The following is a 61,051-nucleotide window of genomic DNA, read 5'->3' on the forward strand; positions in this document are numbered from 1 at the left end:
TTAATAAGTCGTAAATATTGGACAATATTAATTTTGGACAAATTCACACTTGGATACATTATAGGAGCACTCAAATGCACTAGTGAAAATACAAATTTAATTTGCAACTTTTCTCAATTTATAAATCAATCAAAGCCCTAAACGTAGGAAAATAGGAAAAATTAGAAAAAAATATATAATATAAATAAAATATGAGTAATATTAATCTAGGGTGAATTCATTAGTGGAGATAACACAAATATTGAGTAAAATGCATATATGCAAAAATTAGGAATTGTGGAATCAAATTTATATGGGAAATACACTAAAATCGGGATAAATAGGAAAAGTCACTGTTCATTGCCTCCTAAGTGTTCGATCACGTCCCCTAGCCCTAGACGCCCGTCTGTCGCGTCGCCGCTGTCGCGCCGTCGCCATCGGCCGTCCCGTCGCCGCTCGCCTGTCGCCATCGCCCCGCTCCGCCGCTGCCGCCTCGCGCCCCGTGCCCGCGCACGCCGCTCGCCCGTCCCCTCGCCGAGCCGCGCCGAGCCCCTGCCGCGCCGCTCGCCGTCCCATTGCCACTGCCGCGCCGCGCGCCGTCCCGTCGCCTCGCGCCGCGTGCCCGCCGCCTCGCGCCGCGCGCCGGTGCCACACCGCGTCGCCGTCGCGTCACCCGTCGCCCCGCGTCGCGCCCCGTGCCGCGCCGCCTCGCGCCGCCGCGCCGCCGACACTCCACCCCTTCCCCCCCTCCTTCTCTCCCTTTTCCCCCTCTCTCCCCTATAAAAACCCCGGCCCCTTCCCCCTCCTCCACCCCACACCACTCCTCCATTCCCCTCCCTCTCTACCACGCCGCCATCGTCGTGCCGTCGCGCCGCCACCTTCGGAGCCGCTGCGCCGCCGCCGCGAAGTCGCCGCGCCGCCGCCGCGAAGCCGCCGCGCCGCCGCGCCGTGCCGCGACTGCGCCGCCGTCGCCGTCGTCGCCGCCACCGCCGCCGCCGGTGAGCCGTCTTTCCCCCCTCCACCTCGCGCCCACCGCCGTCACCGCCCGAGGGAGAGGCCGAGGGAGAGAAAGAAGAAGGAAGGAGGAGAGAAACCGGAAGGGAGAAAGAGAGAAAAAAAAAAGAAAGAAAAGAGAGAGAGAAAGAAAAAGAAAAGAAAAAGAAAGGAAGGAAAAAAGAAGAAGAGAGGGAGAAAAAGAAAGGGGAAATAAATAGGAAATTAGAGGGAGATTAGGGGAGTTTAGAAAATTTAAAATAATTAGAATTTAGTTATAGATCAATTATAAGTCGTAGAATTGCGAAATTTAATATAAATTATGGATTATTCTTGATAATTTCTACAAGAAACCAATCCGCGGTAGTAATTTAGATGTAATTAACAACTAAACAATTAGATGAATTTTTATAGACTATTATAGATTATTTTTGGGTAATCTCTATAAGTAATTGATTCACGATAGAAATTCGGATTTAATCACTAGGAATTTTAGACGTATATTATATTTAATCGTTTATTCATAGACTAAACTAAATCGTATAACATTATAAGATAATTTTAAGATTCCGTCCGATATTTAGTTCACGATAGAAATTTCTAACCTATTATATGGATATAATGCTCGGGTAAATTAAATTAAAAACTTATGATAATAAAATATATTTATAAATATTAAATAATTAATATCAAGATGATGCATAATAGTTAACTTAAAAATGTGCCAATAAATAAAAATGGATAACGTACAGTAGAATAATTACCTTTAATAGGTTTTGTCAGTGTAGCAACCACATAAATTAATTATAATCACTGTTTGAAATTAATGGATATATAGGAAAATATTAGCACCATTTATTAAACTATGTCCAAATATAATTAAAACCCATGACTTATTAGTTATTTAAATAAAGTTAGCCTTATAATTATTAGGTAAGTAAAATATGGATACACATAGATCGGTACTAAGCTTGTTTATGGCAAATAATAACAGAGCTGGTGTGATTAAATCATCTATATGAAATTAATCAACGACATATCCCATATAATAGCATATAGTAGGAGAGGTGAGCAACCCTTAGTTAACCAAGCAGTAAATAGCAACTATTCAAATAAATGATTCAATATATATTAAGGTATTGTGCACACACATATATGGTACATCCCATTATAGATATATGGTATCGTATTAATTTGCTTGTTGCATATATTAATTTAGAGGGAGTATATGACAAACATGAATATTAGATAAAATACTAGTTATACATCTTGTCCTCGTATAATTACAGATCAACTGTAAATTTGGAATATTCATTGTAAAATTATGTGATGGGATAATCTGTAACCATAATATGATTAACCTAAACAATTCTAACATACAAAGCATGGGTAATTGTTAACCTTTTATAATTTATTTTGACAAGTAAAATATGTACATAATTAAAATAAAGCCTCCATTAATAAAATAATAATACAAATGATTCACAGTAATTATTTGACCGATCCAAAATCCATCCGGCAACAGAATCTCTAGTGTATAACCGTTATATTTAGATAGATGCATGTGTAACCATAATCCTTCCTTAGCCATTAGCTAGACTAAACCACCATGACAACAGAAAGACTAAGAAACCTTAGCTCTTAGCTTGATTAGAGTCCATTAGCAAGCGCGAATAATATGAGCAACCTTAGGTTCGACCTCAACAAATATATTCTGTTTGTGCATATTTGATTGTTGCTTGAATATTGGTTTTTCTTGCATATTCTAGACTGTGTATCGGTTAGTCGTGAGGCAACGTATGCAGCTTCCAGGAGGTGAAGGTTGATCAAGATTATATTAAGAATAAGGACTACTCTGAGCAAGGCAAGTCATCACTATTCCGTAAACATATTGATCCCAATTGCGAAATTGTTTTGTTTACAAATAAAATTGCATGCAATGATGAACATCCTACTTGTGATTATGCCATGCCTTGATTATTGTTTACCCTTAAATCTTTGTAACCATGATTATGTATGAGTCCCTAGTCAACTATGACCATTGCTTAGAAATGCTATTCTAGAATCATGCATACTCATATTTATCAAATGCTATATGCTTGGGCAATTACCTTTGGGAAAGTAATTGAGATGCGGCATGTGGAGACATGAGCGCCACATTGCCATGATATTGATGACATGATTTATGAAAGGAAAATAAAGTGAAACAACTGTTTTCGACTGGGGCGGCTGGAGGATTTGGGTGGTGTCCGGAAAATGCTAGTGCCGTCCCTGGTCAGTTAAGGACCGAGCCATGAAGTTAAGCATGAAACGACCCCCGTACAACCGCACTTCTCGTATGGGTATAGACCTAGCGGAGTAGATAGTTGAGCGGAGGCAGTATCCATGCGTAGTGGTCTTCTTTTAGGTGTGTGATGCGGCAAGCAGTCTGCTGGCGGATGCCCGGTTCGGATGGCCAGGTGGATGGCGGATGCCCGTTCCGGATGGTCAGAGGCTGGCTTGGCAGTACTACATGAGGATACCCATAAGAGAACAATCATGATGGACTGGGTTCAACGACAAGAAGCAATGTAGGAATGTGTGTGTTTTTCCCTTCCCGGGAGCGCCAGAACTCCTCTCACGGCTAGAAACGTATGACGCCTAGAGTGCATGAGGGATAAAGTTCATGGAGCGGGTACTGCCAATGCAAGGTTATCGAAAGGCTTTGCCGTGACGCGTCTTATGTGTTGGGACGAGGCTCATGTGTTGGGCAGTCGCGGAGTGCGGGTAAAGTGTACATCCACTGCAGTGTGAGTAAACCAAATCTATTCGAATAGCCGTGCTTGCGGTTAATGAGCACCGGGACATGTATTACACTTGGCTAGACTCTAAATTCTTAACTTGTGTGGGATGGGATATTGCATGATGATTTTTATGCTGATGGAGCCACTTCCTGAGAGGAGGGAAGGTGGACGTCCTCAGAAAACCATGACGACTCAATGGCGGGAAGCTATCCTTGGGATCACAATGGATGGTGGACAGAACCGTCGTTGTTTAATGTGAACACTGGAACTAAAATTTGATCAGTCTATGATAGGTCTTAGGCTTGTGAAAATGTTTGCAAAACGCAGCTTTATGCAAAAGAACCTGAAGCCATTCCTTGAATACCCTCTATCATATGCATTGTTGTTGTGGTGGCTTGCTGAGTACGGTTGGTACTCACCCTTGCTATTTATATATCTTTTAGGGGAGTGTTGAAGAGAAGCCCTTGTCGGTACGCTTGCGTATCCAACAAGATGATCGGAGTGCGGTCTTGTTCTAGGTCTCGTTCCCCAGTCGACTGCCTGTGGCATGTTAACCGGGCCCTTATATTATTTTGTCTTCCGCTGTTGCTCTCTGATAGTTGTTGGCCTACCTGGCCCTAATGTAAGTATTTAACTCTTTTAGCCTGAATTCATTCGTGATATGTTGTGATCCAACTACGTATGTGTGTACCAACTACTGATCCAGGGATTGGTACGGATAAACACAAAAGATTTCCGATTTCCAAAATCGGGGTCTACACCTATCCTTCTCATGAGATCATCGCTGGCGAGCTCAAGCTCTCAATCACCACATCCCTAGATACATTCCTTCTATGGACACCCCCTCCTTGATATTTTTCTCGCCTCCTTGAACTCCGTCATGCCAAGGTCCGCTATGCCACTGTCTCCATATATGAGCTCTACCAAGCTCCGTCTTTCCTAATATCTAAAATCCCTAGCAGCTGGGTAGAAATCGCATAACCATTGCAAGCAACAAGCTCCACCTACGAATGTTGTCTGCTTGAGTGCCTCCTCTATTAGCTAGGCCTATGTTGGCCTAAGCTCGAGCTTCGCCTCTGCTTGCGCATCCCTGAGTGTCCCTGAGAAAGCCAAGCTACGTCTAGCTATGATTCGTCATCGCTATCGTCTCCTCAAGATCGACCATCTCCCTCTTCCATGAGCTCAGTGCAAGTGAACTTGAGCTTGAGTTCTGTCTTAGCCGCCACCTCCCCGAGGTGCCTCCACCTAGACTTGCCTTTGCTGACATCTTGACACTCCGCATTTTACTCGTGCTCCATGTCATTGAGATCTTCTGCCATCGTTGTCCCCTTAAGTCCCATCTACAAGAGCCTCCACCTAGATTTGTGACCTTTGGTGTCTTCATCACGCGCCTCTTCCTCCTCGAGCTCAGCGTAGGAAAGTTGAGCTCTTCCACTACCACCTCCTCGAGCTCCTCTCCTCTCCTTCCTAAGCGTTGCATTCTCCTAAAGCTTCGCAACCAACACCAATTTATACACCCACCACCTACGCTAGGGTGTTGCCCTGTTGTTGGAGAGGGCAAGAGGCAGCTTGGCAAGAGAGATGAAGGAGAAGGGAGGCTTCTCAAGCTGATTAGGATGTCACATCTTAGATCATGGACACATATATGCCACTTAGGTCTAAAACCATTTAAATATTTTTTAGAGAATGGGTAGGAGCTCTGCCATTTCATTAATAGAAGGCGGGAGTAAAACAGGGGATCATCCTTACAAGAGGGCACATAGACCTAAGGGGGAAAAAGAGGACTGATACAAAATTTTTAGGTAGCTAAGAGCATGCCCAACAATCACCCAATATTTTGATTCCCAAAAAATCTGAATTAGGAATACCAAAATAAAAATTGGGCCCAACAATGACCCCCTCCTCCAAGAGATGCCCAAAAATCAATTCCCTATCATTTGTTAGTTTGCCACGTAAGCAAGGTGGGGCCCAGTTCGGTACTTGTGCACGTCTTCTCCCTCCCGCACTAGCGCCGATCGACTTCTTCCTCCCTGGACCTGCGCCGCCGTGACCTAGCGCCATCATCACCAGCCAGTCAACCAGTGTCCTGACTGCTGCGATTTGTTAAAAAACAGAACACCAAGGAGATGCCGTAGTAATTCGTGTCATCAAGGAGGTAACCCTTAGCAAATCCCATTGATCTCTTGTGCCGTAGTCAATCTCTATGTCTGTATTTTGATATGTGGATATATATTGTTGGAAAATATTAAGTTTGATCTGATAATTAATTTTGCAGATTGATTATTGTTCTATTCCTGCCATCAGTTCCCTCCATTGCACTTCACCCCTGTGGTAAACGCTCCAACCCCGTGGCAAACAAAAAGAGGAGATGAGTCGTCGAAGCACCCTCCTTCAAATGCTATTGGATGAGTTTTCATCGGATGGTGACGAAGAATTTATTTCTTCGGCGGTTGATATAGTGCACGAAGAGTTCGACAATGATGAAGTTCCAAAGCATGGTGAATCTGTTATAGGTCATGCAGTAATTAATCAGGGAACCTTGTTAGCATGTACTTGAGGAAAAAAACAGACTTGTATACTTTCGGTTTCAGACTTTCAGAGCATAGCGAAAATTCAGAGCAAATAGTTTCTCAATATTTCAGAGCACATACTGTCTATGATGGCATCAGAGAAGGGAACTAAAGAAGAATAAATGTCAGTGACAGTGAGTGATTGTTCATCTTTCAGTGACAGTGAACCTTGTTAGTATGTATGTCAGTGGCACATACATACTGAAATTGCATCTTTCAGACACTATTTTCAATATTTGGCACAAGCATGTGGTTGTTCATCTGCTAATCTAAAAAGTGAGGCATACTAAATGCAGATGATCACTTCAATTAAGCAGCTGTTGTATTTAGAGCTAAGAACTGTACAAGTTATTATAATCCTACTGAACCTATGCTGTTGTACTTAGAATTCTGTAGTTGCAGCTTTCATGAAACTGAAAGTCTGATTGGCAAAAGCAGGTGGTTCTTTTATCTTGAAAAATAGACTATGGATTGCATCTTGTTGCATTATCTGTCAAATTATCTAACAACATTATCTTAATGCAATAATTCAGAGCATATTTCAAAGATGCTGTGATGAGAGAAAAATATTTCAGACTTTCATAGCATATTTCAGACTTTGGGAGTACATTTGACATAGCAAAAATATTTGACACAGCATATTTCAGACTTTCAGAGCATACCACACATTTAGAGCATATCCTTCATTACTAAATGTTCTGAAACCTGATTTCCTCTAAGTGTTCAGACTTTCAAATTTAGAGCATATCCTGCATATTTCAGACTTTCATTCAATACAGTACAAATTTCAGACTTTCTGACATTTTTCTCTAAGTGTTCTGAATCCTGAATTCCTAAATTTCTAGCCGGGGAAGTCAGTCACAGAATGGACATCAGATCAGGCTGCAACGCTCTGAAATTTAATCTAAACATCGAACGAATCAGGGACAGCCTTACCGAAATTGCTCCTATGGAGGAATTCTTCATCACTCATAGAATAAGCTGTGGAGAAATCGATGCCAGGAGCTTCGTGTGAGAGGGGATTCAGTGTCTCCCATGGAGCATGTCCCTCCATGGACTCTGTCGCCTGCACACCGGAGTAGGGAGGTTGAGGATGAGGCAGACCGAGATGACGGCGAGGCGGCGGTGCGGGGCGCAGAGGGCCGTCGGCCCCAAATCGAGGAGGAGGTGGTCGACGTGCGGGCGCCCCCTGGAACAACGCTGACGCCGACGCTTGCGAGGAAGAGGACGGCGACTGCATCGCCGCTTGGAGCAACGCCGGCGCCTGCGCCTGAGAGGAAGGGCATGGCCGCTGCATCGCTGCCTGGAGCAACACCGACGCCGACCCCTGTGACCGAGAGGAAGGGGACGACCGCTGCATCTCCGCGTGGAACTCAGTCGACGACGCCTGCGAGGAAGGGGTTGGCCGTTGCTTCGCCGCCTGGAAAGCCGCTGCCGACGCCTGGGAGGAAGAGGAATTTTGTTGCTGGCGACTGGCGAGGAGGGCGAGAAAAGGAGCGCGGGAACAATTTTCCCCCTACGCGCGCGAGGCAGCGACGACCGCGATTGGGAAGAAAAAATGGTTCCCTGCAAATGAGTAACGACATATACGGATATGGGAACCTGGATTATTGGGATGTTGGTTAGGGAATCTGTTGGATGAGAATTTTGGTTAAAATTTCTTTAATTTAAGGATAGGGAATAGAATAAGCAATCTGTTGGGCATGCTCTAACGGCGATAAGCATATGCAAGCGGCGTAGTATCATCTAATTAAGTGTTCATCTTGGCTTCCAAACCACTTCGGGTTTTGATATGTGATAACCTTACGATTTCAAGACCTCATTGTGTAAAATGTTTGGTATTAGAGTTCATGTGACAATTGTATTTTTGCTATAGTTAAAGGGATAAATTGTACTTAACCCCAGATATTGTCATTATATTCTAATAAACAGAATTGATCTAATTTACACACAAAAGACTGAATAAAATCAATATATAGTATCATATTTTTGAATATTCATCATCTTAAAACGTTGGCGCCATACCTCATTCAGAAATATTCATCAAAATTACACACAGCATGTACATTACGTCACACCTCATTCAGAAATTTCCATCTTCTTAAAGCGCTCGCGTCATCTCGTGCTACTACGTTCATCGCTAGCATCGGCATTGTAGCAGAAAGTAACAATTTCCCAACCCCCGACAAACATGTTGCCTTGTGCTTACCGGCCCTCAGTAACAGCAGCAACGTAGCATCCACCACATCTCCAGGAACATCCAAACAATACCAAAACAAACAAATATATTGAATATATTTTGATAATATATTTGTTTTGTATCAAGAATGTTGCTATATTTTTCTATAAATTCTATCAAACTTCAAAAAAAAAGTAAAAACAACATATGAAACGGAGGGAGTATTATATATATATACACACCCGCTTGTTCATTTGTTCTTCCTGCCACAAAGCTAAGCTCCAAGCTTGGCGCATTGGTTCCCATGGCGATCGTGGACGCGTCTACCGGGCCAGCCGTCATCGTCGCCGTCGCGGTGGTGGTGGTCGTCGTCTCGACGTTGCTGTGGACGGCGATGGCGCAGCTGGTGTGGAGGCCGTACGCGGTGGGGAGGGCGCTCGGCCGGCAGGGTGTCCGCGGGCCGGCATACCGGCTCCTGGTCGGCAACATCGGCGAGGCGAACGAGATGCGCGCGGCGGCGAGCGGCGGCGTGCTCGACCGGCGCTGCCACGACGTCGTCCCGCGCGTGCTGCCGCACTACCGCGCCTGGATGTCGCGCTACGGCAAGGTGTTCGTCTCGTGGACCGGCCCCTTCCCTGCGCTCTGCGTCGGCGACTACGCCATGGCGAAGGAGATCCTCGCCGACCGGACGGGGCTGTACGCCAAGCCGGACCCCGGGGCGAGCATCCTGGCGCTGTTCGGCAACGGCCTCGCCTTCGTCAACGGCGACGACTGGGCGCGTCACCGCCGCGTCGTGCACCCGGCGTTCGCCATGGACAAGCTCAAGATGATGGCCAAGACGATGGCGGAGTGCGCGCGGAAGGTGATCCAGGCGTGGGAGGCGCGTGCCGCGGCAGCGGCCGACGGCGAGCGGATGGTGCAGGTGGAGGTCGGGGAGCAGTTCCAGGAGCTGACCGCCGACGTGATCTCGCACACGGCGTTCGGCAGCAGCTACAGACAAGGGAAGGAGGTGTTCGTCGCGCAGCGGGAGCTCCAGTACATCGCCATGTCCGCCCTCAACAGCGTCCGCATCCCGGGCAGCCAATACATCCCGACGAAGGCGAACATTCGCCGGCGACAGCTCGCCAAGAAGGTGAGAGGCACGCTCATGGCGATCATACGCGAACGCCAGGCCACCGCCGCCGCCGCCAAGGAGGACAGGGGATACGGCAACGACCTCCTCGGCCTGATGCTCGAGGCCAACGCGGCGGCCGGCGGCGGCGAGAAGAGCATGACCATGGACGAGATCGTCGACGAGTGCAAGACCTTCTTCTTCGCCGGCCACGACACCACCTCGCACCTCCTCACCTGGGCCATGTTCCTCCTCGGCACGCACCCCGAGTGGCAGCAGCGCCTCCGCGAGGAGGTCCTCCGTGAATGCTGCGGCGGCGGAGGCGGCGACACGGAGGCGCTCCCCAACGGCGACGCTCTCAACAAGCTCAAGCTGGTAAAAAGCTCAACAAAACCAAAACTGGCGCGGTGATCGCCGGCGACGAACATGTGTTTGACGATAATTTATTCGCAGATGACGATGGTGCTGTACGAGACGCTGCGGCTGTACGGGCCGGTGAGCATGCTGGTGAGGACGGCGACGGCGGACGCCGAGCTCGGCGGCGTGCGGGTGCCGAAGGGCACGATGACGATGATGCCGGTGGCGATCCTGCACCGCGACGCGGACGTGTGGGGCGCGGACGCCGGCGAGTTCGACCCGCTCCGGTTCCGCGGCGGCGTGAACAAGGCGGCGGCGCACGCCGGCGCGCTGCTGGCCTTCTCGCTGGGGCAGAGGTCGTGCATCGGGCAGGACTTCGCGATGATGGAGGCGAAGACGACGCTGGCCATGATCCTCCGGCGCTTCGCCTTCGAGGTCTCACCGGAGTACGTGCACGCGCCGCTCGACTTCCTGACGCTTCAGCCCAAGTGCGGGCTCCCAATGGTGCTCAAGCTCTTGGATCAATAGAACGTGTAGAACCTTTGGTCGCTAATTTCTCGGGCATTTTCTATGGGATTGTGTTCGCAACATTTGATTGAAAGACCTGCCTCAAAATCTTGTAAATTCTATACCATTCGATTATTTTAAGATTCATGCTAGGCAACCAAACCGTGAAGCCAGCCCCTTCCTTCTTACTCCTTCTCTCAACGTCCCCTCACGCTACCGCCACTCGGCCTCGTCAGCTGGCCGGAAGGGGTCAATGGTGCCGGCCTTCTTCCCTAAACCGGCGGTGGCGAGTGCCCTCGCCCCGCTGTCTTCCCTGTCTCGGTGGCTCTGCGTTATCGGATCCGCCTCCACCGGTCATCGTTTCCTAACCATAAGCTTGCTTTGTCCCCCTTATTAACATCGGTCCACCGTCCTCCTCCATCCTAGTGGCTTCATTGCAATTGTCGGCGTCTCGCCGGTGGCACATGCCCACCGCCCACCATAGGGTTTTGGACTTTATCAAATGCCATCCTTTCGGTAAGTCAACTTTGTTAAAAAGCTACCAAATCTATGTCAAAATTATCAAAATTTATCAAATATAAGTCTGTGATAAATTTGTCAACCCTATGACTGGGTCAAGATTTGTATATTATATGTCAAAACTAGGTAAATAAAAAAACTTTATAAAAGTAGGGTTAAATGAGCAAGGACATAAACGGAATTTTTCTCATAAATTAACACCGTTACTTTGCTTTTACATAATAGGGTCTAATTTAATCTTTATTTTTGAAAAAGAGGGTCAAATAAGCAAACTTGATAAAGCGGGGTCAAATTGAAAGTTAGGTCTCAAAACAGGGCGAAAAGCGCAATTGCCCCTTTCGAGAAATATTGATTATTTGCTATTTGGGTCCACTGGATTCTCTCTATCTTGCCATTTATCACTATCAACTCAACAACTTGAGGAGAGAATGACCTTCATGCCCCTCTCTTCTTTATTCCCCTTCATCCCTACCATAGCAGCATGGCTGGAGGAATGTTGGAGGCCTCAGAGCGACTGTTCTAGTTCACCTCTAATGACTCCATTGTATGGCTGCTTTGGCTGGACGCATCCACGGCCATCTCTTGCGGCCACTCCTTTACTATAGAAACCACGGTGACGACAAGCTAGTGTGAACAACCAAATTTGGTAACATCGGTATCGGAAAAGAAGATTAGATCAAAATGGAGTCGGAGGCAGAGATCGATTTGGGAACATAGCAGGAATCGGCTAGAGTCCAGATCGGCTATGATTAGGATCGGCTGAGTCTGAGTCGGACTAGGTAGGTTGATGCAGCCGATTCCGACAATACAACTTGGTGTGTGACATCGTGTTGAATTGAGGTGATTCAAGATGATTGCCGCACATGGATAGAGTCCTGAGAAGGCAATTGTATCTATTAATTAGGATATTTTATGTAATTTTCTTAGAGATATGCTTGGGCAAAAGTCTGCCGCAAAGACTTATGGTATATTAGAGTTTGTTAGAGATAATAGTCGTGTCCGGTATGGACATATCTTGTAATTCTCGGGTATAAATAGACCCCGAGCCCTATGTAATTCTTAACACACACGTTCAATACAATTTCGGCGCATCGCCACCTTTTTGCTTTTGTTTTATTTCGACGAGTTCTTGCTTTCGGGTTGAGCTGTATTGGTTTCGATCTTCAACAAGAGGTAAAACTTGTTATGACGGTTTGCGTTCTCGGGATTAGTGCTTCCATCTTTATGATACTCAAATCTTGTTTATGTAATTCGTCGAGTTATCATATATCTCACATAATCTCTGGCAATATCGCTATCTAACCTACAATCGGCTAACATCTGTTGAAGAAGGCAGCCGATTAGGTTAGATTTTGACGTTGACTCAGGTTATATAAGATATCTACCACTCTATGAAACCTCGAGCGACTTGATTGTCTAGATATTGTTCTTCTTTTCATACTTAATGCTGCATCAGTTGAGTTTGATCTATTAAGTCGTGCTTAGAATATCAATCTCTAGCCTGCCTTCTGGTTACCGATTAGGGTAGCATTGGAGTTTTAGCCGATCTTATCTGATTTAACTATATTTTCTTTATATGCTTCATTGACATGTTAAATCTGCCCTTTGTGTCAAGATATTGTTGCATCTAAATATATTAAGCTTTTGTTTGATACATTATACCTGTTTTAATATCCTGATATAGAGTAGTATCGAAGTATTAGCCGATACACGCTAGATCTATCTGATCGGCTATGATATAAACATATATAGTCCTATTATTAATATATATTTCGATCTAAGTAATTTATACTGTCTTGACATGGCGACCGATCTATCCCAATCACTTGATTTAAGTATATATCGATATAAGAACTATATATTGATAATATCTACAACCGATCGAGTAGATTTAGTTCCTTATTATCTATTTATAACTGCCGATCGATTCACATATGACATCGGCTCAAAGATAAATGATATGTCATCGGCACTTAGCCAATCGGCTATCATTTATGGATTTAACAGCGGTTTCTTTGTCTCTATTTCTTGTTGATTGCAGGATCAAATCAACTGGCACGCTAACACACCCGAAGGCGAGCTTTGGACCTGCACTGGAGTTAAGCAGATCTCCCAGACCTCGTGTTTTTCATCAACAGCTAGATCACTGCACTTCTTCACGACATCATTGAGGCAGCTATTTCCATCGTTGTTCAAGCCACTAAGGGTTCCGGCAAGTTCCCCATCCATCCAAGCAGTGATTTCCTCCATTGTTGCTTCCACGTGCATGGAGCTCGAGGTCGATGACCGACGATGAGCTCAAGGATGATGGCCATGGCTTGCGGTCGCAATCTCGACGACCATAGCCTATTCGATCTTGAAAGCGAATATTGCGCTCTCGAGCAGCTCTGGCGCTTGGGACTTGCTCGTCCTCCTGTGCTCACTGGGGTGCCGCGGATGACGGCGGTGCTAGTGTCGGTGGGTTCTTTGGTATGCTGGAGGGGAGGCAGAGGAGCTTGGAGGCGAGGAGTTCCATGGCCCGTTGCGATGGCTCGGCAGTGCAAATCGCTGCCTTGATGATGGCTTATGTCAGAGGCGAGCTTGAACACAAGTAGAGATGAAGGAAAGAAAGAAGAGAGTGGCAATGAGGTCATTCTCATCTCAAATTGTTGAGTTTTTTTTTCATAATAGAAATGTGTTACATCTCCGGCCTCTGCCCATGGGCATGCCAACAAGTTTCAGAAGAATTTAAAATAGACGTGATGGGACAAACCCCCCAACTTCCAATAAAAGGGTCAATTGAAATAACGTTTTCAAAATCACATAGATTCTAGCACGAAATTTATAAGTACTACGCCATCTAAACTGGAATAAAAACTCCTTGACTATCAATTCCAATTTCCAAGCGTGTAGCACCATTACGCACAATCAAAGTGCTAGAAAAATGGCATTTGAGAATGTGTCATCCGGGAGGACGGCATAAAGTCCAAAACCCCCAACCTACTCCGGGCTCCCCTCATCTCATGTTATGTATAGCTCTGATCACACAATGACACAAAGTTTTTTAATTCATTGTGCCCACAAATCTTGGCACATACTCCCTCCGTAAAGAAAAACTCAACCACTCCTCCTAGAACAATGAATCATAGTCCAGATTCGTTGTTTTAGGAGAGGTAAAAAAACTTAACCTAGAAAGGGATGTGACCCCTAGCCCCTAGGACAATGAATCTGGACTACCCTTTGTCCAGATTCGTTGCCCTAAGAGGTTGAGTTTTTTAGGACAGAAGGAGTACTGTAAGTAGGCCTTAACTAGTTCAGTGTGCAAGAAACAACTGGTTCTGTATGTAGAGAGATCAGTACCAACTTGTGCAAGAAACATGCCAAATCACAGTGTCCACAAGTTCGTGATTGAACACACTGTAAGTAGGCCTTCTTAATCAGTTCACGTCCCACTAATCCAGGAGCTTGAGGATGATCGGGAGGCCGCACTGCGGTTGCAGCGTGAGGTAGTCGAGCGGCGCGTGCACGTACTCCGGCGACACCTCGAAGGCGAACCGCCGGAGGATCATGGCCAGCGTCGTCTTCGCCTCCATCATCGCGAAGTCCTGCCCGATGCACGACCTCTGCCCCAGCGAGAAGGCCAGCAGCGCGCCGGCGTGCGCCGCCGCCTTGTTCACGCCGCCGTGGAACCGGAGCGGGTCGAACTCGCCGGCGCCCGCGCCCCACACGTCCGCGTCGCGGTGCAGGATCGCCATCGGTATCATCGTCATCGTGCCCTTGGGCACCCGCACGCCGCCGAGCTCCGCGTCCGCCGTCGCCGTCCTCGCCATCAGGCTCACCGGCCCGTACAGCCGCAGCGTCTCGTACAGCACCATCGTCATCTGCGAATAAATTATCGTCAAACGCATGCTGTTCGTCGCCGGCCATCACCGTGCCAGCTTTGAGTTTCGTTGAGCTTTTTACCAGCTTGAGCTTGTTGAGAGCGTCGCCGTTGGGTAGCGCCTCCGTGTCGCCGCCGCCGCATTCACGGAGGACCTCCTCGCGGAGGCGCTGCTGCCACTCGGGGTGCGTGCCGAGGAGGAACATGGCCCAGGTAAGGAGGTGCGAGGTGGTGTCGTGGCCGGCGAAGAAGAAGGTCTTGCACTCGTCGACGATCTCGTCCATGGTCATGCTGTTCTCGCCGCCGCTACCGCAGGCGTCCGTCGCGTTGGCCTCGAGCATCAGGCCGAGGAGGTCGTTGCCGTGTCCGCTGTCCTCCTTGGCGGCGGCGGCCTGGCGCTCGCGTATGATCGCCATGAGCGTGCCTCTCACCTTCTTGGCGAGATGTCGCCGGCGCAGGTTCGTCTTCGTCGGGATGTACTGGCTGCCCGGGAAGCGGGTGCTGTTGATGGCGGAGAAGGCGATGGACTGGAGCTCGCGCTGCGCGACGAACACCTCCTTCCCTTCCCTGTAGCTGCTGCCGAACGCCGTGTGCGAGATCACGTCGGCGGTCAGCTCCTGGAACTGCCCCCCGACCTCCACCTGCACCCGCCGCTCGCCGTCGGCCGCGGCACGCGCCTCCCACTCCCGGATCACCTCCCGCGCGCAATCCGCCATCGTCTTGGCCATCATCTTGAGCTTGTCCATGGCGAACGCCGGGTGCACGACGCGGCGGTGGCGCGCCCAGTCGTCGCCGCCGATGAAGATGAGGCCGTTGCCGATCAGCGCCAGGATGCTCGGCCCGGGCTCCGGCTTGCCGTACAGCCCCGTCCGGTCGGACAGGATCTGCTTCACCATGGCGTAGTCGCCGACGCAGAGCGCGGGCGTGGCGCCGCTCCACGAGACGAACACCTTGCCGTAGCGCGACATCCACGCGCGGTAGTGCGGCATCACGCGCGGGACGATGTCGTGGCAGCGCCGGTCGAGCACGTCGCCGCGCGTCGCGGCGCGCATCGCGTTCGCCTCGCCGTCGCTGCCGACGAAGAGCCGGTACGCCGGCCCGCGGATCCGCTGCCGACCGAACGCCCTCGCCACGGCGTACGGCCTCCACACCAGCTGCACCAGCGCCGTCCACAGCCACGTCAAGACCACCAGAACCACCGCGGCGGCGACGGCGACGCCCGGCGCCGTCGATGACTCAACGGTCGCCATGCTTGGAGCGAGCTAGCTTGTGTTGCGTGATTATGGGAAGTCTATATAATACTCTCTTTCACATTATAAGAAGTTTTAGACATATTCATCTCTTGTCTATAGTCACTAACATCCATATGAATTTAGCTGAAACATATTCATGCATAAATCTATTCAAAAACTTGTATAATGTGAAACAAAGAAAATAATAATTATCAGTCACCAACAATATTTTTAAATAATCAAATTATTTAACATTATCATTATACTTTGCAAGTATCTTTGAAATATATTTTCTGAAATTGATTAAGAAATGACCGCCAAAATTTACTCGTCATTGATAAAAACCGATAAATATTTGTCAATGGTAACACTACAGAGGAGCTTTAGGATACAAATTATTGCTGGGGATGCTCTCTAATATCAATCTCTTGTCACATTGTGTTTGGGGTTTCGTGTATGAGGCCTTACGACAAACGGTGACGCCGAGGCAGCGGATGTGGAGATGTGTATCCTACTGCCTACTGGCGGCCTGTAAGCACAACCACACAAGGCAACATGTTTGTCAAACAAAAATGGTTGGGAAATCACTCTCAGGTACAGTAATGTCGATGAAGTGTGAAGTGCACGATGCTACAAATGACTAAAGTATGAGATCATGCATGATCTATGCATATTAATTTCTGGATAGGGATTACTAAGGGCCCCTTTAAATCATAGGAATGAAAAAACGTAGGATTCTAATTGGAATATAAGTGTAAAACAGAGAATTGCAAAACACAAGAAAAACACAGGAATAACTGTTTGATTGAATCGCAGGAAAAATGTAGGAATCGGATGAGAGATAGACATAAAGAAGTTTCCAAGAGGTTGGAGCTATTGCTAAATTTTCTCTAAAATCTAAATAGGATTGTTCATTCCATAGGAATTTCAAAGGATACGATATGATTCAATCCTTCGTTTTAAATGGCTTCGAAATTTTCCTTTAGTACTTGAAGGACTCAAATATTTCAAAATTTCCATATTTTTTCTCCAAATGAAAAGGCCCTAAATTTTAATTTCTTCTAGAAGAAAAAAGATGCACATGGCCGGCCGCCGGCCGGCCCATATGTTAAATGTTTCTGTCTAGTACTAGGATGACTTAACATTGTCAAAATATACTTTTCTGTTTAATTGTTGGGTGTTTAGTGGCTAGTGACTTTCTTGTCTTCTTGTCTCTATTCTTTCCTACTTAATGGATTAATGGATGAATACATACCCCCCCCCTCTAAACGGTATGGTTATTTAAAAACTTTCATATATAAATCTTTTTAGAATATTGTTTAATATGATGTTTTAACTTTGTGATAGTTAATTTGTTTGTTTATATTCTCGAATAATTATTACAAATTATTTATCTGTTTATCATTTCCATTTCATTCAGCTTAAGAAATAAAACTAGTATGATGCCCCATGTATTTTTGTAGCTAGATCTATTGAAGTTTATATTATTAAATCTATATGGTCATAACTCCTAACTGATTTTTTTTTCTCGTTCAATGGAACAGTCTTGCTATTTGCTAATCGGCTTATTTTCTTTTCTTGGCTGTCAGTCACAAAAACTTGCTCAATATTGGAAAGTGCAGCTTTAGTACAAAAGTACTACCAATTTTAGTTTATTTTGATTTTAATATCCTGCATTAACTAAGATAAATATAAATAGCTACGTTTTCTTTTCCCAAAAACGATGCATGTGCATACACCCTGATCCCTATGGGAACCTTTGATAAGCCGATCCGATATATCTTAAAATTAACAAAATCACCATGGATATCTCGTTGTTAGACCATAATTTATATTTCGGCGGGTAAGATTCAATTCACACCACCTCCCTGCATGAAAAATAGAGCGATCAATTAGCATGTGATTAGTTAAGTATTAGCTTTTAAAAAAATCAATATGATTTTTTAAAGCAACTTTCGTATATTTTTTTTTAAAAAAATGTATCGTTTAGCAATTTGAAAAGTGTGCGTGTGGAAAACGAGGAGAGTGAGTTGGGAACTCAATCAAATGAACTCAAATTTCATGTTATAGCTAGTATATACTCTTTCCAAGTTGCAAACTAAGTCTTTGCTTGCTCAGTATATAACATGATGCAAAACGTAGAAAATTAAAGATGGCGTGATTCATGCCGGGGGTGGCTGAATTCGAACGGGTCTTTTTTTTTTTAATAATAGAATATAGTATCCCGGCCTTTACTCAAAAAAGCCACAACCAATTATTACATAATAGCGTTCGAGAAAATGTGTGAATCTAAAAAAGGAGCACACCATAAAAGAAAACGGATAAACCAAACTAACAATGGGAGAACACATTTATTGTAGTCTATTTGTAAATCTCCATCCATAATTGGTAAAAAGTTGCATAACCGTAGTCTCCAGCTTACGACGTGCAACTTTCAGGAACTCCTTATTTTCATCACACCTTTATAGCTGTGCCCACGTTCGGAGCAAGTGGGTTGCCCTGAAAATGATCTGCATGTAAGAAATTGATGGTGATTTATTAAAAACCATATCATTCCTACTCAGTCAGATCGCCCAACAAATGACAGCAGCTCCAACAAGTATTAGTTTACTCCTTTTCTTATCAACTCCCAAAAGCCAACCATAAAAAATATGTGATATACTAGAAGGGAGATTGAAACCAAAAGAGAATTGAACTGCTCTCCATATGAATTTTGAAAAATGGCAGTCCATAAAGAGATGTTGAATAGTCTTATTCTTCATGCAAAAACAACATCTCAAGCTACCATTCCAATTCCGCTTCGCCAAATTATTCTTAGTTAACACAACCCCTTTAGGCATACCTCATGAAAATCTTAAGTAGCATCTTAAGTTTCCAAATACACTTATTCCTCTTAATATAGCCATTATTCCAAATGCACTTATTCGAACTGGTCTTTTATAATTGATATGTTTCCAGATTGATTTGAATTTGATGTACAACAAATGCTTGAGGGATAAGATAGTGGTACACTGGTACTACCACCTCCTTACAGCTCATCTAAAGAGCAGGAAATAAATTAAATAAAAAACTCAAAACTTATCACTGCCTCGTTTATTCGTGTAAACCTGTGCTTGACTGCGCTTGATTTAGACTGTTAACAAACCAAGTATCGTGTACGTATTTGCTTAATTCTACCCCCGTCCTCAATGTTTGACGTTGGTCAGTACTACAAAATAAGTACATTGAGAGAAGTCATGAGTAGGGATGAAACTGATTCAGATATTTTTCGTCCGTCGTATTATTTTTCAGATTCGGATAGTTTCGGTCAGAATTATTCAAAAATTTTTGCATTCGGAAACGAATTCGGATATTTTTTTCTCGGAAATGAAAACGAAAACAGTAAGGGTACTATCCGTCGGAATCAGAAAACGGTCGGAAATTATCCGGAATTTTTTTCGGATATCCGTAGAAATTGAGCAAATTATATAAAAAAACATGTATATATACATAACTTTTTCATATGGAATCATATGAAGACAAACTTTATATCAACACTGTAGAGCTCGATGAGATATACAACTTTATTATTAACTATTTTATTATTTGAGGTCATTTATGGGTCTAAATATTCATTATAATATACCATATTAATTTTTACGAAATCTCATATCTACAATTCAACGACATCTGATGGAGATGTGTTCCATATCAAAGTTGTAGAGCTCAACGGGATTTACCACTTTGTAATTTATAACATTTGTATTTGAAAGAATTTAAAGTATAATACAAACATTACAAGTTTCGAAAATGTGAAGTAAAATAAATAAAATCTCCAATTTATACAATGGTAAATAAGTTATACATATAGTAAAAGGTCTTGGGAATAGAAAATGATAATCATATTTGCATATGGATCTCTTAGAGGAAGAGCCATGAAAATCGATTTTCACATACGGTTGTGGGACCGTCTATAAAATTGACGATATAAATGTTGGAGATATTGAATTAAAATAATAAGCGATATCTCTTCCTTTATCAAGAAACTCAATTTGAGGGGTTTTTTATATACCAGTAAATATTCGCTACTGTATTCGTTCCGTCTCGTATTCGCTCCGTATCTGTATTCGATAATATTCGATTTCATTTCCGTATCCGAGTTTTCGATTCCGATTCAAAAAAAAAATATGAAAACAAATATGATAAAGCTAGTTTCCGTCCGTTTCCGATCCTTTTTCATCCCTAGTCATGAGGATCCAGCCACTCACTGTAGTATAGACTCATGAGTCATTGTAATACTAACCTACAGGAACCACAAGAGCGTACAACTCCCTCCGTCTTTTAATATAAGGGATTTTGATATTTTGCTTTTACTGTTTGACCACTCGTTTTATTTAAAAAATTTATACAAATATAAAAAACGAAAAGTTGTACTTAAAGTACTTTGAATAATAAAGTAAGTCAAAAAAGTAAATAATAATTCTAAATTTTTTTTAATAAGATGAATGGTCAAACAGTGCAAGCAGAATATTAAAATCCCCTATATTAGGGAATAGAGGGAGTAAAAGGTTGGCTTGGTTTACAACCATTAGTTGCCACAACGAAATCAAAACCATGTCACACTTCGTTACAATAGTGTTTGTTCGATTGTTATGAATATAAATAGCAACATATACGTGCATTGCAACGGGAAGAAGCCAAAGAAATAAATATAATTAGCAATGTACCCGTGTACTTTTTTCTCGAACGCGCAAAAGGATTATTCGTCAATATATTAGAAGATAAGAATATATTATCCGTGTGCTGCAATGGGAAGAAATAAAGGAAAAAGATATAGTATGATTGACAGCGACAAATGGTCGAGTGACAAGTTAGGCATAGGCGTGTAAGTATAGACATGGACATTCAATGACACGTGAAGATGGTGGCATATATGGAATCAGGACCCTCTGACTTTGGGCAAGGAAAGGCACAGTTTTTTTTAGTCTTGTGCTACAGTTAACTTTTGAACTTTCAATTGTATTATAATGAGTTAACTCAAGCATTTGAACGAGCCGAGGTGAGTTCCTTGTAACTTACGTCTGGTTTAGTTTCTAACTTTTTCTTCAAATTTCCAACTTTTCCATTACATCAAAACTTTCCTACACATAAATTTCTAATTTTTCCGTCACAACGTTTCAATTTCAATCAAATTTCTAATTTTGACGTGAACTAAACACACCTTACATGACTCAAACCAAGCTAACTGTTAGCTTCAAAATATTTTACGAGGTAAGCCGAGTTGGAACAAATCAACTGAATATTGGCCGAATGCTGAGTAGCCACTCCAGAAATTTTAGTCATCAGTCAACAAAATCAAGAATTCCTTCCACTCCACAAAATGCCGTGTCAAAACTACAGGGAATTCGATTACAATCAACAAAGTCACAAATTGCATCAACAGCAATGTTAGAGCCATATGATTCTGTATAAACTAGTAGCAACTTTTATGCAAGGAACCTTTTGCCCCCAACCTGCTCGATCCTGCTCCCCTCACCTCATCAATGCTAAGGCAGCTCTGATCACACGGACTTGTAAATCACAGTGTCCACAACAACAATGCCATCTTGGAACAACAAAACTGTATATCTCTGAACAAATGCTACGAGATTTTTCGACGGTCGAGGTGTCAAACGTTTGATCTTCTCGGAGGCATCGGTGATTCACCCGTCCTTGAGCTGAACACCGATCTTGGGTATTGTGAATCGCCCATGAACTCCTGCAAATTTAGTTGCTTTGTTAAGTTGAAAGATTTGTTCGATTTGTTTGAGTAGCTGTGTGTTCAGTCGAATGTTTTTTTTAAAGGTCGTGTTAAATTGAAGGGTAGTTTTATCATCCTTAAGAAGGTACCTATAGGTACCATATTTTCAAGTGTAAAATTTGATACCTCTAGATACTAAGTACTCTCTCCATCCCATAAAAATATAATCTAGTATTAGATGTGACACATCATAGTACTATGAATTTAAACATACCTTTGTCCAGATTCATTGTAATAGAATATGTCACATCATATTCAGATTCGTTTTTTTCTTTTGGACGGAGGGAGTATCTCGGTATAAAAAAAATTAGTGTAAAATTTAGGTACCTCAAAATACTTTCTCAAGAACCTTAAAATTCCTCTGAATTGAAAGAATTTAGGGGAGGAAGAAAGGTTAGTCCAGTTACTGCTGCTTGTGAGCGCGAGGGGGTGCTGAGGAGGGACGAACTGTACAAGCCGCCGCCAACGCCGCCTCTGATGGCGCCGCAGAACTGCATGTTGTCCTCGCCGAGCGCGCGAAGCCGGTTGAGCTCCGGGAGCACGGCGGAGCCGAGGTCGGGCCTGTCCTTGCGGCGGAGCTCGCAGCAGCGGAGCGCCATCTCGGCGAGGCACTGCGCCTCCTCGACGGGCCAGTCGGGGACGGCCGGGTCGAGCATGTCGGCGAGCGCGCCGCGCTCCATGGCGCGGCCGACGTGGTGGGTGAGCCCCATCGGCGGCTTGGCCGTGATGATCTGGAGCAGCATCACGCCCAGCGAGTACACGTCCGACTTGACGCCGAGCATCCCCGTCTGCTGGTACTCCGGGTCGATGTAGCAGAACGTCCCCGCCGTCGACGTCATCCGGTACTGCGTCACGTTGTCGGCGACGTTCGGCGGCACGAGCCGCGCCAGCCCGACGTCGCTGATCTTGCTGACGTAGTTGCGGTCGAGGAGGATGTTGCCGGGCTTGAGGTCGCGGTGCACCAGCGGCTCCGGCTTCGTCTGGTGGAGGAACAGGAGGCCCGTGGCGATCTCCGCGGCGATGCGGAACCGGTGCTGCCACGGGATCACCGGCCCGCCGCCGCCGCCGCCGCCGCCGCGCCGGAACAGGCAGTCGTCGAGGCTGCCGTTCGCCATGTACTCGTACACGAGGCAGCCGTACTCCGGGCAGGCGCCGAGGAGGAGCACCATGTTCGGGTGGCGGATGCAGCTGAGCACCTCCACCTCTTGCTGGAACTGCGACCTCCCCTGCGCCGCGTCGGGGCGGAGCACCTTGATGGCGACCGCCGTGTGGTCGAGGTGGCCCTTGTACACCGGGCCGTAGCCGCCCTCGCCGATCTTGCGCGCGTCGTTGAAACGATCGGTGGCGTGCTCGATCTCCTCGATGCTGTAGCGGCGGTAGCGGATCTCGTGCGACATGCCGCCGCCGCCGCCGCCGCGGTTCTTGCGGTCCTCGGCCTCCTTGAGGAGCTTCTTCTCCGCGGTGATCCGCTTCTGCACCTCGAGCTCGGCGATCCGCTGCGACGCCTCCGCGGCGTCCATGGCGGCCTTCGCCTTGGCCTTCTCCCGCTCGATCAGCGCCATCGCCGACTCCTCCGTCAGCCTCGCGTCGTGCGTCCTCTGCTCCTCCTCCGCCTTCCACCGCTGCAGCTCCATCGCCTTCTGCTTCGCGTTCAGCGCCTCCTTGCACGCCGTGCTGTACATGTCCATGGTCTGCTTCAGCTCCAGCCGAAGCCTCTTCATCTCCGTCTCCACGTCGTCCTGCGCGAAAAGCAATTCGTCGAACACGTCATGAGCAATGATCGAGGTGGTGGCAATGGCGTGATCGAGCTCAGCTCACCATGCCGATGGAGCAGAAGGAGGAGGTGCTGCTCTGGGAGAAGGAGGTGTGGTCGTTGCCGCCGAAGGAGTCTCCGCCCCACGGCGTGCGCGACGTCTCGAAGCTGTGGTCGTAGCTTTCGGCCGAGGCGGCGGACAGGCGCGCCGGGACGGGGTTGTGCTCGACGCTGCGGCGGCCGGAGCTGACGAACGAGATGTCGGCGGAGTCCGGCATGGAGAGGTGGCTGAGGTCGGCGTACGACTTGCGCGTGGCGCCGCCCATCGGGCCGCGCGCGAACGGCGAGCGGATGTAGCTGTCCACCTTGGGCGTCTCCAGGTGGTCGTGGCCCCTCGACGACGACGACCACTTCTGCGGCGAGGGCGCCATCGCCGTCGCCGGCTCGGGCTTCGCCGCGGCGGCCGCCATGTTCTGGATCTGCGACCGGAGCGGCGACACGCGCGGCGCCTGGCGGGTGGAGTTCCGCACCGACGACACCTTCCCCTTGTTGATGACGTACACCGTGCAGAAGTCCGGCGCGCCCTTGGAGATGGTGGTCGGGATGTCGGCCTTGAACCTGAACCCGCCCCTCGCCGTGGCGCCGACGACGAGCTTCTCGATGGCGGCGACCGCGCAGAACTCGGTGATGGACTTGGCCACGTCGTGGTCGTCGAGCAGCACGTCCTTGCACTGGATCTGCACGCACGCACGCACACACCCGCGAGCGCGAAGATGGAAGGATCAGTGTGGCTGCCGCATTTGATCGAACACCTTGAACGCCACTTACGTCTTTGCGCGTGCAGAAGCAGCGGAAAGGGAGGTAGAGATCCCTCATGTGCGGGTCCGTCGGCTGCTTGAAGCCGGAGGCGTCCTCCACTCCACCTGCACCATATCGACAGGATCATAGTACATCAGTTTCCTGATTTCCTCCAAAGAAATGGGAATTTATTAAGGTCCAAATACAAAAGAGAACACTCCAATCAGGGTTCACAAATCCAGTAGAATCCGGTTCGGAACTTTTCGGATCGGGTCGAAAACGCAAACCACTCGATTTTTTGGTGGAGATATAAAAAAGCAAACTGAAATTTAAATTTTTGATAAAAATTTTATGTGGACTTCATTGGTTTTGGTAGGTTTATCAACAGATTATGTGAAATCCAATGATACTGCTCATGAGCAGATTTTGATCTAAAGTCAGAATTTTGAACCCTGGCTTTAATACGGACGTCCGACCAACAGCTAAAGTTCAACATTTAAAACATTTGATCAAGTGAGTTATGAATATTTTTTAAAGAAAAAGATATATCATGAGCCATGAACCAACATACACTAAATAGTTATGATTTTTTTTTGAAAAAAAGTTATTTCAGTATGTAAGTTAAATTCGACCTATGGTTTGGAAAAATTGCAAATTAGGCTCTAAATAGTCATATTAGTATTTTAAAACTTTGTATGAGTCAAATTTAAACTCATATGTTGGTTATATATTTTTCTGATAGAATTCGTGAAGCGATGTATCACGTATCGATTCATCTTGTTAGGTCTTTCTGAAACAAATTTGTGACTATCTTAATGTGATAAAATAAGAAACGAGGAATATCTCCAAAGGAGAAAAAAACTTTCTCAATTCTTCCTTAAAACTAATTGTACTACAAATATATATGTAAGCTATATATATATCTAAGTGACTTGCCTGAGGTGCCTTTGGTGTTGACATGGACGAGCACGATGATCTGGCCCTTTTGGACAAGTGTGTCGATGGCCCACTTGAGGGCGTTCTGGCTGTTCTTGTCCTTGTCGATGCAGACGGCGATGAGCGGGTAGCTGGAGGTGTCCAAGTCTTTGCCGTCGTGATACCTCCCCATGGATCTCTCACTCTCTCTCTCTCTCTCTCTCTCTCTCTCTCTCTCTCTCTCTCTCTCTCTCTCGCTATCCAACCGACTCCTATATCTTCTAAGTGCTCTCTAATGGGGGGAGATTAAAGAAAGATTAGCTAAAATGGATACGCCGGTTTTGTTAGGTTTTCCCAAGCTCCTAGCAATGTTGTTTGTTCAGCTTAATTATACTCTGTCATTGCCTGAAGGGGAGCTGTCATTGCCTGAAGGGGAGGAAGGCAATGACAAGAGGGAGAGAGGGAGAGAGAGAGAGGGGAGAAAGCCAAGACCCAACCTGTTTTGCTCCCTTTTATTGTCCTCTATTATTACGTGTTGCCTATATTTGGATGTGGTGGTGATTAGTCTAGCCATGTGTGTTCATTTGTGCTCGTGGCTAATTTTGTGGGTGAACGATGAATCCGGCCTTCTTGTTTTAGCTTACAAGATAGAAAGAGGGCAATACATGGTGATAAAAGAGGGATCAAACTAATAAATATCAGTCAAAGTAGTCCTTTTCTTTATATCTCATAGGGTCGAAATTGAACTCACGTATTATTCTACATTATCATTTTTTTATATTGTTTGGATAACATACAAGACATGAAAGGAAGAGACATCCCCTCGAGAGAAAAAAAACTATCGCCACATATATCCTTATCTGTTTGAAGAAATTTCTAAGCATGAGGAACATTTTCTTGCGGCATGTGCTTGCACGTACTGCTATGGATGGTCGTGCAAGATAAGGTCCCAACTCCCAATAGTATGAAATTATTAGGGTTTATCAACTGGTCATTTTGTTCTTCTATTATCTGTCAGTTTTTGGACAGTTTAAATTGTTTTAAACTTCATACATAAGCAATTTTAATGCTGCCACTCGCGTTGTTGAGCATGAAACGTACGCGGCTCTGCCACTCTTAGCACCACCTCCATCCTCACGATGACGAGCCCCACCAGTCACAACCTTTTTTAGTTTTCCCTCTTATCTTTCTTCATGATGTTATCGTCACCTATGTGGCTATGTTCAAACTCCGAAGCTTTATCCCCGACCAACCTCTCCTTCCTAGTCTTCGATTGAGCGAGACGCCAGATCCACCGATGTTGCCCATCATCTCCTAACCACATGGCCGCTCTTGTTCCAGCAACCTCCGTTGGCGTTGATGCCACCTCGCGCCCACCCATTTCCACCACATGGCCCTCCATCTAAAGCTGCTCTCATCTCTCTCTACTCCCCTCCTAACATTCATTAGCCCAAAACCAAATCCCGCGAAGCTTACTAAGGTTTGCATGCTACCGGCGTTGTGGGCTCTCTGAGGAAGCCATCCTATCATCGTTGGCTACTCCTAGAATTAGGAAGGAGTTAGGTCCCCTATCCCATCCAGGGTCATCAATGAGAAGAAAGAGGAGACACCAGAAAGAAAAATGAAGGAGGTCAAAGCTGAAAGATATGTCGGAGGAGGGCTGATCGTCGCCTCACTGGATTGAAGGGAGAGAATATTGAACCTCAGTTGTCGGCATGTCCATAAGGAGGAGGTTAAGGTTGGTTGTCATGTTGGAAGAGTTCTAATTGCCGCCTCGCTGGATTGAAGGAAGTTGTTTGTGCGTCGCTTTACTGGCGAGGAGGTCAAAGCGGGAGCAATACATGAGTACTCGCAGTTGTCGCATCCAACTAGAGGGAGTGCCAAAGAGGGATATCAAGGTCATCCGGCATAGCTACGTATGGGAGGTAATCAATTGCGTCAGTATCTCAGGAGCTATAAGGAGGACTCCACATACGCCACTACCTTTAATGGGAGCTATAACAATATTGATTGTTTTTGTAACATAGGTTTTATGGAGGAAAACAAGGCATATGGGTTATTAATGGGTCCTGGACTAAAGATCAAGGTGAATGTTGTTTCTTGTCACTTCGGGGTGGTTGCCGAGTCATTCACGAGTCACTTTCCTCCCCCGCCCCCACCCGTGAAAATAGTTATGGCCTTGCCCTGGCAAATACGCGGGGTAAAATTTCTACTCTGCCCTTGTCACCATAGGGTACCCGCCGGGTCCCTACCCCTAACGAGGAAATTACACCCCCTAGTTAGTCCTCCATACCATCCTGCTCATCTCTCACACTCATTCAGCTGGAGGTTAAAAACAATTACTTGGTTGTTCGATTTAAAACCAACGGAATTCATTCAGTCAACTGAGATTGGGGAAAGGGAAAACATGAATCGACTGATGTACAACAGTACGGTACATGCAAAAAAGCGAGCAGAAGGCAAAATCACTACGAGAAAAATAGGCAGCCGAGGACGAGTATAACTGCACGAGCTATGTACATGTACCTTTGGCTCTAATATTATATTGAGTTGCATGCATCAGTCAAGTCGATCTAAAAGCTTAAGTTGGGCCGAGTTTAGTTCCAAACTATTTCTTCAAACTTCCAACTTTTCCATCACATCAAAACTTTCGTATACACACAAACTTCCAACTTTTCTGTCACATTGTTTCAATTTCAACTAAACTTTCAATTTTGATGTGAACTAAACACACCCTTGATGAGGGAAGATGGATAACTGACTTTGGGCCAGTTTGGTTCATGGCCTATGTTGGGCTTACCAATTTATGGGTCAAGTAAACAATACAAACAAAAGTTTGGTTTGGATCCAAATATCGGCCAGCCTGAGGAGAAAGAATCGGCCACGCCATCGACAGGAGCCGAATCGCGGGCGTGAAATTTGAACTCCCGCGCGCGCGGCCACACATCGACCATATGTATTCTACGCTGCACACAAAAATATAAGAAGATAAGCTCTAGAGTTCCCAGTTCCCATTTGTCCTCTGTTTTTTGACGCCCTTCATCTTCTCCATCCAATAACCACATCTCCTCCAAATCTTGACCAAGAAAACCCAAGAAGATCCTCATCTGGTCATACACACTCATCTTCTAAACCAACCGAAACAAATAATAGCTCAAATGGGGTAGAGATTTGGGGCTACATCTGGGAGGGATGGGGGCGAGTTGAAACTTGAAAGGGGAGTGACTGCTCAGGAGAAGAACAGGACGAGTACGTGTGTTGTGATTCCAGCAGTAGCTGTACTGACTCCGGCGTGCTCAGTTGCTGTGAAAAACACCATCGATTGCTACAGGAAAAGGTAATCAACTGATGCTCCATCCGTACAATGCTTGTTCATTTGTGCTACTAATGTAGTTATTTATAGTCTGCCATTACCATCTTAACTAGTAGCAATAAAAAACAGTAGGTTGAATAAATCTTACTGTCTTAGTGTTGATTTCTTTGCCCAAAAAAATATACAGGTGTCCATTTACACCTCAGTAATGTTATTTTTAGTCGACAAATCTACATGTTGGCTGGGCACAATATTTATTTAGTAAATTAATTTGTTTTTCACTGAACCGACACATTTCCTTAAGTAATTTGAAGCTGCGTATGTAATCTCATCCAGATGGAGAACACTCGACAACAATATATGCATCACTTCTTGCTAAGGAAGAAGGCTGTAGTGGTACTTTGTCTTTTGATCATCATATGGTTGAGGAACAAATATCGTAGGAGGAGTAGTCGCAAAGGGGTAAAATATGGGCCCCTAGTCCACAGGGATGTATGGAGAACAAGTGAACTAATCAGGCTGATCAACATTTCAGATAGGACGTGCACTCAACAATTAAGAATGTCCCGTGCAGTATTCTACAAGCTTTGTGCTCGTCTTAGGAACAGGGGACTACTAGTTGACACCTTTCATGTTTCAGTAGAGGAGCAAGTGGCAATGTTTCTGAAAAAGGTTGGACAACACCATTCTGTTTCATGTGTTGGATTCTCATTTTGGCGATTCGGTGAGACTGTGAGTAGATATTTTCGTATTGTGCTGCGAGCCATGTGCGAGATAGCTCGAGAACTCATTTACATCAGGTCTACCAATACACATAGTAAGATCACCAGCAAGCAAAACAAATTTTATCCATATTTCAAGGTAATTCTAAACACCAAGCCATAACAATGCATATTACAATACATTTTGTTTATTTTAACTCTAATGTTTCACTTTGATATGTACATAGGACTGTATAGGAGCACTAGATGGTACACACATCAGGGCAAGTGTGCCAGCCAAGAAGGTGGATAGGTTTAGAGGCCGCAAACCATACCCCACACAGAATGTATTAGTTGCTGTTGACTTTGACCTTAGGTTCATATATATCCTAGCAGGTTGGGAGGGGTCAGCTCATGATTCCCTTGTGTTGCAAGATGCACTGTCTCGACCAAATGGCCTTAAAATACCTGAAGGTAATTAAACATTTCAAAGAATTCATGATTAGCCTTGCTATTAGTTGACGTTAGGCTCTATGACATGTTTGTAGGGAAGTTCTTTTTGGCTGATGCTGGGTATGCTGCTAGGCCGGGTATATTGCCGCCTTATCGTCGTGTTCGGTACCACCTAAAAGAGTTCCGTGGCCCTCAAGGGCCACATGGACCTCAAGGCCCAAAATGCCCTAAAGAGCTTTTCAACTATCGTCCTTCTTCACTTCGGACTACGATTGAACGAGCTTTTGGTGCTTTGAAGAATCGTTTCAAGATTCTTATGAATAAGCCATTCATACCACTGAAAGCCCAATCAATGGTGGTTATTGCTTGTTGTGCTCTTCATAATTGGATACTTGAGAATGGGTCTGATGGATTTGTCAACGATGAGAAGACGTGGTACGCTCGCCTACCAAGGAGCAGCAACCGTGTCTCTGACCAAGGGGATGATGTACGTGAGTGGGCAGCCAAGCGTGATAACATCGCTCAGCAGATGTGGAATGACAGACACAATGCGGATGTTCATGATGTTTTGACTAGTGAATGAATTACTAGTCCCATAGACTATTAATGATATTATATTTTGTAATAGTTGTGAGGATTGTATGTTGTATTAATACTATTGTATCAGACATTATCATATTAATATATTTATGTTTCTTCCAATCATCTTATTACTTCATTAACTGACTATCATCTGTTCATATGCAATATTAACTTATAATTTTTTCACTGTATGTAGTATGGGAAAGCGTACAGAAGGTACTAGCGAGGAAGGTGGCTCTCGTGAGAAGTATATCAGTTGGAGTGATGATGCTACTCAGTTCATGCTTGAGTGGTATATAGAGCTCCGCAAAGACAAACCTAGTACCTTCAAGTGGAAGAAACAACACCACCAGCAATGTGCTATAGCTTTAAAAGACAAGTTTGGGATTAGAGTCACCAAAAGCCAAGTCCACAGGCACTTAAGGCTATGCAAGGAAAAATGGAGTTGGATTTGTGCAGCTTTAGGGAAAAGTGGCTATGGTTTTGATGCAGCATCATGCAAATTTAACATTGACCCATCTGAGAAGGATTCAAACAAACTTGGTGTAAGCTATATTATTGTGCAATAATTTCTGAGTTATAATTCATACAAGAATGTGCTAAATTTGTTTATTTCTAACTATGTTTCTTCTCATGGCAGACAACTAAATATAACTACTTGACTAAGCCTATCAAATTCTTTCACCTCTTTGAAGAATTATTTGTTGGTTGTTCAAAAGCTGATGGTTCACTAGCAATTGACCGGTTCAATGCAAATGGTAGCAGTGATAGTGATGGCAGTGGTAGCATCAAGGAGTTGGAAGAGTACATATTTGCATTGGAAGATGGTGGCCATGATTCTGACACGATAGCTCGCAATAGTCCTACTACTGATGGCACTTATTCAGGGCATAAGCGTAGATCTGTGAAATCACCTACCAAGAAGACTCTGAAGCATAAAACAAGCCACAAGGAAGAAGAACAAGATGAGCTGGCAGGTAGTATCCTTAAGCTTGCTAACAAACTTGCATCAGTTGAACAATCCATTGTAGGAGATCCTAATGCAAGTATTTGGAGGCGCATAGAAGATCTCACCATCCCAGCAAGTGACAAAATTGAACTTGCAACCTTTCTTGCCAAGCCTGAACAAGAAATCTTTCGTTCGTATCTGCGAGTTGCAAGTGATGCAAGTTTCCAAGCTTGGGTTATAGATTACTTTGAGCGCAAATGTGCTTGCAATGGTGGCAATGGGTGCACTATGTGAATCATGTGTCAGGTGGTGACATTTTGGTTAGGGAGCAATGTATTTTGATAAAACCCATGATGCTATATATATGTGATGTATGCTGGCACTATCATGCAGGGGATGGTAGTGTGGGGTATCTAGTAGGGACAGTGCAAACCCTCGTGATGTATATATGTCACTGCTATGTAGTAGGTACTTGTGGTGTGACACATATGAAGTAGGGATTAATGCCAACCCGAATGCTGTAATATATAATGTGCTATGGCTACACTACTATGCAGCTTTCAATTCTGTTTTCTGTCATATTGTATCTCAAGGCTTTCAACACACAGCAACGTAGCCATTTTGGCCACAAATGCAAGTACATACCTAGGCTTTCACTTACATAGTAAAGTTTGTATTTTTTTTGGCTGCTATTTTCAAACTTTTGCAATACGACCATCCACAATAGGATGGCATTTGACGGCATAGCCATTTGATGGCACCAAACCAAACCTGGTTTAGCCAAAAATTGGCAAGGTTAGTTTTGGCCTTTAACCAAACACAATTTGGCCTTTCCAAATATTGGCCATGCCAAATTGTGCCTTTGGCCAACTTTTGGTAAGGCTTGTTTTGGCCTCGAACCAAACTTGCTCTTTATATTGCAACACAAAATCACTGCTAGAGAAAAAGGGCAGCCGAGAACGAGCACGGCTGCACGAGCTATGTCTTGCCTAAAATTCGTACGTGTGTACATCCTACTCGCCAAGTCGACCAATAATGACGCTGTTTAGATCTTTTAAAATGGCAAAAGTTTTGCTATTTTGTAGCACTTTTTGTCATTTTGGATCTAAACACTACTAGCAAAAGTTGGCAGTTTGGCATTTGGCATTTGCTAATCCATAGTAGCAAATTGTGCCAAAAAGTGCTTTGGGACCACTCCCTCTCTCTTTCTCTCTCTCACTTTAGTGCTAGAATGGCAAAACTTTAACATGCATCTAAACACCAATTAGTACTTTTACAATTGTAAAACTTTTGCCACTAAAACTTTTACCATTTGCTATTTCAAATGAATCTAAACAGGCCCAATGTCACAATTTCCAGGCCCAACCCGCCCAATCATATCTACCCACCCACGCGCCGCGCCGATGCAACTACTCCCCCCCACGTGCCCAGCGCCACCGCCGTATAAATTCCGCGTCCCCCGCAACCCCAGCCCGCACACCCGCCGCCACACACACACGCACTCCGGCGATGGCGCACGTCGCCGTGGTCACCTTCCCCTTCAGCTCCCACGCCGCCGTGCTCTTCTCCTTCGCGCGGGCGCTCGCGGCCGCCTCGCCCGCGTCCACCTTCTCCTTCCTCTCCACCGCCGCCTCCTTCGCGCACCTGCGGAAGACCGCCGCGGCGGGGGACCTCCTCCCGGGGAACATGAGGTTCGTGGAGGTCGCCGACGGGGCGCCGCCGCCTGACGCGCCGCCGCCGCGGCGGATGGCGGTGTTCATGGAGGCCGCGGAGGCCGGCGGGGTCGTGGAGGCTGGGCTCGAGGCGGCGCGCGCCGCGGCGGGGGGTGTCGCGGTGAGCTGCGTGGTCGGGGACGCGTTCGTGTGGATGGCGGCGGACGCGGCGGCGAAGGTTGGGGCCAGGTGGGTGCCGGTGTGGACGGGCGCGTCCAGCGCGCTCGTCGCGCACCTCCGCACCGACGCGCTCCGCGACGACGTCGGCGACGAGGGTACGCGCATTTCTCGCCGGAGTTGGGTGTGGGTTTTTTTTTGCGATTGAGTTGATGTGACTTCACGTCCAGCCGCGAGCCGCGCCGACGAGCTGCTCACCTCGCATCCCGGCCTCGAGAGCTACCGGATCCGCGACCTCCCCGACGGCGTCGTCTCGGGCGACCTCAACTACGTCATCAACCTCCTGCTACACCGCATGGCGCAGCGCTTGCCGCGCGCCGCCACGGCCGTCGCGCTCAACACCTTCCCGGGACTCGACCCACCCACCGTCACCGCCGCCCTCACCGCCGTCCTCCCGACCTGCCTCCCGCTCGGCCCCTACCACCTCCTCGCCACCGCGCCAGCCAACGACGACGACCCCAACGGCTGCCTCGCCTGGCTCGACCGCCACGCGCCGCGCACCGTCGCGTACGTCAGCTTCGGCACCGTCGCGTCGCCGCGCCCGGACGAGCTGCGCGAGCTCGCCGCGGGGCTCGAGGCCAGCGGCGCGCCGTTCCTCTGGTCCCTGAGGGAGGACTCATGGCCGCTGCTCCCGCCTGGCTTCCTGGAGCGCACCAAGCAGCACGCCGCGGCGGGGCTCGTCGTCCCGTGGGCGCCGCAGGTGGGCGTGCTGCGCCACGCGTCGGTGGGCGCGTTCGTGACGCACGCCGGGTGGGCGTCGGTGATGGAGGGCGCGTCGAGCGGCGTGCCCATGGCGTGCCGCCCCTTCTTCGGCGACCAGAGGACGAACGCGCGGTCGGTGTCCCACGTGTGGGGGTTCGGGACGGCGTTCGACGGAGCGATGACGCGCGGCGGCGTGGCCACGGCGGTGGCGTCGCTCGTCGGCGGGGAGGACGGGCGCCGGATGAGGGCGCGGGCGCAGGAGTTGCAGGCGAAGGTGGCGTCGGCGTTCGTCGAGCCCGACGGAAGCTGCAGGAAGAACTTCGCCAAGTTCGTCGAGATAATCTGTGCATCCTGAATTCGTGATCTTTGATGGTGTGCCTTGAAAAACTGTACTGTTTGTTAATTAATTTGCTTTTAATTCTTGGTGAGATTTCGGTGTTCTGTTGTACTGGTGATATTATTACGGAGTTCAAGGCTCATATAGCAACTATATTGCTCTTTCTAGTTGGCAAAATTTGCTATAGGACATGCAAAAAAGGCGTAATTAGTTGAGGGACACCGAGAAAACGTGAAACTGCTCGAGGACACTATAAAATATGTGAAATTTGCCATAGGACACCGAACGTATTATTTTATTATTTTCCGATTGAAAGTGGCGAGTATTTTTACAAAATGACAAGATTGCCCCTAATGGCAAGTATATTTTCTTCTTGTTGTTGTTGGTCTCTACCATGGCAGCTTCAGTAGTGAGGCGATGTGAGCAGAGGATATCGTTGAGGGAGGCGAGGCGCGCGGCGAGCTCGGCGGCCTGGGTGTGGAGGACGGCATTCTCGGCGTCGACAGCGAGGAGGCCCTGGGTGGTGAGGTTGAGCGCGGCGGCGACGTGCGCGTTGTCGCGGCGGAGGTGTGCCACCTGTGAGGTGAGGTCATCGAGGTGGCTCTGCTTCCGCATCCACAACCGCCGCACCGGCCACCGCTGACGACACCCCCCCTCCCTCCCCGCCACCGCCGACACCGTGCTCCCCCCTCTCCCGCTTGAGGAAGCCATTAAGAACCAACCAACCGATGGGGAGGTGGACGGGCACGGCGTCACCGCCAAACGCTCGGCACCGCCGCATGGCACCTAGCTGTGCACGCTGCCGCCCACCTTCCGCCCTTGCGCGCCCCGTGAGAGAGATAGAGAAAGAGAGTGAAGAGAGAGAGAGAGGAAGAGGGAAAGGGGATGCGCCTAGCCACCGCACGCCGGTGCTTCCCCCTGTCGACCGCCCACGTCGCGCCGACCTCGCCGCATCGCGTGTTCCCGGTGAAGTCAACGGGAAGGGGAAAGAAGGAAAGAGAAGGGGCAATCCGGACATTTAGAAAAGTATCTCACCTCTTTTGACCCGGAAATAATAAAATAATACGACCAGTGTCCTATGGCCAATTACACAATTTTTGCAGTGCCCTCGGGCAGTTTCACGTTTTCTCGGTGTCCCCAGCTAATTACGCGTTTTTTGCGTGTCTGTAGCAAATTTTGCCTTTCTAATTACATCACCAAACTATTACCTCGGGTTGTCACCGTTTAAATAGTCACTCTCTATTTGTTATTATTGTGTCTGTTACTCCCTATAAATTTGGAGAAATATCTTGTGAAAACAATTTAAATGTTTGAAAACTCGTAAAATGCATACCCCAAAAGTTTTATAATTTCATGAAATGTGTAGATATGAAATACAATAATGCTTTAACTCGTATGTCCGGCGATAAAAATCGGACGCTGACCTAGTGTGTCCCGGTCCCACATAACTGCTCTCTCATCTTCTTTATCCAGCTAACTTTATCCTCATTTCCAACCATTCGTTTTCCTCTCTTCTCTCCCCATGCCTGTGCTAGCAAGCGACGAGGAAGTGGCGATGCCGGAGCAGAGGAGCGCGGCGGTGGTGCCGGTGCCGCCCGACCGACGCGGGTTCATCCCCCTCGCCGACTGGATCCGCGACCTCGGCGCCGCGTTCCCGCGCATCAACCTCGACAGCCTCGTTCCCCCCGGCGCCGCAGCCGCATCCGCTGGTGGTGAGGGAGGAGCGGCCGTCGCCGTCGCTGGTGGCGGGGCTGGCTGTGGAGGAGGCTAGGGAGGAGCGGCCGTCGCCGTCGCTGGTGGCGGGGCTGACGGTGGAGGAGCCGAGGAAGGTGTTGCGGGCGACACAGATGGAGACAGCGCGGGCGAGGCGTCGGGCACGGGCACCGTGCCATATGCCGAGTTCCTCCGGCTCTGCTGTGACGCCTCCGGCGCGGAGTCCGGCGCCTCCATCACGTGTGCGCTCGACGAGTCCGGATCCGTCATCGTGCTCGGCAAGACCGTCTTCCTCAGGCCCGAGATGGTCTGAAGGATTGTTGCACACCACATATTCTTTTGTTGCACAGTGTTCTTGTGATGTTGCAATCTGTCTTTTCTAAATGTTTCTTAAATCAGTACTGGATGTTGCATTTGATTTCTCTGGATGTTGCATTTGATTTCTTTGGATGTTGCACATAATGTGTTTTGCTGTTGCAGTCAGTGTTCTTGAGTGTTGCATTCGATTGAAACATTTTCGATAAAGCGGTGAAACATTCTTCAGTGAAAGATAAAATATCAAGAAACAATTCATGTTGAAACATTTTCTTTTTAGCAACGAAACATGGCAACATTTTTCAACATATAATGCAACATCGTTCGAAGATTTGCAAATAGTCACTCTCTATTTGTTATTATTGTGTCTGTTATTCCCTATAAATTTGGAGAAATATCTCGTGAAAACAATTTAAATGTTTGAAAACTCGTAAAAATCATACCCAAAACTTTTATAATTTCATAAAATGCGTAGATATGAAATACATTCTTATCAAATCTTTAAGTCCAAACTCAACCTCATTTGAAGGAAACAAAAATGACAAATGTCAGGTGAACAAATACTAAAATCTGAAATTTAATTTGTTACTATTCACCTGACTTAGTATGATATAAACTGACGAGTAGATTACCACTTATTGCCGATGTAACAAATACTAAAATTTTGGAAATACTTTTGCAGGTTCTCAATACGCATGTACAGTCCAAGTTGTCAACACAACATAGATTCACCATAATGTGGCGCTTTCAGCTCCTACTTGAACCAAACCTGCATTGCTGAAGCCAAACCATAATGTCGCGGTATTAGTAAAGCCAAACCATAATGTTTGGATGAATATACATAACAACTCTGTTCATAAATAAGAAATTTCACGGTTCTTGAAAAGCATCTCGAGATATCAAATTTTTTTTAAAAAATAATACTTAAAATTACTTAGTACCTGAAGATATCAAGTTTTATACTATATCCTCCCGGTATCTTAAATGTGCGTTCAGAAATACATGACATCCACATTTTTAGGCCGGTATATATGTACTGTAATGGGCTGGTTTCAGAGGGAAGGCTGATCGGCTTTGTGGGCCTATAATTGCATCCACATTTGTTTGCAGCCCAGCGTAGAAGGGACAAAAATGGCTGGTCAGCTTTGAAAGCCATTTGATTCAATTTCAAGAAGTAGAAAGAGAAGTTTTAAAAACTAGAAAGGGAAGAGATCAAATAACCTAAGAAGAACCAAACAACTCCAGAAAGCATTTCTAGTCTTTTTATCACCCTTTTGTTGTACTACACCTATTCCAAAATATAAACATTTTTAGATTATTTAGTAGAGATTAAGGTTGATAAAAAAGTTTTTATTGCCACTCGATTAACGAGGAATAGATGAGTATGAGTGGATATGCGAGGGTAAGATGGGAAAAAAATCTACCAGGAAGTGGTTAATGGGATAAGTAATATAATTTTAGAAATCTTTATATCATGGAACAAAGTTTAAACCTTAGAAGTTCTATTTTGAAAGTAGTTGAAACATTTTTTGTCGTACTTTTAAAAAAATCACTTGAATTTTTAATTAAAAAATCTATGTTCGAAACAAGCCTAATTTAAGTGAAATGAAACAGTTGTGGGACCAGGGAGGTTTTTCTTTTCTTTGTATTTTCGTTTAACGCGGTACCTTAGTCACTAATTACCTATCACTTTGACACGCTAAAAAGTCCGGTCTTTGGGCATACAACTATCCATCGATCACACACATGGTGTTAATATTTTTCGTCACGTTCCGTTTAAACTCTTAACTAGTTCTTTTCTTTTTTTTGGGGGGGAAAAACTCTTAACTAGTTCGAGGTACAAAGAATAATTCAAACTGCAGTTTAATTAATGTGAAGAAAATGATGTTTTGTTCGATACAGAAATTCTTCTCACGCATTGCCCCAGCCTGGAAAACGACTGGCTAAAATATAAACGTCACTGATGCAAAACATCATTTTCCAGGCATCTTTTGCAAGCACACATCACTGATGCAGTGATGCATATAAAATTTCTCAGAGATTTCCATAGCTTAATTACGGCTCAAGTTAACAATCTGCTCCAAAGCAGCACACCAACAACCGTTGTATAAACAAATTCCATCTGAAATTCACCACAGAGAAAACTTATGAACAATTAATTACGGGTTTGATTTACAGATTAATCTTGATTAATTACACGGATGATTCTAGAAGAGCTAACTAGATGGCTGCCAGTAGCTAGGAGAGTAGTGAGTTGGTCATCTTGCTGGAGGGATCAAGCCAGGTGACATTGAAGTGCTCCAAGGTTTGTGCCCATCTCAGGTCTTGCTTTAGCTGGTGCACACCAATAGTGTCCTCCAAGAAGTCCTCTGGCTTGACACCCTTGAAGTCATACATCCTAGGGAAAATGTTCACCCTGTTCTTGGCCTTGTTGCCCATGTTCAGCCATGTCCCTGTTGTCACATCTTCTGCACCTGGTGTAATTTGACAAAGTAATTAGGAATATGTAACCCATTGTATATCATGGTCGGGAGCAAAAAAGACTATGACCTATTACCATAGCTTAGCCTTTTCTTTTCTATCCCCTTATAGGTTTACATTTGTATGATTTTACTACTCCCTCTGTCCCATAAAAACGAATCTAGAATTATAACGTATTCCAGTACAACGAATCTGGACAAATGTATGTCGATATTAGATTAGTTTTTTTTATGGGATGGAGGGAGTATCGCTCTATTCAATGAAATTGGCATATTGGTGTTTTATTGAAAAAAACCTATATATCATGATCTAAAAAAGTGTGTATATATATATATATATATATATATATATAGGTTCCATTAAGGGTAGTAATGCAACTAATGCTAGATCCTAGTTTTTTTTTTTCAATAAGGATAGTGAATTGTGATACCATGTTATAGGTTGTTCTCTTTATTTTTTAAACACTGCTCCATGTGTTGAAAGACATGTGATGTTTTGAAAATCGACCCGGTCTTGAACACGCTTACTTTCTGTATGAATGTACTACATATTAGCGCAAAATTGCGACTCCCTCCAGTCAAATTTATTTGACGAAGTATATCATAATTAAAAGTTTTTTTTTTGCCAAATCTATGTGCGCTTTTGGTGTTAGAGAAGAAGTTTGGACAAAAATGTTTCAACGATGAATACGTGACGAAGTGAGAAATTCGAAGAAATCGCATGCACTTGTATGTATACTTCCTCCGTCCTAAAAAAAAAAAAGACAAACATGAGTTTTCGTATCCAACGTTTGACTGTCCGTCTTATATAAAAACTTTTTATAATTAATATTTTCATTCTTGTTAGATGATAAAACATGATTAATACTTTATGCGTGACTTGTATTTTTAATTTTTTTCATAATTTTTTCAAATAAGATGGAAGGTCAAACGTTGGACACGGAAATCAGAGTTTGTTTTTTTTTAGATGGAGAGAGCAGTTGCTTTGCATACCTATGGCTAGCGCTTTGGCCATGTCGGAGCCGGCGATCCACTCGACGAGATCCCAGGACAGCACGTAGCCCATGCCGAGCATGAACGGCGGCGACTCCTTGTCGAGGAACGGCAGCCCGGCGCCGTAGTACATGTCCTCCCTCGGCGCTCGCCGGAGCGTCTCCGCCAGCGCGTCCAGCCGGAGGTACGTGTCGTCGTCCACCTTCATCACGTAGTCGTACGGCCGCCCCTCACCGCCGCCGCCGCCGGAGGACAGCATCGCCGGCAGGCCGGCGAAGTAGTCGTACGTCTTCCCCTTGTCGGGGCTCTCGTCGCAGTCGATCAGCATCACGTCGCCGTAGGCGCGGGCCTCCAGCGCCACGAACGCGCGGTGCTCCGGCGGCATCGGCCGCGCGCACAGCGCGAACCGGACGTCCACGCGCGCCGCGCCGCGGAGCGCCGCCGTCTGCTGCACCGCGTACGCCATGCGCACCAGGTGCCGCCGCGAGTGCTTCTTGGCCATCGTGTGCACGCCGACGAGGATGCTGATCTCCGGACGAACACCACCACCACCGCCGCCGCCGCCGCCACCGTCCGCCGCGCCATGGCTGCAGCCGCCGGCCACGACGGAGCCGGCGGCGATCGGCGGCGGGCCGCGCAGGTAAGCGGAGAAGGGGAGGAGGAAGCTCGCGAAGAGGATGGTGAACGGGAGGAGGAGGACGACGACGAGCGAGATGGTGTAGTAGGATGGCTTCTGCAGGTACGACATTGCCGCGAGCTCCTCTCCACCTCGCCAATGGCGATCGATCTCTTGTTGATTTCTCTAGCCTTCTTCTCCTTCTTGATGATTTCTCGTGTGTATATGCATGTGGTGGTGAGTTGGCGCGTGCATATATACCATGAAGAGAAGAAGAAGAAGAAGAATTAGAAGCAGTTTGGTCTTGAGAAAGAGCAAGAAGAATTAAGAATCACGCGTAGCAGTTTGACGCACTCTTTGATTGATTTTGAGTTTATAATTTTTCAGTTTGAAAATGACAGGGTGAGCTAGGTGGCAGTGGCACTGGTGCAATTCTTTGATCTGTCACTGGGGAATGTTATTGGCGTTGGGGATTATATATACTAGTGAGTAATTAATCAACATGTTGAGAGTATCAACATTGTTAAGGGTATATTTTGTTGGACTGTACACGGAGGTTTAGCAATGTGTTATCTCTGTCTTTAGGCTGGTACTCTGAGTAGTTTTTCTTGTTTTTAATCCAGCTGTGATTTTGTAATACGGAGTCGTTCACTATGGAGCTTCTCTAGTAATTAGTTGTAGCTTCTTAAAAATAATGTGTGCATATTTTACTGGACTCAATCTCAATGTCATGGTTGTGACATCTGAACTTATATGTAAAATATTCCCCAAAAAAACTTGTATGCAAAAGTTTTCTAGATTGCTGATGTAATATTTCAAGATCAAAGTGGATTAGTCAAGGACAGTGAAAAAACACTGTCCACATGGAACTTTTCTTTGTATAACTTGCAGAAAAAATAAAATTTGATGGTAAATTTTACCTGCACGATGGATATGCGCTACCCACATCCAAAAGATTTTGAGAGAAAAAAAGAATTCTTGTGCGTCAGCATTGTCTGATAATTGCTCCAACCTATGCCCAATTTGTTTTTTTTTTTTCAAAAAGAAAGAAAGAAAGAAATATGCCAGTATGCCAGTTTGATGTCTGATTAGTGTAACAGGTTCTTAAATAAGCTTTGATTAATTTGCAGACATTACATAGACGTTGAATACATGCATGGTATCCAGCAAAAAGTGCCATTTTAGAGGTTCTGAAAGCTGATGATGAACCAGCGAAGGCCGTGAGAGGTCTGAACCATTTTATCTGACATTACATAGCTTCTAAAATGGTTCAGAACTTCGGAGGGGGAGAGGCTTGTCATTTCTGAACTTCTGAAGAACAAGATACGAGAAGCTCTCAAATCCAAACAGTAACCTTATCAGTCCATTGAGATTAGGATAGCTCAATTTTCTCTTGCTCGAGATGCATTTGATAGTGCAATGACAAGAAATGTGTGGTTTCAATCCCGAAGTCCTGTGTTTAATCCTTAACACGCTCACAGTTTCTTCTTAAAAATGTTTGGAGGGATGTCTCTCCCTCCAAATCTCGTTTTTTTTTTCAATTTTATCTTGATCGAAGTTTTGAACTCACCATTATTGTGAACTACAACTTATCACTTCACCAGCCTAACTGATAGAACCATCTGCTTACTCTGAACATCCTGTCGCTGTTGCCGAAGCTGAACAGCCAAAGATTCATCTTAAAAAACACCCAAAGATCAACGCTCCAGCAAAAAGATATGATTAAAAAAACCTTAAGACTTAAATCGTTTTTATCTCCGCCCTAAATCAATCATGCATCTGGTTATTTTGCATTTCGTAGAGGCTAACATCTCAACCGACTGAGATGAGAATCTCAGCCTTCGTTTTGACCACGCAAGCTGCACACATGGCCCAGTGTGTGATTGCTGAATCTGAATTTGTTTAGGGACACTGAATAGTTAACTGAATTTTTCAACTGAGGAAAACCACTGGTACACGATTCGGCCAACCGTTTGATCAATGGTTTACTTGTTCATAAGTTTGAATTCTTGATGATCAGGTAGGTGGGAGGCCACTCATCATGGCTTGTGCGTCAACTCGTAAACAAATTAGGCTGATCAACTTGGAGGATTTCATATATTGTGAAATCAAGTATTATTGTCTGCCGAAAAAAAAACTAGTAAGATATATTAAGTTCAAATTCGCATATTCCCTTTGGTGAACTTTGAACAGGTGAAAGAATTCGTTTCTTAACTGTGCGTAGTGACACATAATGCAGGATTAGAAAGCTAATCATTCGCACAAATGCACATGCTTTAAATCAAACTATAATAAAAGCTACCTAACAATTGTTTTTATTTGCGCCTCTTGCCCTAAGAATGTTGTAAGTTGTAACAACTGTCGTTAGTTATACTGGAAGATTTCATAACTATACTTTTATCCTCTCTCTGTCTAAAAAAACTTAAATCCTAGCTATGAATCTGGACAAGCATTTATCCAGGTTCATAGCTATGATTTGATTATTTTTGGGATGGAGAGAGTATATTGTAAAGTAACACTATGTAATATTTAGTGTCATCTAAAACTACACAGATTATTATTTGCAAACAAATTAGACAAAGTCTAGTATTGGGTCAAAAACCATGTACTACGCACTTTTTTCTAACAAACATGACTAATTGATTATAACCCATTATCTGCACTCCATGATATTTTTGTGGGTGGATTTTATACTTGTTGTAAAATACTTAAGGGCATTGCACACATGTGTGTGTGTATCTAATTGATCTCATCTGATGTGAATAATGTCACTTTTTCTTGGGTGCTAGTTAATCTGCTAATTGGCTGGATACATAGTGAATTTAGAGGTTGATTGATTCTCATTATTGGGGAAAAAAACTATACCTGCCTTTTGAAACAGAGAAATATTGGAAGGTCGATCTATCTATTTATTTATCGTTTTTAGATAATATAATTCATTCCATATTTACTTTAGATAAGCTACAAATTGCGGGATGAATAAGAGTGAATTATAAAATTACATCTTAATTAAAAATAAGAAAACTACTTAAAACCCCACCCTAATGTCATAGATCCATCTATCTGTTCCTCTATATTATTAAAACAACTCGAGAAAAGTCACTATATTCGCTCTAGAGACTTATGAATTCCCAAGTTTGACCATAATTGTACTTATATAAATACTCCCTCCGTTTCATATTATAAATTGTTTGATTTTTTTCTTAGCCAAACTTCTTTTAAGTTTGATCAAGTTTGTAGAGAAATATAGTAATATTTTCAATACAAAACAAGCATGTTATCAACATATATTCAATATTAAATTTAATGAAACTAATTTAGTGTTGTAGATGTTGTGATGTTGCTATTTTTTTCTGTAAACTTGATCAAACTTAAATAACTTTAGCTAAACAAAAATCAAACTAATTACAATATGAAACAAAGGGAGTATGATATAAGAGTTGTATATTAGATCTACTTACATTTTAATCATAGGAAATGAATTAATTCATGTATAAAATTCCTACATCCCGCCGGGCCCTAATGGGCTTTTAGTTTGCAAATTTTGAAATAGAAAAAGTCCACTTTACATTCCTTTTTCACTATGGGTCAAGTTTCATTCGTGCGCCTCAACTGCAAAACAAGTATATAACGTGCCTAAACTATCAAAATGAGTGCAAATCGAATCCCTCAGCGGTTTTATCTTACATGGCGCTCACATGGCATGTTGACTAAGTCATCATCCTATGTGGCATCAACGTGACACTTATAGTAAAAAAAGGTGGGACCCACATGCATGTCATGGGTTGAACTGTACTCTTCCTTCAGCCTACCCTCTCTCCTCTCTTCTTCATCTCTCTTCCTTCACCCTACCCTCTCTCCTCTTTTCTCCATCTCTCTCCCCCTCTTCTCTCTCTTCACTCAATGGTTTCTTTAGCTTGAGACGGTGGCTTGGAATTTTCAATCCTAGGGAGATGGGGTTCAAAGCGAGGGAGGGTGATGGCCTCTTAGACTTCCTCCACGCGCCACCATCGGCCCACATCACCAGTGATGGTTGTGTCCTCCGACCTTCTCACCGGCGCCGGTGCCTACATACGAGTCCAAAGTAGAGGGTAGAGAGGAGAGAGAGCATTGGGGAGGCTGACTGTAACACCATGTATGCGTCGCATAAGATGAAGTCCAAGTCAACCCTGCCATATGAACGTCATATTAGTGATGAGGACATCACTTCGTTGGATACGCTCATAACTTCACACACTCCAATGATAATTCCAAGTCCAAGTCCAGTTCGGCCTCCGGAGACAGCACTGACTTCAAACGAACCTAGCGCCTTCATGCCAACTCCGATTTGGGTGATCTTGGACTTCGTGGAAAGCTTATCTCGCTAACTTTCAAACGCATCTGGTCTCATGTCCAAATTCATCTCGAGTCAACGGGAATCGCCAAAACAAGACAGTGCTGTTGCTGAAACCGAACTTGGGCCTTGGGCCTTGTAATAGACTAGGCCCATCTCGGAAGTATCACCCTCCACCTCCACGAATTAGCACTGAACCCTAGCTTTATTTTCCTCTATAAATAGCTTTGTACATCCTCAAAAACATTTGGGTTTTGTTTAGTTGAATTTTGCCAAGTGCCATTCACCTTGTCTCTAGTCCTCGCTCGATTAGTCGGCGACTATAGATTCAGAGCCCCCAATAGTTGGTGTGTTGATTTGCCGGGTCGATTAGATCTACCACTTCAATCGCAACTATTCCTTTGTGCTTAATTCCCTATTCGCAATATTTAGATTGCATCTTGTCTTGTTCTTGCAGTGTTCTCTCGTTTGCATTGCAGGGATCATCAACCGCGCGTCACGGTTGGTACGACATCGTTTGTGGTGTAGCGATTGCACGGCGTTCTGGACTTGTTCTGGTTGGTAGCCACGTCGCAAACGTCGCACTCGATCAAAGCGAGAGTTATCACCCTCACCAGAAGATCGGGCCACGAGAGAGAGCGTCATCAGTTGGTATCAGAGCTTTAGTTGCTTGGTGAGGATTTTAGTTTTGTAATTTTTTTCCCATCGTCTACCATACAGCCGCAATATTTTTTTCCCATCACCAAACATTAGTTTTGAGCCACGCAATTTCATTCAGTTTTTGCTTTATTGAGTTTTGATCCACTGTCGAGTCAAGTGCTGGTTTAAGCCCTAGATTAATCTTGGATTTAGTTTGCAAGTGTGGGTTGCATGTTGCTCTAGCGTTGTTTCAGAAAGTCGCGCAGTTCCGCCACCATAGAGAAAGGTGCGCGGTAGATTGATTAGTAACAGATTGGTTTGAGAGCTGAGGTTTTGTTTCATTGAGATTTTTTTGGGTTGCATGTGTCAGATAATTAGGGAAAATCTGCTTCCTTTTGTTTCTTCTTTGATTTTCTCGTGCAACCAAGTGACGCCGAAAGAAAAAAAAATAGAACAGAATCTGCTGTCCTACTTGATTGCGCATGCATGCATGCATGAGTACTTGTGTAATTTCCATCGTCTCTTCCTGATTCCATGTGCATGCAAATCTCGGCCTCCTAGTTTGTTGGGTGTACACATGCATAGAATTTCCTTGTGCAGATTAATTCCTCGGTGCACACGCATGTTATCCAATTCGATTGATAGCTGCCATTTGTGAAATAGAAAAGTAAAAAAAAGAAAAAAAAAGAAAAAATAGAGAAAAGGCAGAAGGTGCAAAAAAAAAAAAGAAAAAAAGAAGAAGCAAAAGAGCCGCACCAAAAAAAAAAATCAGAAAAAAAAAGAGAAAAAAAATCAGAAAAAAAAAGAAAGGGTGGAATTTTTTTAAAATTGTGGATTTCTTGGAGAGAGTTGGTTGACATAGCGAGTTGTTTTGGTCCGAGTGTGATCATTTGGTTTTGGTCCGAGTGTGATCATTTGCTTGCTTGAGCTAGGATTGAGTCTAGGCTAGGCTAGCAATTTTGACTAATACTTTGGATTATTATTCAATTTCGCATATCTGTTTGATTTTTGCTATTCCTTGTGATATAGTTAAGCCTACCAAGATCTACATACTACTAACCTTTACAGGTCTGGCTTTGCAATCGCTCCACTCATCAAGCGTGTCATTGTGCCACGAACCAGCCACGGTGATTGACCTGATTTGCATTCTTTGAGAACATTATAAGAATTTGGTATATGCTTGAGTGTTGAGTGCCTTCAAAAGCTCCACATATATATAGATTGTTAGGAACTGACACTTTCTTGTGAGTTTCTTTTGCTTGCTAACGATGTCAGGTACAAGTTCCGACGAACCAACACTGGAGAATCTAGCACATAAACTGAAGGGCATGGAAAATTGGTATGAAGAGCTGATGCGTAATAGTAAATCATACAAGGAAAGCACAGATAAACATTTAAAAACTTTAAGTGAAAGCCTGGTGAAAGTAGTGGATCAAATGGAGCAAATGAATCGATCACATAAACAATTAACTGAAAACATTCAGAATATAAATATTGGACATGAAAATATTGTGCGACGCATTGGTTTACTTGAGGCTGCAGGTGAAGAAGGTGCAGGTGCCACTGCTCATCGACACCAAAGATATGACGATGAAGACGAAGAGCAATCTGTTGCTGATGATGAGGAGGAAGACGAGAGTGTTGGAAATAGAAGACGACGTCGAATTAGGGACAAAGATGATCCTTTATCTAAGGTAAAATTTACTATGCCTTCTTTTGATGGTAAGTTTGAACCTTCTGTTTATCTAGACTGGGAGCTAGCTGTTGAGCAAAAATTCTCTTGCTATGATTTTCCTGATAATAAGAAAGTTAAAGCTGCCAGTAGTGAATTTACCTCCTTTGCATCTCTATGGTGGAATGATATATGTGGTAGAGGACTTAGACCTAGAACCTGGGATGATATGAAACATACAATGAGGTCTAGATTTGTTCCTTCTTACTATGCTCGTGACATGTTAAATAAACTGCAACTTTTAAGACAAGGTTCCAATTCTGTAGAAACATACTATCAAGAGATGATGATTGCTTTGTCACGATGTAATTTGCAAGAAACTGAGGATGCTAGAATTTCTAGGTTCTATGGAGGTCTTAATAGAGAGATTCGGGATATTCTTGAATATAAAGAATACAATACCATGAATAGATTATTCTATTTTGCTTGCAAAGCTGAAAGAGAAGTGCAGGGACGCAACAAGCATAGGAGTTCTCTTGCAGGTGCTACTTCCACACGACAGTCAACACCACGTCAATCTACTACTGCTGTTCGTCCACCTACCTCCACGCCATCCCATGCTCAAGAAACAAGCAAAAACGCTTCAGTTTAGACTCCAGCCAAGAGTGCAACTTCAGTAGATTCCACTGGACGTACACGTGATATTACATGTCATAGGTGCCATGGCATTGGACACATTGCTCGCGACTGTCCAAATCGGCGAGCTCTATTTGTGAATGCTGATGGTGAGTATACTTCTGCTAGTGATTGTGATGATGAATATGCTTTAGCTGCCACTGACCACGCAGGAGGACAAGATAATGATGACATCGAGGAAGTCCATTTGCATCCAGAGTCGCTAGATCAGTATCCTAGCCTAATTGTCAAGCTAGCACTTAGTGCTAAAGAGAAGTGTGAAGAGCAAAACCAACGTCACAATTTGTTCCAAAGCAAAGTTATTGTGAAAGGCCATACCGTCAAAATGATTATTGATAGCGGGAGTTGCAACAATTTAGCAAGTGAAGAGATGGTCAAGAAGCTTGGCTTGACTACCCATCCACATCCACATCCGTATCATATTCAGTGGTTTAATACATGTGGCAAGATGAAGGTAACCCGCTTGGTTAAAATACCTTTTTCTATAGGCTCCTACCATGATCAAATTGAATGTGATGTTGTGCATATGCAAGCTTGTTCTGTTATTTTGGGGCGACCATGGCAATATGATAGAGAAGTTATTTTTGATGGTAGGACTAATATATATAAATTTATGTTCGATGGTAAAAGAGTTGTTTTGCATTCTATGACTCCAGCCACTGCTTTGAAAGATGATCTTGCAAGACTTCAATGTGAAAAGAAAGCGAAAAGTGAAAATCAAATTATTGCTAAACATCCTGCTCCAACTAGTAAAATAGAACCAAGTACCACAAAGAATGAAATTAAGTTGAAGGGTGCTTTGTTGGCTTCTAAATATAATATTTGTGCACTAGATGAGCCAGATTCTTGTTGTTATGCTCTATTTTGCCAAGATACTATACTCACATTGGTTACTGCTCCTAGTACTTTATATTCTTTGCCACCCGCTATTACTAACCTTTTGCAGGAATATGAGGATGTTTTTCACGATGAGATACCTCCAAGGATGGCCAATGGACGAGACAGTGCACACAATCAAGAAGATGGGATTGAGTCGAGGATGACTCCAATTCAAGAAGGGGAGGATGATGAGGACATCACTCCGTCGGATACGCTCATAACTTCACACACTCCAATGATAATTTCAAGTCCAAGTCCAGTTCGGCCTCCAGAGACAGCACTGACTTCAAACGGACCTAGCGCCTTCATGCCAACTCCGATTTGGGTGATCTTGGACTTCGTGGAAAGCTTATCCCGCTACCTTTCAAACGCATCTGGTCTCATGTCCAAATTCATCTCGAGTCAACGGGAATCGCCAAAACAAGACAGTGCTGTTGCTGAAACCGAACTTGGGCCTTGGGCCTTGTAATAGACTAGGCCCATCTCGGAAGTATCACCCTCCACCTCCACGAATTAGCACTGAACCCTAGCTTTATTTTCCTCTATAAATAGCTTTGTACATCCTCAAAAACATTTGGGTTTTGTTTAGTTGAATTTTGCCAAGTGCCATTCACCTTGTCTCTAGTCCTCGCTCGATTAGTCGGCGACTATAGATTCAGAGCCCCCAATAGTTGGTGTGTTGATTTGCCGGGTCGATTAGATCTACCACTTCAATCGCAACTATTCCTTTGTGCTTAATTCCCTATTCGCAATATTTAGATTGCATCTTGTCTTGTTCTTGCAGTGTTCTCTCGTTTGCATTGCAGGGATCATCAACCGCGCGTCACGGTTGGTACGACATCGTTTGTGGTGTAGCGATTGCACGGCGTCCTGGACTTTGTTCTGGTTGGTAGCCACGTCGCAAACGTCGCACTCGATCAAAGCGAGAGTTATCACCCTTACCAGAAGATCGGGCCACGAGAGAGAGCGTCATCAATTAGTTAAAACCGTTGAGGGATTCAATTTGCACTAATTTTGATAGTCAGGGAATACCCAATATCCAAGTAGACTTCTTACTTTCGAAATCTATGGACCAAACAATTTTATCTTTTCGGCCCATACAGCCCATCAGGCGGCCATTCCACCAATGGCCCATATAGCCCTTTCCCCATATTCCCTTCGCCACCGTCACTCCACGAGCGCGACGGCAAGACGGCGGCGCGTGGCGGCGGCGAGACCCATCGAGCGGCGGCGAGCCGACGAGGGAGCGACCACCACGGCCGGGCGGGAGCACGGTACGAGGTGAAGCGGCGGCTGCGGCGAAGTAGTTCGTACTCGAGCCCTAGTCCCGACCTCCAGGCCGAAGCGAAAGCACTCCGGCGCAAAGAGGGGGCCTCGGGGCTCCGGCTAGCCAGCGACCGACCGGCGGCCACCGTGGCGGGATTCAGGAGAGCTCGGGACTCCGCCGCCGCGGCGTCCGACATGCCGTCGTTCCCTTCCTCCGGCGCTTCTCCGCAGAAGCAGCAGCACAACGCCAGGTGCGCGCACACACCCCTCGCCCGCAGCCTGCCTGCCCGCGGCTTCGTTTCTCTCTCGCTCTAGTTCGTTTGCGTGGGTGTTTTGACTGGTACGGGTGGTGGGCAGGAGGAGGCAGCTGATTCGGCAGCAGAGGAAGTCGCTCCCCATCGCCTCAGGTTAGTCGGAGCATATGGGGTTTTGGGCTGTGATTTTGGGGTTGTTTAGTTAAGTTTTACATGGGTTAAATTTGTTGCTGATGATGGTGCAGTGGAGAAGAGGCTTATTGAAGAGGTGAGGAAGAATGACACGTTGATCGTTGTCGGCGAGACCGGAAGTGGCAAGACAACTCGTAAGTTTGTTGCTGCATTTTGCTTTTATCATCACACATTATTGCCTATTGCTTTGTGAGGCTTGCGGTTTTTAGTTTGTGTATGCCAGCAACTATTATGCCACATTGTATTACTCATATGCTTGTTGAAGTGGTATGTGCTAGTGGCTTGTGGAGTCTGGAACATTGCCACATTGGCAAAATCGTTCTTGTTCAGCCAACCAAAGGAGTATCTGTAGTCAGTTCTCAGCTAAATTTGCGTTAAAGAAATTCTAAAATTCTATTCCCCTAATCTCATTGGATTGTTGTGCACTAGTGTGTTTGGTCCTTAGGAAGATTGTTTGTGTGGATTTTTTTTTGTCAATAACTGTCAAAATTTCTTTATTTGGTTTATTTTAAGGAGCATATCATCATTGGTTATTGTAGAAACATTTAACGTTACCTAATCATTTATTACATAATCTTTATGCCATTTATTTCAACCTAGCCGACTGACGAAGCACATATTCTTGTGCATTTTATTCTTGGCAGAGTTGCCACAATTTTTGTATGATGCTGGGTTTTGTCAGGATGGAAAAGTCATTGGCATAACTCAGCCTCGAAGAGTTGCAGCTGTTACTGTAGCAAAGCGTGTTGCTGAGGAATGCAATGATCAGTTGGGCAAAAAGGTTGGCTACTCTATTAGATTTGATGATTCGACATCAAATGCAACGAGGATTAAGTACATGACTGATGGTTTGCTTTTAAGGTAATATTATATTTACGGAACTATTAATTATTTGATTATTGTGCGGTTTATTGTTTTATGTAGTTCTTTTATTCCAGCTCATATACTAGTTTCTGTGTTATTTGGAATCTGGGCATAGCAGTTGCCATATACTCTGTCTCTGGCTTGATTGTTGAACCAAAGATTATTTCTTGGACAAAAGGGATACGCCTGGCTTTGCTGAAAGCATAACAGGTTCTACAGAAAATTTGCTGGGCATGCCAGCTTGATTACAAACCGCAAAGCACAGCCATCTAACCCTTAATGCTAAACTAAAACATAGAAGCAAAAATGGGCCAACATTCCCCATGAACAGACATGAACCGAAGATTATTAGATTCACATATATAAGAAAATTGTTCCACCTATTTTTTTCAAGGGATACAACAATGAATTTCTGTATCAAGGATGATGGCTGCTTGCTTATGTTTTTTCTATTATGTTCATATCATAAAAAGTCATTTATGAGTTAGAATTGGTGCAAGTAAAGAAAAACAACGGCTGGATATACATATTTGATGTCACAGTTTGGTGGCACTGATAATTCTTTAGATATCCAAGCATTTTTCTCATATATTTAATATTTTGTAGCAGTAGGCATCCTTACATCTGCATTAGTATAGTTCATTTATCATTTAATTATTTTCTTCAGAGCTAAATATGTACCTTTTTCAATCTTTTTTTTGTTGCTTTTGTACTTTGTAGATTTTAATGTGTGACCTTTTCTTTTTTCTTATATTGCTTTTTTTTTTAGAAAAATCAATAAAGTTCAATTTAACTACTACCTCCGTTTTTTAATAGATGACACCGTTGACTTTTTCTCACATGTTTGACCATTCGTCTTATTCAAAAATTTTATGCAAATGTATAAGATATAAATCACACTTAAAGTACTATGAGTTATAAAACAACTCATAACAAAATAAATTATAATTACGTAAATTTTTTGAATAAGACGAATGGTCAAACACGTGAGAAAAAGTCAACGGCGTCATCTATTAAAAAACGGAGGGAGTATATGTTATCATGTTACTGATGGCTAAGTCTTCTTTATATGTATCGCTTTTTTGTTCTTCTATGTCAATTTCTCTTTCATAATAAAAGTGTTCCCTTGGATTTGCAGGGAGGCACTTCTGGATCCACTTTTGTCTAAGTATAGTGTCATAGTTGTTGATGAGGCACACGAAAGAACTGTACATACTGATGTCTTGTTGGGTTTGCTGAAAAAAGTGCAACATTCCCGATCCATTTATGCCAATAAGAATGGAAAGATTTTGCCTGACATACAAGATCAGTCTCAATATTTTACTCTGAAGGCATGCCAAGGAACAAAAATTGATCCTCTAAAACTGATAATTATGTCTGCTAGTTTGGATGCAAAGTGTTTTTCAGATTATTTTGGCAGCGCTAAAGCTGTACATATTCAAGGACGGCAATACCCTGTCGACATACTATACACTTATCAGCCTGAGTCAGATTATCTGGACGCTACACTAGTTACTATCTTTCAGGTGAGCATCTCTTGTAAAAGGTGGATGAATTAGGCAGGAGAATTAGAAATTGAAATCCACACAAAATATGATTTCAGAAAGAAAAACTTTTTTCAGAAAACATTATAAGTGATATGCAATCTTAGCTGGAACTATGTTTCATATTACTGTTGTTTCAACTATGACTTGATATAGTCAGTTCATGGTATAAAAACTTCATACTGAAATGTTTGCTTTTTATAGATCCATTTGGAGGAAGGACCGGGGGACATTCTTGCATTTCTTACTGGCCAAGAGGAGATTGAGTCACTGGACAGACTTATTCAGGAGCGTGCTCGTCAACTTCCACCACAGAGAAGTAAGATATGGACTACACCTATTTACTCATCTCTTCCATCAGAGCAGCAAATGAATGCTTTTAAGCCTGCACCAGCTGGAACTCGCAAGGTAAACCTAATATATTACATTTTTTGGATGTTTACTTCAAAGGTGTAAATCGCAATTTTTGTAGAATGATCCCAGAAAGCAAATAGCGCTTGATGACCTGCAATTTAAAATCTTGCTGGCTTGCTTACAATCTATATTTTCTTTACCGATGAGTTCTTCAACTGCTACTCTTTATGCCTGATGTTCCTTCTGGACATAACTTACTGGTGGGGTTGAATAGGTTGTTTCTAATAAACAAAACCATACTTCATTAGAGTATGCAGTTGCAAGTTGGGAGAGCATTGGAACAATGTGTTGTCAGATATACGTGTGACCATATTTATGCATGTTGATAGCGATGCAAATTAATTACTAATACCCAAAGTGTACATCATTCCAAGATGCCATATGAATTATGAACTATACTCTGATGATCTGCCGAAATTATTTATCTGCAGTAAATAAAAATAGTTGCACCTTCTAAACAAAAATTATATTAATCCATTTTTCAAGTTTGTTTAGGCTAATACTTAATTAATCTTACTATAATTGTGTGCTTGGTTTTCCGTGTTGGGAGGCAAGGTTCCCAACCTTGTAGTATTATACAATTTGTCTTGATGTTGATTATTCCCTGAAGAAGCATAAGTGTAAACTTATGAGGAATTAAGCATACAAGGGAAATGATTTCCTGTATAGGCTGTCATTTGCTCACTTCTCTGTTGCTTAAGAAAACTAAGTACTCCCTTTGTCCCATAATAAGCAACTTTTAGCATTCAAAATTTGTCCCATAATATAGCAACTTCTCCACCTACCCCCTCATCTCAACCAATTACAACCATCTCCCATTTAATTTTTTCACCTACTTCCTCTGGTCAACCAATCACGACCTTCCTGCATTTAATTCCACCTACTTAATAACATGTACCTAACTCCAAAAACAATATTTTTGGACGGAGGGAGTAGATTTTATGGGAAAAGTTCATGTTGGAATATTATTTATTTTTTTAGCTGTGTTTACCTTTTGAATCTTATGGTAATTATTCTAGGATATTGGGCTTTCCTGATAAATATTACTTGTCAAGAAAACATTACCCCCCCCATCCTTGTAAAATGGTAGGTTCGCAGCATTAACTGATGCTCAACTCGTTTCTGTCAGGTGGTTTTAGCAACAAATATTGCAGAGACTTCTGTAACAATACCTGGTATCAAATATGTTATTGATCCTGGGATGGTCAAAGCTCGTGCTTATAATCCTGTAACTGGAATGGAATCTCTGATCATTATCCCTGTTTCGAAAGCACAGGCTCTTCAGAGGAGGTAAATACTTTTAAGCATTTGTAAATCACGTGTGCCTTTTTCTCTTACCTTGTGATCTATATTCAGTGGCCGTGCCGGACGAGAGGGACCAGGGAAGTGCTACCGATTGTTCCAAGAAAGTGAGTTTGATAAGCTGGTGGATTCTACTGTGCCTGAGATCAAGCGATGTAACCTTGCAAATGTTGTACTACAGCTCAAAGCTCTTGGAATTGATGACATCATAGGTTTTGATTTTATGGAGAAACCATCAAGGTAATCTGTTTTTTTTTCTGTTCTTTTAATCTTTTACATGCAAACAACAATATGCTCTGGGCTTCTCAGTATTCACTCTACTTTAATAGCAAGCTGCTTTATTTGGTAACTAAGTTTTCACTATTTTGTGTCAAACCTACTGCAGGACAGCTATTTTGAAATCATTGGAGCAGTTAATTTTATTAGGTGCTCTGACTGATGATTATAAGTTGTCAGATCCAGTTGGTCGTCAGATGGCTAGGCTACCTTTGGATCCAATGTACTCCAAGGCACTAATAGTAGCAAGCAAATTCAAGTGCTTGGAAGAGATGTTGATTGTTGTCTCTATGCTTTCAGTGGAATCTATTTTCTTCAGCCCACGTGAGAAGTTAGAAGAGGTATTATATTCGAATCCTGCGAATGATTAAACCACAAAGTGTTCTTATTTGAGATTATGTTGGTACTGGTATATTCCAGTTATGCTATTCGATCCAAGTTTACTCTTCTTGCAATACCAGGCACTAAATGCCTTTAAGGTTCTAGGTTATTGCTGATTAAGAAATACATTGCACCAAACATATATTTTATAAACACATTTTAAAGTCTAATGAACACTCTACTGTCATTATACAAGCTTTGGACAAACCAGAACATTATTTAACTCAACACTGCTATACTTGTCTCGTCCATCTTTGGATGGAGCAGAGTTCACCCAGTTCACCCAGTTGTGAACTTGTGATAAAGATAGCAGTTTATTTAGTTATGTTGTGGAATCTTTTACTGTGAAATCCTTTTGAAGTACCTTAAGACCTGAAATTATCATGATTTGTCATTTGCGTATTGACAAGGAAAATTAACATACAACATGTATTTTGATAGGCTACCACTGTTCGGTGATGATAAAGAACTTCAGTTTGTTGCTAACTAAATAGTTCACTTATTGATCCCGAATTCTTATGTAGGCAAGAGCTGCTAGGAAGAGTTTTGAAAGCTCTGAAGGGGACCACATAACCTTGGTGAATGTATATCGAGCCGCTAAAGAATGCTTGGAGAAAAGCAAAAATGCAAATGCCAAAGAGAAAACAATGGAAAAGGCATTGAACAGATGGTGCAGGGAAAATTTCATCAATTACCGGTCTCTAAGACATGCTTGTGATGTTCACAGGTTAGTCAAAATATTGTTCTTGATGGATTCATGAAAAGCTTGAACTATCAACTCAACTGCGAAAAAGATGGCTAGCCGGAGCCCTCAGGGTGTCTTAGCAATGCTGCACTGATCACAAAGCATGGCACTGTATTGTATTTGTAGCATTAGCACTTGAACTATCTGTGGTTGAAGAAACATTTCACCTTATATTAACATTTATTTTTGGACCATTGGAAAATATTCAAAATTTCAAATTAACCTGACATGTTAGACTTTAAGAAATGAAAAGGAACAAAATTCTATTTCGTAAATTTCAGAGTATGGTGCGAGCTTGACATAGGTATTTTTGTTTGTTGCAGCCAAATTCAGGGCCATGTCCAACAAATGGGGCTTAACGTATCATCGTGTGGGGATGACATGGTTCTGTTCCGGAGATGCCTCACAGCTGCTTTCTTCTTGAATGCCGCAATGCGACAGCCAGATGGATCATACAGGTATTACTACGGTTTTCCTCTTTTTCTTGATCTAAATAACTCATCCTAACTATCTTTTCCTGCACTGAAATCCAAGACTACCGCTACAGACTAAAGTTACTGCACACTTAATAGAGAGTTCTTTTGTTGAAGCTAATCACTAACCTGTTGATTGGCAGGGCTCTTGCAACCAGCCAGAACATGCAGATCCATCCGTCATCGGTGCTCTTCCAAAAGAAGCCAGATTGTGCCATCTTCAACGAGTTGGTTCGAACGAGTCAGAATTACGTCAAGAACCTGACCCGGATCGATCCCGTGTGGCTGGCTGAACTTGCCCCGCAATATTACGCCACTGAGGATTGATTTTGATCTGCTGCCATAGTTCACTGTAACCTTGTAAACACCAGAGTCTGCTTAGTTAATCACAGTGTCCTGTCCTGGCACTACCCACTAGTGAGTGTGGCGTTCAAAGCTGTGAAACACTCATGTCTTTGTTTGAAAGAAAGCTAGTCTCAGTTTTGATCTCCGACTGCATGCTGAAATACATGATGGTTACAGTTCTAGCCCAAACGGGTGTGAGAGAGACTGTTTGCGATAGTCATAAATCAGAGGGTGGGTAAGGAGATTTCAGATAGAACTAGAAGATGGTTTCCTTCTCATTGAAGTTTTATCCATCAGAGGATCTTGGTAGTTCCAATGTTTTTTAGTTACAGCAATGCTTGATGATCTGCTGATCCTAACTCGTCCTACGATCGACATGAGAATCTACAATCTTTACTGGAATTGCTCTGCTGAACTCATGTCTTTCAAATTTGTCCTGAATGTTTTTTCAGAAATAGTACTGCAACAACAGTCATCCAGTACAACTCTACTCTGCTGCTTACACAATTTTCGTGAACTAAAAAACCAATCCGAAACCGATAAAAGAAAAACCTATTCAACGTATTAGGCCGAAACCGATAAGAAAACCAATTCACCGTACAACTGGTATTCCGATGCTGTCACAGCCGTCGGATCAAAATCCGACGGTACAAGAAGCCAAGTAGGAAAGCGAGAAAGAAAAGATTAAAAAAACAGAGAGGGGCAAAGTGATAAATACACCACGCATCAACCAAACTTGCGAACCCAAGTAAACCCAAAGCCGCCGACTGCTTCTCTCGCCGCCGCCGCCGCTCACCGTCGCCGGAGAAGAGGGCAGGAGGAGGAGGAGGAGGAGGAGGGGGGAGCCATGGCGCCGGAGCCCGAGGACGACATCATGAACGAGAAGAACCCGCGCCCGCTCGACGAGGACGACATCGCCCTCCTCAAGACCTACGTGAGTGCCCCGCAGATCGGATCGATCCCCCTCTCGTCTTCTCCTCCTAGGGTGGAAATTCTTCGGCCGATCTGAGCTTGATTCACGGGTTAGGGTCCCCTTGTTCCGTAGCCATGGAGTCGCGCTCGTGGTAGATCTAGGGTTTTCGATCTCTCGTGCTCGCGTTACTACCTGCCGCACTCGTTGGCGACAACTATCATGATTTTGTGCAGAGAATCAGTTCTTCCGCATGCTCAGGATGAAATTCGTTTAGTTGGATTTCGGTACATAGCCATAGCTCTGTGAAACCTAATCCATCAGATATTTTCTCTGCATATTCATCTCCTTTCTGTTGCATTTTCCTCTCTATAAAGAGCTTCACTTCAGGTTGCATTAGTTAGTTAGTTAGTTCCCGCTTTTCTTTATCCTGCAATTAGCGTGTGCGATAGGACCCTAAAACATTCATCTCATTGTATAATTTTGCTAAATTCTGCCGTGTTAATTTAGGCATCTAGCTGAATTTGCTAATTTTATACTGGTCTATTGCTTAACAGGGTCTTGGACCTTACTCGACCAGCATTAAGAAGGTTGAGAAGGAAATCAAAGAGATGGCGAAGAAGATAAATGATCTCTGTGGTGTGTGCTCGTCAAATTCTTTGCTTCTCAATTTAAATATAACTGTGCTACAGGTGCTTGCGCTATTCCAACTTGCTGCAACATGCTCATCTGAACTGTTAATGAATTGCAGGAATTAAAGAGTCTGACACTGGATTGGCTCCACCTAGCCAGTGGGACCTTGTATCCGATAAGCAGATGATGCAGGAGGAGCAACCCCTGCAGGTAATGCTTGACGTTCACCTAACTGACTTTTTGGTTTTATTGCATTCAAATGCATACTGTCGATATTCCCTGTGCTTCCTCATGCCTTCTACTAATAAGCGTCCTTCTGCAAGGTTGCAAGATGCACAAAGATCATCAGCCCTAACACGGACGATGCTAAATATGTCATCAATGTCAAGCAAATTGCGAAGGTGAGTCATGCTTTTATTACTTGCCAGCCTTTCTCTGTGGAGGTTCATATAAAAAAGAGTACTTCTGGAGGTTTATCGCTGATTTTCTCTGATATTTTATCTATGGGACATTGCAGTTTGTGGTTGGGTTGGGCGACAAGGTCTCCCCCACTGATATCGAGGAAGGAATGCGCGTTGGGTAGGTTTCTTTCTCACTCTATAGCATGTCCTATTATCTTTACTTCAACTGTGCTCGAAAGAAATTATGCTTACCATCAGTTCATTCGACACATAGTGCTAGGAGCATACTGTTTAAAAACCAAGCTGTAACATATTAAATTGATAACCATGCTAGTTCTAGTGGCAAATCTGTAGTGCTGATATGATGAGATGAAAAGTCAGTATTTGCTAAGAAGCATTTTGAGATAATAACTACCATTGAAGTTTTTTAGCACAAGATAAAATATGCTACTTTATGTTAGTTATCGTTGCAGCAAGGAGCAATATTGCTGTCTGTTCCATTCTTGATGCCATTAAGCTTTGGCCATATGCACCACTTAGTGATGCATTCTTCCATATATCATATAAAAAAGTGTCATTTGACTAGTTCCTAAACTCTTTTGATCAAATTTGATGGGAGACTTAGAAATAATAGTAAGCACATCCTTTTTCTGTTCCACATATGTTGTTTGCATTGCACTTGTGTGATGCTGTTCTTGAAGTAATTATATTATCAATTGGATTGTATTGTTTCTCATCCTGTGTATCATACAGAGTTGATCGAAACAAGTACCAAATTCAAATTCCTTTGCCACCAAAGATTGATCCCAGCGTTACCATGATGACTGTGGAAGAAAAACCAGATGTGACTTACAATGATGTTGGTGGATGCAAGGAGCAGATTGAGAAGATGCGTGAGGTGGTTGAGCTTCCTATGCTTCACCCAGAAAAGTTTGTCAAACTTGGTATCGATCCTCCTAAGGGAGTACTGTGTTATGGCCCTCCTGGAACTGGGAAAACACTTCTTGCTAGGGCAGTGGCCAACCGCACGGATGCTTGCTTTATTCGAGTCATAGGAAGTGAGCTAGTTCAGAAGTATGTTGGTGAGGGGGCCCGCATGGTTCGGGAACTCTTCCAAATGGCACGATCGAAGAAGGCTTGCATTGTCTTCTTTGATGAAGTCGATGCCATCGGTGGTGCTCGCTTTGACGATGGTGTTGGTGGTGACAATGAGGTCCAGCGCACTATGCTTGAGATTGTTAATCAGCTTGATGGATTTGATGCCAGGGGAAACATCAAGGTCCTCATGGCCACCAACAGGCCCGATACCTTGGACCCTGCATTACTACGTCCAGGGCGTCTGGACAGGAAAGTTGAGTTTGGCCTGCCAGACCTGGAGGGCCGGACCCAGATCTTCAAGATCCACACTCGCACCATGAACTGCGAGCGGGACATCCGGTTTGAGCTGCTCGCTCGCCTCTGCCCCAACTCCACTGGTAAGTGCCGGGAATTCTTGCATGACAGAATCCAGTCTCTGGCTAGTTTCTGTTCCATGTCATTTATCTTTAACCTCCTTTTTTTTTCTCACGTTTGGCTATTTGTGTTTGTTGGAACAGGGGCCGACATACGGAGTGTGTGCACGGAGGCTGGCATGTACGCCATCCGCGCTCGCAGGAAGACGGTGACAGAGAAGGATTTCTTGGACGCGGTGAATAAGGTGATCAAGGGTTACCAAAAGTTCAGCGCAACGCCCAAGTATATGGTGTACAACTAGAGGGCACTGACCTTGATTTCCCGTTTCTTCCTGTGCCCCTCCTTTGGACCTTCAGAAAGATTGAGCCTGTTTGTTTCCCTTTCTTACTCAAAAGAAACCTGGGCTGTTTTCTGCATCATATGACACGCTGGGATAATCTTATCTTTAGAATATTGAAAGATCACAATGGGAGGATGCGATGTGCCCTACACTACACTGCCGCTCTTGTGCTAGACTGACGTTACGCTCTCCCTCTCCTTTCATGTCTTGTGTCGGTATCGTATCTTTTGTGTCGTAATTGCTTGACTGGAAGGGGTCAAGGTGATGCCGGACAGCACGAGCAAAGGAACTTTTTCACTAGGACACGAACAAGGCAACTTTTTTTTTACTAGGATGGTCAAATGGATAAGGCATTTCGCGAAAAAGATGGTCACGACCAGTAAAGTTGTGGATTTGATCACCAGTATTTTCTTTTTCTTGACATAAGTGGTGTTTGAAAGTCCTGAAGATAAAGATGAAGATTGATGAAGATTAAGTCTTTCACGTAAAATGAGGTGTTAATAATTTGTTATTAATTGAGTTTTAATTATTATAAACTTGTAAAATAAATTAATCTGATTTTTTAAACAACTTTCATATATAAAGTTTTCGCACGAAACACAACGCATCATTTTAATCCAAAAGTTTGCCTCCAACTTTCATAAGAATAGTAGTACAGCGCAA

The 61,051-nt window shown here is 44.2% G+C and overlaps 8 protein-coding genes across 11 annotated transcripts; 5 read left to right on the plus strand and 3 right to left on the minus strand.

Annotated features, from left to right (window-relative positions):
- Positions 1-8,838: 8,838 nt before the first annotated feature.
- Positions 8,839-10,500, plus strand: LOC127777953 (cytochrome P450 709B2-like). Its single transcript, XM_052304575.1, has 2 exons — positions 8,839-9,990; positions 10,069-10,500. Exons 1-2 carry the CDS (start codon positions 8,899-8,901, stop codon positions 10,498-10,500), a joined length of 1,524 nt encoding a protein of 507 aa, XP_052160535.1. The 5' UTR covers positions 8,839-8,898.
- A 3,516-nt stretch (positions 10,501-14,016) lies between these two features.
- LOC127775898 (cytochrome P450 709B2-like) lies at positions 14,017-16,204 on the minus strand. The gene is made up of 2 exons (XM_052302211.1): positions 14,941-16,204; positions 14,017-14,858 (listed from the first exon to the last, which is right to left on the minus strand). The coding sequence occupies exons 1-2, from the start codon at positions 16,105-16,107 to the stop codon at positions 14,430-14,432; spliced, it is 1,596 nt and encodes a 531-aa protein (XP_052158171.1). The 5' UTR covers positions 16,108-16,204; the 3' UTR covers positions 14,017-14,429.
- A 4,993-nt stretch (positions 16,205-21,197) lies between these two features.
- On the minus strand, positions 21,198-25,817 carry LOC127775392 (U-box domain-containing protein 52-like). 2 transcript variants are annotated; one of them, XM_052301619.1, is made up of 5 exons: positions 25,356-25,817; positions 24,450-24,544; positions 23,687-24,358; positions 22,276-23,607; positions 21,198-21,826 (listed from the first exon to the last, which is right to left on the minus strand). In XM_052301619.1, exons 1-5 carry the CDS (start codon positions 25,525-25,527, stop codon positions 21,737-21,739), a joined length of 2,361 nt encoding a protein of 786 aa, XP_052157579.1. In that variant the 5' UTR covers positions 25,528-25,817; the 3' UTR covers positions 21,198-21,736. The 2 variants fall into 2 exon arrangements, with proteins under 2 accessions (XP_052157579.1, XP_052157578.1); XM_052301618.1 differs by lacking the exon at positions 21,198-21,826 and having other exon boundaries at positions 21,834-23,607; positions 23,687-24,544.
- A 4,763-nt stretch (positions 25,818-30,580) lies between these two features.
- LOC127775461 (uncharacterized) lies at positions 30,581-31,689 on the plus strand. Its single transcript, XM_052301708.1, has 2 exons — positions 30,581-30,928; positions 31,024-31,689. The coding sequence occupies exons 1-2, from the start codon at positions 30,581-30,583 to the stop codon at positions 31,624-31,626; spliced, it is 951 nt and encodes a 316-aa protein (XP_052157668.1). The 3' UTR covers positions 31,627-31,689.
- Positions 31,690-32,731: 1,042 nt separating this feature from the next.
- LOC127775982 (anthocyanidin 3-O-glucosyltransferase-like) lies at positions 32,732-34,627 on the plus strand. The gene is made up of 2 exons (XM_052302296.1): positions 32,732-33,319; positions 33,392-34,627. The coding sequence occupies exons 1-2, from the start codon at positions 32,842-32,844 to the stop codon at positions 34,276-34,278; spliced, it is 1,365 nt and encodes a 454-aa protein (XP_052158256.1). The 5' UTR covers positions 32,732-32,841; the 3' UTR covers positions 34,279-34,627.
- A 3,708-nt stretch (positions 34,628-38,335) lies between these two features.
- LOC127777615 (beta-1,3-galactosyltransferase pvg3-like) lies at positions 38,336-40,735 on the minus strand. 2 transcript variants are annotated; one of them, XM_052304213.1, is made up of 3 exons: positions 39,762-40,735; positions 39,460-39,517; positions 38,544-38,762 (listed from the first exon to the last, which is right to left on the minus strand). In XM_052304213.1, exons 1-3 carry the CDS (start codon positions 40,507-40,509, stop codon positions 38,687-38,689), a joined length of 882 nt encoding a protein of 293 aa, XP_052160173.1. In that variant the 5' UTR covers positions 40,510-40,735; the 3' UTR covers positions 38,544-38,686. The 2 variants fall into 2 exon arrangements, with proteins under 2 accessions (XP_052160172.1, XP_052160173.1); XM_052304212.1 differs by lacking the exon at positions 39,460-39,517 and having other exon boundaries at positions 38,336-38,762; positions 39,762-40,722.
- Positions 40,736-49,776: 9,041 nt separating this feature from the next.
- Positions 49,777-56,797, plus strand: LOC127777946 (pre-mRNA-splicing factor ATP-dependent RNA helicase DEAH10). 2 transcript variants are annotated; one of them, XM_052304567.1, is made up of 12 exons: positions 49,777-50,113; positions 50,220-50,269; positions 50,362-50,442; positions 50,953-51,169; positions 52,311-52,698; positions 52,921-53,124; positions 54,260-54,420; positions 54,487-54,672; positions 54,818-55,049; positions 55,614-55,816; positions 56,158-56,292; positions 56,451-56,797. In XM_052304567.1, exons 1-12 carry the CDS (start codon positions 50,058-50,060, stop codon positions 56,632-56,634), a joined length of 2,097 nt encoding a protein of 698 aa, XP_052160527.1. In that variant the 5' UTR covers positions 49,777-50,057; the 3' UTR covers positions 56,635-56,797. The 2 variants fall into 2 exon arrangements, with proteins under 2 accessions (XP_052160527.1, XP_052160528.1); XM_052304568.1 differs by lacking the exons at positions 49,777-50,113; positions 50,220-50,269 and having other exon boundaries at positions 50,991-51,169.
- Positions 56,798-57,380: 583 nt separating this feature from the next.
- LOC127777434 (26S proteasome regulatory subunit 7A) lies at positions 57,381-60,542 on the plus strand. Its single transcript, XM_052304027.1, has 7 exons — positions 57,381-57,586; positions 58,120-58,201; positions 58,314-58,405; positions 58,519-58,596; positions 58,713-58,774; positions 59,350-60,071; positions 60,192-60,542. The coding sequence occupies exons 1-7, from the start codon at positions 57,500-57,502 to the stop codon at positions 60,347-60,349; spliced, it is 1,281 nt and encodes a 426-aa protein (XP_052159987.1). The 5' UTR covers positions 57,381-57,499; the 3' UTR covers positions 60,350-60,542.
- The last annotated feature ends 509 nt before the right edge of the window (positions 60,543-61,051 follow it).

The sequence above is a fragment of the Oryza glaberrima genome, chromosome 6, assembly GCF_000147395.1.
Source record: "Oryza glaberrima chromosome 6, OglaRS2, whole genome shotgun sequence".
Classification (NCBI taxonomy): Eukaryota; Viridiplantae; Streptophyta; class Magnoliopsida; order Poales; family Poaceae; genus Oryza; species Oryza glaberrima.

Excerpts from the sequence above, each read along its gene's own strand:
- LOC127775982 (XM_052302296.1), top strand. The coding sequence starts at position 32,842 with ATGGCGCACGTCGCCGTGGTCACCTTCCCCTTCAGCTCCCACGCCGCC. Across the intron at positions 33,320-33,391 it reads CGACGACGTCGGCGACGAGG|CCGCGAGCCGCGCCGACGAG; the intron begins GTACGCGCATTT and ends CTTCACGTCCAG.
- LOC127777615 (XM_052304212.1), bottom strand. The coding sequence starts at position 40,509 with ATGTCGTACCTGCAGAAGCCATCCTACTACACCATCTCGCTCGTCGTC. Across the intron at positions 38,763-39,761 it reads GGCCAAAGCGCTAGCCATAG|GTGCAGAAGATGTGACAACA; the intron begins GTATGCAAAGCA and ends AAATTACACCAG.
- LOC127777434 (XM_052304027.1), top strand. The coding sequence starts at position 57,500 with ATGGCGCCGGAGCCCGAGGACGACATCATGAACGAGAAGAACCCGCGC. Across the intron at positions 58,202-58,313 it reads GAAGATAAATGATCTCTGTG|GAATTAAAGAGTCTGACACT; the intron begins GTGTGTGCTCGT and ends AATGAATTGCAG. Across the intron at positions 58,597-58,712 it reads ATGTCAAGCAAATTGCGAAG|TTTGTGGTTGGGTTGGGCGA; the intron begins GTGAGTCATGCT and ends GGGACATTGCAG.
- LOC127775898 (XM_052302211.1), bottom strand. The coding sequence starts at position 16,107 with ATGGCGACCGTTGAGTCATCGACGGCGCCGGGCGTCGCCGTCGCCGCC. Across the intron at positions 14,859-14,940 it reads CTCTCAACAAGCTCAAGCTG|ATGACGATGGTGCTGTACGA; the intron begins GTAAAAAGCTCA and ends ATTTATTCGCAG.
- LOC127775392 (XM_052301618.1), bottom strand. The coding sequence starts at position 25,527 with ATGGGGAGGTATCACGACGGCAAAGACTTGGACACCTCCAGCTACCCG. Across the intron at positions 24,545-25,355 it reads CAACACCAAAGGCACCTCAG|GTGGAGTGGAGGACGCCTCC; the intron begins GCAAGTCACTTA and ends GATATGGTGCAG. Across the intron at positions 23,608-23,686 it reads CCTTCTGCTCCATCGGCATG|GACGACGTGGAGACGGAGAT; the intron begins GTGAGCTGAGCT and ends CTTTTCGCGCAG.
- LOC127777946 (XM_052304567.1), top strand. The coding sequence starts at position 50,058 with ATGCCGTCGTTCCCTTCCTCCGGCGCTTCTCCGCAGAAGCAGCAGCAC. Across the intron at positions 50,443-50,952 it reads CGGAAGTGGCAAGACAACTC|AGTTGCCACAATTTTTGTAT; the intron begins GTAAGTTTGTTG and ends TATTCTTGGCAG. Across the intron at positions 51,170-52,310 it reads ACTGATGGTTTGCTTTTAAG|GGAGGCACTTCTGGATCCAC; the intron begins GTAATATTATAT and ends TTGGATTTGCAG.
- LOC127777953 (XM_052304575.1), top strand. The coding sequence starts at position 8,899 with ATGGCGCAGCTGGTGTGGAGGCCGTACGCGGTGGGGAGGGCGCTCGGC. Across the intron at positions 9,991-10,068 it reads CTCTCAACAAGCTCAAGCTG|ATGACGATGGTGCTGTACGA; the intron begins GTAAAAAGCTCA and ends ATTTATTCGCAG.
- LOC127775461 (XM_052301708.1), top strand. The coding sequence starts at position 30,581 with ATGGGAAAGCGTACAGAAGGTACTAGCGAGGAAGGTGGCTCTCGTGAG. Across the intron at positions 30,929-31,023 it reads AGGATTCAAACAAACTTGGT|ACAACTAAATATAACTACTT; the intron begins GTAAGCTATATT and ends TTCTCATGGCAG.